Source organism: Lissotriton helveticus, chromosome 3_1 (assembly GCF_964261635.1).
Source record: "Lissotriton helveticus chromosome 3_1, aLisHel1.1, whole genome shotgun sequence".
In the NCBI taxonomy this organism is placed as follows: Eukaryota; Metazoa; Chordata; class Amphibia; order Caudata; family Salamandridae; genus Lissotriton; species Lissotriton helveticus.
The window spans coordinates 1,726,323,351-1,726,395,439 of record NC_136061.1 but is presented as its reverse complement, the minus strand read 5'-3'; the positions used below and the strand labels follow the sequence as shown (position 1 = coordinate 1,726,395,439).

General features: G+C 44.2%; 1 protein-coding gene across 1 annotated transcript; it reads right to left on the bottom strand.

The window, feature by feature from the left end:
• Positions 1–17,374: 17,374 nt before the first annotated feature.
• Positions 17,375–47,554, bottom strand: ATP5IF1 (ATP synthase inhibitory factor subunit 1). The gene is made up of 4 exons (XM_078682517.1): positions 47,406–47,554; positions 46,931–47,082; positions 42,303–42,415; positions 17,375–17,612 (listed from the first exon to the last, which is right to left on the bottom strand). Exons 2-4 carry the CDS (start codon positions 47,006–47,008, stop codon positions 17,474–17,476), a joined length of 330 nt encoding a protein of 109 aa, XP_078538643.1. The 5' UTR covers positions 47,009–47,082; positions 47,406–47,554; the 3' UTR covers positions 17,375–17,473.
• Positions 47,555–72,089: the final 24,535 nt, after the last annotated feature.

Below are 72,089 nucleotides of genomic sequence, written 5' to 3'. Positions count from 1 at the left end.
TCTGCCTTCCAAATGAAAGAGTGTAAAAAAGAAGTCGCTTTGAAAAATGTCCGATAATGCTCATGCTAGTATGTGTACTCACTATTTCGGAAATGCGCAAATACCAAACTCTATATTTTGTTCCAATTTCAGAAATACATAGGTGTCTTTCATACCGATTTTTCCATGTAAATATTTTCCCAAATTAATTGCTATACACCTGGTACATAATAAAAAACCATTGCAAGATGCTGCTCAGTTATCGGATCTGGGTTTGTCTGGTTCTTGGTGAACCTACAAGTCCTATATATCCCCACAACCAGGAAGGTCCAGCGGATGTAACGGTATATTGCTGTCAAACAGCTGTCATAATTAGAAGATACAGGTGAAAACGTTGACACAAAAGGCTGTTTTTTTCTTTCAACTAATTTTTCAATTTTTCCTTTATTCAACTGTTCGTTTCTATAAAGAAACCTTGATCGATCTACACAAATGACCCCTTGCTGAATTCAGAATTGCGTCTACCTTTCTAAAATGTATAGCTTTCCAGGATCCATTATTGCTTTCATACACATTTCTACCATTAACTGGAAGGTTGAAAGCACAAAAAAATAGGCTAGGTTCCAGTAAAATGCCAAAACTGTGTAACAAAAAATGTGGTTTTCTGACAAAAGTCCATCAGTCTCTAAAAGCTGGGAAAATGGCGATTTCAGCCTCACAAACCCTCTGTTGATACCATTTGCAAGGAAAAAAACAGACACTTTCATTTGCAGCATTTCTTCCCCCCAAATAAAAGTAAAAAAAATAAATAAAAAAAAAGGAGGTAGCTGTACTTTGACTAATGTCTGGGTCCCGTCCAGGGGAATCCACAAACCCTGGGTACCTTTAGAATCCCCATGATGTTGGAAGAAAAGGACGCAAATTTGGTGTGGATACCCTATGTGGTCAAAAAGTTACAGGGGATTAAGCGTGAACTACCCCAAATAGCCCAAAAAAGGCTAAGCACGATGATGGGGGGGGGGGGGGGGGGAGGCGGGCACGTCGTCGGAGGCCTAGCAGCATTCCCTTTTTATAAGCTTAAGCTGCTCGACCACGCTGCCACAAATGGAGCACATGACATTTTTAAAGAACGCCCCTGTATACCAATAAAGGTCATCTGGACTATGTGCATGGTGTACCCATACATTGGTGCACTGCATAAATAGCCAAAACCTCAACACCAGTCTAAAAAAAATTAAAATAGAATACAGACTTAAAGAGGGTGGTTTCATAGATATGCTACATATACTGCTTGTTGAAAAAGGATATGCCCATTAATACTACAGATGTTATGGAAAAAGGAGTATGCATGTACCTTGCTGAATATCTTCTAGTATGAAAAGCTTATAGTAAACTGACTTATCCATTGGGTAAGGTCATCAGTTATGCGATCAATTAGGTCATTGGAGAGGTCTGTGTTGTGATCACTGATGTAATTTAATGTCATGAGTGACGTAATATATGGGGGGCGTGGCTAAGGCGCCGATGTAGGTGGAAGCGGGTCTCCGGAGCTCCTCCGTGCCCGCCTCGCACCACACCACATCATGTACCCCGGCCCGGACCCCGGACCCCTAGAAACACGGGGGAGGATCCAGGGAGCAAAAGGGGGTGTTGCTGCAGACCCGTGAACCCCGTTCTCACACTGCGGGGAGCCTTCTCTGGAAATCGGGGACTCCGGCACGGAGAGGGCGCAAGATGGCGGCCGTTGTCCGGGCCTGAGCTGACTGGCGAGGAGGGGCTGCCGGCGTTTGGGGGCTCCCGCTGTGAAGGCGCCCACCTGACTCGGCGGCGGAAGACACCCGGAGAGTGAGGGAGGTGAGCGGGGCCCTCTGCGAGACCGCTACAGCGAAGACCCGGGAGCAGAACCAGGTCGGACTGCCTGACCCTAAGATGGCGCCGGGCATCTGAACGGCGCCGCGCTGAGGACTGTCGGCGGGGACCCTGTGGCCACGAAAGGGGTAGTGCGCACCCTGCAACTGAGGGCGGACCCCTGGCGCCCCTCCTGCCCTGGTCAGTGCAGTGCCCACGTTGCAGGCGGCCTGAGAGTGGGCGGACTCCGACGGAGTGTCCAGCTGAGCACACCGGAGGGTCTCCCAGGTGACTGCGGGGAGCCCTCGTGAACCGGCAGCTGCCCTGGGCTTGGCGCCGGCGGGCGCCCAGGCGATCCGTGGCGCCCTGGTGAAGGAGGGAGCACCGAGAAGCAAGAGGAGGGATCCCTTCGCCCCACTGTCCGGGCGGAGAGGGCCTGGCCCCATACAGCGTCTGCGGCACCAGGACCTCGCCTGACAGAGATCCGGAGGAGGAGGGGGGGGGAGGGGGCCGTGACGCGGAAGAGGGATCGAAGAGGAATTGGCGGGCGCCTTGACTGGCTGGGGGCCCCTGTGGTGCCGCCTGGACCGTGGGCGGTGGAACATCGTCTCTTGACCGGAAGCGCCTCAGCGCCGGAGACTGACCAGGGCTAGGCGCCCGGGGGGCGCAGAACGACCCAGCCTGCGACACCCTGGTGGCCGGACGTAGGCTGCCCTGCAGTACTTGGAGTGTGAGCCAGGGTCCCCCACTGACTGAGCGGAGGAGATCTCGATCCCTATGCTGGGTCCCGCCTGACGGAGGCGCGGAGCGGCGGTGGCACTGAGGGGCCAGAGTGGAACTGGAGAATCCACCCGGGGGTGCCCGAACTCACTGGGAACTACAGCGGCGACGCGTGCACCTTGCGACCCGGCGACATGACGCGGGGCACGAGGAAAAAAGGCTTTGGCGCACTGAAGATGGACGATCCGGGCCACCTCGTGGAGGAGGATGCGTCGACATCTGGAGAGGGAAACTCACCCTGCCCGCGAGATCCGTCACTGGGCGACATCATGCAGGCGATAATGGCGTCTCGGGAGGCCCTCGAAAAGCGGATGGACACCATCGGATCGGACCTGACCCTATTGAAGGACAACCACAGAAAGCTGAAGGAGCGGGTGGCAACCTCGGAGGTAGCCCTGAAAGATCTGCCCGGAGACGTGGAGACACAGAGAGTCGCTGGCGGAGGTAGCGCAGAAGGTCCGAGTACTGGAGCTCAGGGCCGAGGACAGTGAGGGGCGCTCCAGACGTAACAACCTCCGCCTCGTGGGGGTCCCTGAAAAAGTGGAGGGCCGAGACGCGGTCGCTTATATGGAAGATTGGCTGCGGACAGCGGTGGCCCCCGAGGGACTCTCCCCATTCTTTGCTCTGGAGCGGGCCCATAGAGTACCGGCGCGCCCCCCCCCAAGTCGGGAGGGCCGCCACGACCGATAGTGCTGCGCCTATTACACTTCCGGGACAGATCACATCCTCCGAAGAGTCAGAGACCTGCCGGGCCTGAGAATCGAGAACAGCAGGGTCATGGTCTTCCCGGACTTCACAAGGGACGTGCAAAAGCAACGAGCGTCTTTCCTGGCGGTCAAAGGAAAGTTGAGATCGCTACAGCTGCCATATGCCATGCTGTTCCCAGCTCGACTGAGGATCATCGCTGACGGCCGCTCACACTTCTTCCTCACACCGCAAAAGGCCTGGAGTTGGTTGGATACCAGGGGGGAATCGGATCCAGGCGCCCCCCGGAGACCTCGCCTAGGGGGCATTGTGCCCAGACGACGCCGACGCGGGGAACCGGTTCCCCGACGAGATGGAGGCAGGAGAGAGTCGAGGCAGTCCTGGTGGTGGCGGCCATCAGCCGGGGGGACGCCAGCCCACCTGGGAGCGCGTCGGAGCAATCGGGGGTCAGTGCTCCCAGTCCTGGCTCCAGTAGCGAACACGATCTATCAGAGGTGGACCAGCCGGTGGTGACTCCCCAAACAGCTGATGGAGTCCTTGGCTGAGGCGGACAGCGAGATTCTGGACTCCTTTGTAAGGTACTGGGGGCGGTCTGAGGCTGCTGTCGGACACTGTGCGGAAAGGCATGGGACCTCCCCAACGATTGTTCTTAGGTTGCGTGGGGGGGGGGGAGAAGGGCCGGGGGGGGGGGGGCTTCTCCTGAAGGTTCTGGGGGGGGGGCGGGTGCAGAGGGCTGCGGACCTGTGGGGGACAGCGTACTGGCCTCCCTAGCCCTATTCTATTGTAGCACACTTACTTCTTGAGTTTGGATGGGGTTTCCATGTTGGTGGTCTGTCCTGGGGTGTGGGAGTTGGGGAAGTTTTATTGTTCGGGTGGGGGGGGGGGGGGGGGGGGGGGGACAGGGGGGGAAACTCTGGCGTGCCAGAGGGGTTGCTGTGAGAATGGATGAAGCGAGATGGGGTCTGCAATGGGACCCGACCTAGACTACAAATGTCTCACGTGGAATGTAAGGGGGATGCACACGATGCAGAGGCGCCACAAGATCCACTCCTATTTAGTCAGACGGGGCATACACTTCGCCTTCCTTCAGGAAACGCACCTACTAGATAAGGAGGGTAGGGCACTGCAAAGGAGGTGGAGGGAGCAGGTCTACCACACTGGGTACTCCGCATACGCCAGGGGGGTGGCCATCTGGATACGGGCGGGGGTTCCTTTCCAATGCACGATACACCTAATTGACCCGGAAGGGAGGTATGTCATGGTGAGGGGCAAGCTGGATGGGCGGGACCTTACTCTGGGCTGTCTGTACGCTCCAAACGTAGACCAACCTGCATTTCTCTCCTTGCTGTCCAATAAGCTGGCCCCGTTTCTGGTGGAGCCCTTGCTCCTTGGGGGAGACTTCAATAGCGTCACTGACACCACTCTAGACAGGTCGCACCCACCCCTACCCAACGCACCAGCTGGCAGACTAGCACTTGCGCGTGCTGCGTGGCAGCGCCGATGGGGCCTGGTTGACTCATGGCGAGCTGGACACCCATCGGACAGGGACTATTCTTTTTTTCCGCTCTCCATGAGCTACACGTTCGCATCGATGCCTTCCTGTGCTCTCAGGGCGTGCATGCAGAGGTACGCCACAGTGAGTACCTCACGCGTACGATCTCGGATCACAACCCGTTGCTTTTGCAGTTGAGCTGGTCCCAGTACCGCCCGCGTATCCCTGCCTGGAAGCTGCGCCCGGAGGCACTGGACGACCACCTATTCCGTGCAACAATAGCCTCGAGCATCGAGGAATACTTTCGGGTCAATGAGGGCACGGCGGGCTCAGCTACGACAGAATGGGACGCCTTCAAAACGGTGGTAAGGGGCCGGTGCATTGCGGCGGCGTCGGGAGTGAGGAGGACGTTGTTAGCTGACATCACGAAGGCGGATGAGAAATTGCGGGCCCTAGAGAAAGCGAGACCGGAGCGGCCTGACACCCATGCGACGCTACTTGAGGCGCGGGAGGCAGTGGCGGCCACAGTGGAGCGACTCCGGGGCGTCGATTACAAGGCCTACCTCACGCGCACTCGGAGCGCGACAAGTCGGGAGCCCTCTTGGCCTGGCTGGCCAACCCAGCTCGTCGGAATTCGGTCATTCTCGAACTCAGAGATCACTCGGGAGCGGCACGGTTTGATCAGGAGGGGATCAATGAAATCTTCCACGACTACTATACGGAGCTCTACCGAAGCAGGATCCTGCTGTCGGAGGAGGAATTCCAGGATTTCGTAGAAGGCCTGGACTTACCAGAGTTGGACGAGGAGGGAGCGAAACTGCTCGGGGACAACATTCAGGAGAGGGAGGTGAAGGTCGCCATCAAGGGGATGGCGCGGAACAAGACGCCGGGCTCAGACGGGCTCCCAACGGAGTTTTATCTCACGTATATCGACCTTTTGGTGCCCAAACTGGCACGGGTCTACAATGAAGCAAAGAGGCTGGGCAGCCTACCGAAGACAGCCGGCGAGGCACTCATAGTCCCCCTCCTGAAACCGGGCAAGCAACCGTGGTACAGGACAGCTTATCGCCCGTTGTCGATGCTAAACCTGGACTATAAGATCTTGAGCAAGATCTTGGCGACGCGCCTGCTCCCCCACATGGCCTCGCTAATCCACGCAGACCAGTCTGGCTTTATCCCGGCCCGTAACACGGCACTCAACGTGCGACGACTCCTGCACGTGTTGGAGGCTGACACCTATGATGGAGATGAAGCAGCGGTATTTGCTGTCGATATGGAAAAGGCCTTTGACAGCCTGGAATGGCCTTACCTCTTCCATGTAATGCGCACGATGGGGCTGGGCGATGATTTCGTGGATTGGACGGCGCTACTATACCGAAATGCTACGGCCAGGGTCAGAACTGGAAGAATCATTTCCGAGATGTGTGCGGTGAGCAGGGGCACTCGCCAGGGTTGCCCTCTCTCCCCCCTGTTGTTCGCCATAGCAATCGAACCACTCGCGGCGAGAGCCCGCCTGGGGCGGTCATATCAGGGACTGGATGTCTATGGACAAGTACACCACATAGCTTTGTATGCAGACGACCTGCTGTTTCTGACTGACTCTCTGCGAGGAGCTAAGGCCCTCCTGCAATCACTAAGTAGAGTGTCGGGTCTCCGGGTAAACTGGGCGAAATCATACCGGTTCCCGGTCCGACCGCGTAGACTGGGCCCACAAACCTCAGAGGGGGTGACATGGGAGGAGAGGAGCCTGCGCTACCTAGGGACCTCGATATTTCACGACACAGGGGATATTCTTGAGGGGAACGTCGGTTCGGCAATCAGGCACGTCAAGGAGAACTTCGAGTTTTGGGGCACGCTCCCGTTGTCGCTCATGGGAAGGGTGGCACTCCTTAAAATGGTGACCCTCCCACGGTTGCTTTATTTCTTTAGGACCCTCCCGGTCTGGATCCCGGCGAGCTTCTTCAGGCGGTTAGGGTTGTTAGTGATCGACTTTCTATGGGGGACGGGCAGGCGCAGGGTGGCGCACAGCACACTCCTCCGCCCCAGGGAGGAGGGTGGGCTGGCGGTGCCAGACTACGAGCTATACTACCTGGCGGCCCAGCTGCAGTGGCTGACGCAGTGGGTCGCACGAGCCAGGAGAGAAGGCGATGGCTCCGGAGAACCGGCGGGTCCGGTTCAAGTGTTATCCCGGATCATTCTGGGGCTCCCGTTGGGTGATTTCCATCTTACACAAGAATTTGCGACGGTCCGGAAGTGCTGGAACAGATACCGCCGAAGGGGTCGTATTGGGGTGCCGTACGCCCCTGAGATACCGCTCCGACTATGCGGAGCACTGCCGCATGGGGGCTCGTGGCACGGACTGGGGGGCTGGGAACAGCAGGGCCTCCGGTCCATGGGAGACCTCTATGAAGACGGGGCGATGCTGCCCTTTGACCTACTGAGGGACCGCTTTGAGCTGTCGGGGGGAGATTTCCTCCTTCACGGGCGCTAACATCGGCAATCCGCAAACACTGGAAAACGGGTATGACAGAGCCAACGCTGTCGCTGGGTTGCCAATACGTAGTGATGATGGCGGGGACGGTCAAGGCAGTCACGTGCCTGTACAGGCGCATGATCTCCGAGACTGTGGCTCCTCTGCAAGCCCTGAGGACGAAGTGGGAGGCGGATCTGGCGACGGAGATCCCAGACGATGCGTGGTCTGGCATTGTGGCGCGGGCCCGAAACGGAAAGCGCAACGCTAGGTTCCAGCTGATGCACTTCTATGTCCTCCACAGGGCCTACCTGACACCTGACAAATTACATAAATACTTCCCAACGCACCCCGCGACCTGTCCGCGATGCCCGGCGACCTTGGCAGACTTCCAGCACATGTTCTGGTCCTGCCCAGAGTTGGGTTCCTTTTGGCAGGAGGTAGTAGACACTCTGAGGGAGGTCACGGAGAGGGACTTGCATTTATCCATGGCACACTGCATCCTACACTGGTATCCACACACAAAGAACAAGATCACTAGCAAGTTCTTGGACCTGGGTCTGCTCCTGGCGAAGCGAGCCATAACATCACAATGGAAGGCGAATAGGGGCCCAGGGGTGGAGAAATGGAAGGCTGAATTGCTCAAATGGGCCCGCTGTGAGGGAGAACTCCGTATGCGGGCTGCACTTAGAGTAGACAATGACGCGGCACTAGAGAGGGCCAGGGCATGGGAAGGACTGATCTTAGACCTCTCACTTGTGGGCCTGGAGGAGGAGGACACCCCGGCACATAGCCCTGCCCCGGCGGACCGCTTACCCGGTGAGGCGGCGACCTAGGCTCCCTACCTTATACCCCTACTTCCCGAGTGAGGACAACGAGTTGTTTGTTGGATGCTCCTGATGACCCACATTGGGGCTGCTTTGGTCGAGGAGACTATGATCTCGCCCTGGTGACGAACTGGCACGCCTGGGGGGGTGGGGGCTGGCGGAGGGGGAGGGGGGGGGGGAAGGGGGGATAGTTCTGGGGGGGAGAAGGGGTGGAGGGGGGCAAGCTGGGTGTTGAGGGTGGGGAGTTCTTGTTTAGACGTAAAGTAGAGACCTTCCTGACTGATGGACACAGTGTTAAAGTGAGAGAGCGAGAGGACTGAAAAGCAGCACTGTCTTTCCCCAGAAAGCTGATTTCGACTGTTACATGTTATTACACCCTACATCTCTGCAAGCACGCTGCTCGACCTCCGGGGTGTGAGCTGAAGAGCTGTGTGACACATTTATTGAAAATTTACAAGGGGATTATTCACCGGAAGAACTAGCAAGCACAATGTGAATGTACAAATAACTATGCTGCAATAAAAAATAGATTTACAAAAAAAAAAAATGAGTGACGTAATATATGAAGTAATTAACAGTGCATGGATTGGTGCAAGTTATAGTTAGCTCAGTAAACTATAACTGCCGAATTTCAGGATTTGTTTTTTTAAACATTCGTTTTTACATCATTACAACACTGAACCAAGACACTTTAACATTTGTGTCCCCCCCCCCCGTGAATGAGATTTTCCTACAACATTAAGTAAAGGATGGTTACTTACCACGTAAACATCAGCTCTTAACATGTAGTGCTGTAGATTCACATGCTGTGTATATGTCTGCCATCTAGTGTTGGGCTTGAATGAACACAAGCTGTTTTTCTTCAAAGAATGTTTGAGTCACAAGGATGTGGGGCAACTCCTCTTGGTGATACTGCATATGGGCATGGACTCCATTATTAGATTGTTTTGTGAAAGGCAGTGAAAATGGAGTTAGAGTAAGTATTAGTAATGTGAGGTCAATGCTAGGAATGTAAATTGAAGTGATGTAAAGCAGTAATGTGGGACCTACACAGGCATCTGGGGAAGAGGGAAGGGCCCATGCGAATCTACAACACTACATGCCAAGAACAGATACTTACAGGGAAAGTAACATCTGTTCAAGGAAGGTGTGGCTGTAGATACCCATGCTGTACAGACAGTAGAGCAGTCCCTCTCCCCAAGCGGTGGCTAACCTGTGGGGGTGGGGGTTGCAGTTTGAAAGAGTACGTAGTACTGCTTGTCCAGCATTAGCTTGTTGATGGGCTAAGATCCACACAGTTTTCAGAAAGTGTGTGGTGTGGACCATTCTGCTGCTTTGCAAATGTCAGTAATAGAAATGTTCCCTAAAGAAGCTATTGAGGCTCCCATCTTATGAGTTGAGCGAGCCATAGGGGCGACAGGTAAAAGTCTTAGCTTTAGCGTAACAAGTTTAAATGCATTTAACAATTAACCTAGAAATTCCACTCTGAAATTGAGCGGCCTCGCTGGGGACCATCCCGACTCGGACTGCATTGTTTCAGGGGACTTTAACACCAACCTCTTCCAGGGTCAACCTGCAGAATAGGACGGGATTTTTCCATTTACACTATCGGAGGTGCAAGCACAATCTAAACCCCCAAACCAAGCCCATTGTGCCCTGGGAGAACTCTGCGCGCTGCAATTTTACAGTGCCGGATACTTGGTAATGAACGGAAGATCAATGGACGACACCCCTCCAAAATGGACCTGGACAAATGGGCATAAACAATCCTATCTGGACTATACCATCTGCAACTCGGCCTTGCTCCATCATCTGGTTAGCTTTAGTATCCAACCGCGACTGGAAAGTGATCACCGCCCACAGATTATCACCCTTAACACAAAGCCAGAGTACCATACATCTGCTAAGCGCCTAAGATGGAGTGAAGACTTAAAACCTAACATCATGGAGGCAAGCCTGGCTCTTATTAAAAGCAGAACATATCAGACTGCCTCCCCGACTGTTGCATGGACGATGCTTTGCTCACAACTGGTCATACTCTCTCGCCAAACAACATCTGCACAAAGCCACTACCATCTGGCAGTTTTCACTTTCAACCCACTCAAGGGCGCTGAAGAAAACCAGAAATAATGCCTTGTGGGCGCTAACAAAATCCCCAGGAGATAATGAGCTCAGGTATCTGTATAAATCAGCGCAAAAATCATGTAGAATGGCCGTACAAAAAGACAAACAAACACATCAAAATCAATTCTGGGCCAAATTACTATGGGAAAGTAAAAAACACAATACAAGGAAATTCTGGGCCTTAATCAATCACTCTAACTTGTGGCCATCAAACTCTGGGTCGGCAAATATACAAGAATCAGACTGGGCCATCTTCCTGACCGACCACTTCAGGTCCCCGGAGAGCACAGTGCCAAGAGGAAGCTGCTCCCCCAAAAAGACAGAAGCCTCTCCAAGTAACAGCGTGCGCAGGAGCACAAATTGTGCATACCTTCATAGTGAAGACATCTTGATCACTCAAGAAATGGTTACCAAGGCTGTGTCAAAAGCAAGACCAGACGGGGCCCCGGGCCCAAATGGCTTACCCCAGAGTCTGTTTAAGTCAAACATAGCTCTTTGGTCGGAGCACATAACCAACCTCTTCAACTTTGCACTAAGAAGTTCAACTGTCCCCGACCTCCTGGCATGGTGCAATAATCCACCCAATCTATAAATCAGGCTCCCGTGCCACGCCAAGCAATTACAGACTAATTGCCCTCTTAGACATCGAGGCCAAGCATTATGCAGGAATTCTACTGAAGGCGTTGAGGTCATGGGCTGAGCTGCGTGAACTGATTCCAATGAACCAAACTGGCTTTACTGCCAACTCTGGGACTATGACTAATCTACTCACATTGTCCATAATTATCGACAAAACACTTTCATCATCCAGGACTGTGTACTGCTGTTTCGTTGACTTCAAAGCCGCATTTGATCGGGTCCCAAGGGCAGCTCTATGGGAAAAACTAAGAAAATGGGGGATTCCTGAAAAACTCCTGGAGGCGATAATCCAGCTATACTCACACACATGGGTCCAGGTGAAATTGGGGTCCGGCGCGCATCTCTCGCGGAAAATCATGACAACTAGAGGTGTCAAACAGGGATGTGTGCTGGCCCCCCTTTTCAACCTGTTTATAGCAGACTTGTCGGTCACACTCGACGAAACAAATAGTCACCCCCCTAAGATCGGAGGCTCCGCAATAAGTAACCTTTATGCCGACGATCTGGTTCTTTTCAGCCTCACACGGGTCGGGCTTAAAAGGCTTTTGGATAAGCTATACCACTAAGAACCAACTTGAGGTAAATTTAAAGAAAACCCAAGTAGTAACCTTCGGAAGGAAACGCAATGGTGGTGGTGGTCATATAATAATAAAACCTTAACAGGACGCACGTATAAACATCTAGGGGTCCACTTTGACTCTAGGGGTAATTTCTCCAAACAGCGCGACGAGATCGCAGTAAAAGCTACGACCCTACAGGTTACTTTATCTAAGCTCGCAAAAGAGCTGTCCGGTCCAACTATCATTCCTACTGGAAATCCTAAGAGCTAAAAATTGGACCTACCCTGGCGTATGGCATCGAGATATTTAGGGGTAAATTAAAACAACTTTAAACCAACTTGTGACCAAAATTGATAAAAAAGTACTCCATCTGCCTAATTCTGCTTCTGCTGCCCATATCAGGCTAGAACTGGGCTTATTAAACTATGAGGCCTCCAACATTGGCACATATCTAAATTTGTCACAAACTCAGAAAAGCATAGGCACTTTAGAGTCTTTAGTCTAGTCGGAGATCAGCCAGAAAAACCCAGGGGGCTCGTATGGCTGCCTTTTCACGGATTCTATTCGCGAAATGTCGGCGGGCGACCTATGGGCCCTAACCCTAGAACGACTGCATTTAAAACCTCCATTAAAAAAGGCGTCAGAATGAGCTCCCTTATTATTGATAAAACGCTCCTTTCTAAACGAACCCATGCATGGTCAGTCATGAACTCTTATGTGCGGTTATCCCCCGCTATCTACCTTTCCTGTACTTATTCACTGCATTTAAAACGAAACTTTCTGGCCATCAGAATGGGGGTCTGGCGATTCCTAAAAGATCTGCCCCCATGGCGGCACACTACGGAAGATTTAACATGCAGAGGGTGCGGCAAGACAGCAGAAACATTGGTGCACGTGGTCTGCTTATATCCTGCCCTTATGTCCCAACGTAGACGCAATCTCAAAGCAGAGTGGAAAAGGCTGGGCGTTCGTACCTGCAGACATGCAATTATTGCATCCTTGAGCCCTGAAAACACAGCTTTAAACATTGCCTTCACAATCTGCATATGGCACGCACTCCGCATGTTCTTGTTAAAGGCGGAAGGAACACCAACCCCTGTTCTCCCCAGTCTAGCTATCTAACTCAAATTGAATTTTATTTTCTAGTTTTAAAAAATTGTTTATAACCAGACGCATTTTATCATATTGGTCGTCACCGATTAGCGACCTACTCTCTTTGGACTACGTTTTTGCACAATTAGTATCAATCTTGTGATTCGGTTTTGTTTTTATGAGTTGTAAGTCATCGACGGATAGTACATCAAACCCTTTTGCCTTAATGCTAAAGTGTTATTGCCGCTTATCATACGTTTAATTTTGAACATGCAACAGAAATGGAGTAATATGATTCGGACGATTTTATTGATCAAAAACTCTTTTAATTATGTGCTGACTTGTGGGAATTACTGTGAAATGCTTTTAAGTATATTTTTCTTTTATCCAAATAAAGATTTTTTTCAGAACAAACAAATAGTTTTCCTAAATGTTTTGGTCTGGTGGTAAGAATACATTTAAGCTCTTTTAACAATGAGAGAACGTATGGCTCTTTCTGCAACTGAATCAGGCTGTGGAATTCTATTAATTGATTAATATGGAAAGGAGTGACCACTTTGGGAAGAAAGTTTGGGTTTGTTATGCGCACGACCTGGTCTCTATTGAGTTGAAAGACTAGTTATTCCACAGGTGCTACCTGGAGATCACTGACATGTCTGAGTGAAGTGATAGCTATTAAGAAACTAAGAAAAGTATTGGAGTTGGCATAAATCTAGTGAAGGCCCCATGAGCCGTGTTACGTACAAAGTTTAAATTCCATGCTGGTGGCAGTTTAGGGGGGAATTAATGTTTTAAGTCCAAGTGAATGCTTTAATAAATGGTATTTTGAATAAAGATAAATTTCTGTCTATTTGCAGATAGGCTGCATTGGCAGCAAGGTGTAGACTTATTGAAGTTTAGGCTAAACCGGAAGTTTGACGATGCAGCAGATACGAGTGTGCCTGGGTCTGGTGGCTCAGTGAACTAAAGCAGCCACTGCAAGGGCCTGTGTTCAACCTCATGGTCACAGTTTCAAATCCCGGCGGGTCCACTCAGCCTTTCATCCATTGGAGGTCGATAAAATAAGTACCATTGAGTTGGGTAACAATAAACATCGGTTATTCAGCACCAGGACACCTTTGGGTAATCGTGCGCTTTACAAATACACCCGTTATGTTTTGCCACTGGCAATAAAGTAAAAACCTTTTCCATTTAGCGGAGTAGCATTTTGTAGTTGTAGGTCTACGAGCTTCCTTACGAATATCCATACTTCCCCCCCAGAGTTTTATATAGCGCAAACTTGACCCGAATTGGGTATCAGAGCACTTTACATAGCACCAGTTACATTACATGAGGGCACATTCATTTTGGTTAGGCACATGGAGATTAAATGATTTGCCCAGAATCACATGATGTTCAACGTCATTGCCGAGACTTGAACCCAGTTCCCCAGATTCGAGGTCGACCGCCTTATCCATTAGGCTATCTCCTAAACATTGTTGTAGAAAGTTTAGATATCCAAATTCTAATGACTTCAGGAGCCATATGGCAAGGTTAATTTCATTGGGATTGCAAGGTCTGATTTTTGCCATGGTTGTGAGTGACGGTCGGGATTGAGGGGGTTGAAATTTCTCATGGGGAACTGGAGTTCTAATAGTGTGGAGAACCATGGCTGCAAACCCCAGGTTGGAGTTATGAGAACTAGAATGAGTGATGTCTGCCTGAGCTTTCGGACCATAAATGGAAGAAGAGGGTGAAAGGCATTGGCAAAATATAACCAACTAGTTCATCCATGGGGCATTGACTTTGGCTAGTGGGTGTGGGAACCTGGAAGCAAAGTTTGGCCATTTTGCATTTTCTGGGGTTATAAATAAGTATTTGTGGAAATACTTGAATGTTCTCTCCGCAAATGTGCTGCAGGTACTGCAAGGCATTTGGTGAAAACCCGTAGAGCGCTGGTGACACCCAGCTGCGGCCGGCAACGATCAGGAGTGGAGGAGAGGCGGGGGGTGTAATAAAATATAATTTAACTTCCTTGCTTGCTGTCCTCCTTGCCAATCCTGGTTGCGTCTCCTCCTCCTGCTCTTCTGGGAGACGTTCCATTTCATCAGAGTGTGCTCTTTCATACCATGCAAATAAGGCCTGACTGATCGCTAGTCTCTATTGATTAGCAGATTGTACAGCCACCTGTTTATCAGATGAATCGATTAATTCTAATTATTTATCTAGGGAGTAGTTCCTATTGTCTTGGAGTTTGCCCTCTTCCTTGCATTGGCCACCACTAATTAGTCAGGAATTAACTGGCCTCTGATGTAAATGGAGTCAGATGGTGCCGCCTTGTATTTTTTTGTCTAGCCTGGGTGTTATAATCCTTGTTCTTATAGGATCTTTGAAAAAGTCAGTGTGATGTAGAACTCCCTTAAGCATGGGCAAATATTTGAGCCGGTTTGTGCAGTTGTGAGGGTTTCAAAAAGGAAGTCATCCTCTATCAGGTTCTTATGTAAGGGCAGTTGGTCGTATGCTACAGCTCTAGCTATTAAATCTTGGTAAGCTGAAGCATCATGTGGTTGGGATGGGCGTGCAGGGTAGAGGTCTGGGTCGGTATCGCCCTGTGGATCTAATACACTTGCATCCCAGGGATCTGTAGGATGTTTAACTTCTTCCATGTCTTCAGTACCATTTCCGATAGGTGACTATGTGCGAGATGTAATGTTGCTCTGACTGTTTTGGTAAAGCCAGCGGAAGAGTATTGGTATGGGGAGGCGACGGTGGAAAGGAAGGAAGAGGTTTATATAAGGGGCTTCTGGTTATTCTTTTTTAGCGGCTGCCTAGGAGAATTATTAGCGTCCACGAAAACCAGGTGTCTTTTGGGGATTGAAGGCGTTGCCTTCTTGCAGAACGATTTTCATTGTGCCAGGCTGAATTTTGTGGGTCTTTTGCCTTGGATCGAGCCGTTCTTTCACGGTCTCAAGAACTGGTTCTGGTGTTTTTTTTCAGTCCAAATGTATAGCATTTTGGTGGAGATGCCCGTTTGGGTGCTAGAGTGGTCAGTGCTGAAGAACTGTGTGCCTTCGGTTTCGGTGCAGATGTGCTTGGTGCGTCGGTTCTGAGGCAGATTTCCATGTGGATGCCCCTGTTGTCAGCCGATGTGAAGTGCAGAGCCCAGGGCATCCAAATGATAGTTTGGTGTGCATCATGGCTGTTGAGCAGTGGCAGACAGCAAGCTAGATTTCTGACTTCAGCAGATTTTTTGAGCTTCAGATTGGGGGCATTTGTGCCACAGTCTGACCATCTTCTGAATACTCCATGTGAAGTGGGTCTTGTTCATCTTGACTCAGAGTTGGAGTCTTATATGAAGTAGGACTCCACACCTGATGCAAAGGCCTCTTCTTCCTCCCCTTCTGACTGGCTAAAGAGATCCAGTATGTAGTCTCTGCGCTGCATTTCTAAACGTCGTGCACGCTGGCCCTAAAGGGTCTTTTTAGATCGACAGGACCTGTAGGCCTCACAGGTATCTTTGATGATCGGGTGGGAGGCATAGGTTAAAGACAGAATGTTGGGCGGTATAGGGGTATTTGGAATGACAGTTCAGACACAAGTGAAACGGGTTGCATTCCAAAAGCAGCGTATTTTCAGTTTGAGCTGGAAAAAGGGAGGGAAAAAAAACCAAAAAAAAAAAAACACCCAGCCGGAGTGGAAAAGAACTATGTGATCGAGACAATACAGTTGTTATTCTAACTACCAGTGAACCGAAGGGAAACAGATCTCGAACCGGAGTGAGAGTACATCCAAACCAGTCGTCCGAAAAAAAAAAAAAAAGGAGAAAAAAGCTAATAATGGAGTCTATGTCCATGCACAGTATCAAGGAGTCACAAACCCTCATGACCCAAACATTTTTAGAAGATAAACAACTTGCAATCATCCGAGCCCAACACTAGATGGACTTATGCACAGCAAGTGGATCTAAAGCCACACATGTCTCGAACATAATATTACTGTATCAAATGGTCCTCCAACTCCGTCACTGACCATAGTGTGGCATGGGGTTGGTGGCAGGGACCAGCCTCCAATGACACTGACCCAACTTTAACCCCATACAGAGAATGGCCTATAGCCATGCTCAATATGAGACTCAGGGCCAGGGTGCCACCTTCACTCCAATAAATTAAAGGATGTGAGACGATATAAAATGTGAATGATCCTGCCAGCAAAGCAGTGGCTAAAAGGAACGGACCCCAAGCTCCTCCATATGCATTTTATTGTATTTTAATATCAAAAGACCGGACAGACACTTGTTCCAAATCTAAAAACATACAATATCCGGCCAATGCCCTATATACCTGGAGCACAATGACTGTCGCAAAGTGACCTTATGGCTACTGGTTTCGATCTCCGTTTTGAAGGACGATAAATGAATCCAACTCACGCACCTATTTGGAATGAAGATTTAGTACATTTAATCGCTGGCTGATTATGTAGACATTTACCTTGAGATGAGTCCACTCGAGTCCTGTGGAAGTAAGAGGCCTCTTGAACAAGCAGATTGTAAAAACCTGGCCCCCTTAACAATAATGTCAGCAACCAATCATCCATACAGATTGAGAGCATTTCATCCAATCTTGCCGGATTCTGTCACACCATGTATCGCTGTACCTTCCCTTTGGGCATGTCTAGCGAGGGCAAAAAAATGCAGCACTAATCATGGACATCGCTCCATCTTTTGAAACACAGGTTAGGTCTGGTTTGCACAGTCTAGTAGAAAGAGATGGAGTAAAGTGCTTTCTTGGTGACAAAAATACATTGAAGAGGTTCCAGTGTGTTCCTGTAAAGAAGGCAAAGGCATGCAAGCACACCAATAAAAAGGCTAACCAGACTCAAGTATGCATAATGACATGGGTATTTTTAATATAAGCCTGTTTAATGGTGTACAGTAGAACCAGTGTACTCTTGACAGGCTTCAAAACGGTTTTAACACTACTTAGTCATCATCCAGTTTCTTCAACTTGGACTTATGGCGTTCAATTTCTTTGTGCAGTCGTTCAATCTCTTTCTTGTGATGATCTATTTCTTCGTGGTGATGTTTCTTCAAAAAGGACAGCTGCTCTTTTTCTTTTTCCCTTTGAACAAAAGACAAACAGAAAAGCTTTTTAGGAGCTCCGTATCCTCGGAAATAGTCCTTTACAAACATCAGCAATTCATTTAGTTTTTGGTGCAGGGTTCACCATACTAGTTTTGTTGCATACATTTTTAACCGGCTTCCTGAAACGTACTCTGTGACTTGTGGTGCTAAGCATTGATAACTGAATTCCTCCATGCTTAACCCAAAATCACACCAAACATGGGCACGAACCAACTGCAAAGGGATGTCCCTGCCACACTCATTTCCCTCACTACTCAGCCACTCCCAACGACTCAGTCCTCCCTTGCTCTCCAGTGGGCCCATAGCTTTTGTGGGTCAAAGAGAATGGACAACAGCAGGTCCAAAGAAGAAACAGACGCAGCTTCAAACTGAACTGTATAGCTGCACACGGCCACTTGCCTTTATTGTGCATGCTCATACCTTCTACTCTACTACCTTCCTCTGTTCATATGCCCTCTTCTAGATTGGTTGCACAACCGCCACACAAAGCACACCCCTTTCCCTCACTGTCACGGCCCGCATATGGTAGGTGTCGTCTGCCACTCCTCCTGCATGGCCACCAGCACCAACAGCAGTCAGGGCAAAGACACCCTTCTTGTTCTGTACCAGTGGACCCATTCCAAACATGTTCATTTATCAATATACATACACTGCGTATTTCATAGTGTAAACGAGCATTGTCACTGCCAATAGGTTTGACTTAAAAAATATATATTGTAATGCAGAGCATTACAAGTAGATAGTATGATGGGTGGGAGAGGTGTGGCGCCGCGGCCAGGGCGACTGACGCGGGAATCTGGGGATCAGGGTATGATCCCTGGCTCCGGCGGCAGGTTAGCCCAGCACCATGTGACGCTGGGCAATAGCTTGCTTAATCTTCCCGACGGCCCCCAGCGCCTAGAGACCCTTATGGGTGATTTGTATGTGGATTATTATTATTATTATTATTATTATTATTATTATGAGAATGGATATGTATTTGTGTGGAAGCAAAGAATTGAAGAATAATATTGTAAAAGGTCAGGTGCCTGGCCTACAAATACATGTAGGTTAATGACTGCCATCCTCCCATCTGTGCTGCTACCAGAGAAAAACACCATAAATGAGAGATATCCAAGACAGTTTAATAGCATTTTACCCTCCTGTGTGCGTCCCAGACAGTTCAAGCTCAGGTGGATGGATAAATAAATTAAATCACAACTGTCTAGAGTTCAAGCACCTTTTTGTGAAAACACAACTTCTGCCCGATCAAAACATGTACTCCTGGCTCCAAATATGTGGGTGGAGCCAAAGCCACTATCCGGATGCTTCTTTCTGAATATAATTTTCTAGAGACAGCTTTGTCTGCCAGACCATAAACAAATGCACCCTTTTCTGAGGGCAGGAAATATCAAGCGTAACTAGATGTTTTTAATTTGAATATCTCCTGCTACCTCTGCTTAGGTCTTTATCCTCACAGAGAAAGGTCTGGAGAAGGGAGCAAGGGAATAGCTAAATGGAATTTAAATAACTGGTATTGTACAATAGTCTTTATTTAGCCCGTAGAGCTTTTGGAAAGGGTCTTGCATATTGATATTAAGTAAAGATGGTAGTATGATCAGACTACCCTCTCTCATTACTCAGCGGCATTGGGTTAAAATCAGTCCGCAACAAATGTCCTTTCTTCCTAATACCAAAACCCACCTTCCAAAAGGAGAGCAAGAATACGGATTCAACTGTAGAAGGGGCTATAGATTTGGCATGGAAGTCAATGTTCTTAAGTGTCCAGTTATGTGGATAATTGTGGGGGGTTAAACAGGTACCATTTTGTTGCTTACTTTTGAAGTGGCTTTCTCTCATTTGAAAATGGAGAATGACAATCCAGATGTACTGTTTTGGCGCAACACTAAACGGGCGATCTCTAATGTATACGACACGAAAAATTTAAGTGTACATACAAATATATAAAATCAAATATCCAGTTTAATAACATTGATGTTAAAGGTCATAACAACAGAGTCTGGGGACCACCTACCCAGACCTTCTTAAAGAATAATGACAAAATAGCTATGAATTCCGTAAAAGCCCTCCGATCCTTACCATTTGGCACGGTCGGCTTTCTAGGTTACGTAGATGTTAGGACTTGTTTTTTAAATAAATTTTGGTGATGCGGTTACAAATGACAATTTATAAACCAGCATCTTTTGCACTATAGATGAAAGGCCGCAGCTTTTTAACTAAATTGATCCACAGTCAGAGGTAAAAGCACCTGCATGTCTTCATAATTAGTTTTCAGCCATTACACAAATACAAGCATATTGGCATACCGCTACGTCGAAATTACCATTGCTGAGAAAAACTACTACAGTGAATAAACAAGCATGCATGCACGTAACTTACAAATCAAACTATAAAAACATAGCATTACGCAAATTTGTATCAAAGGTTTACTGTAATAGCAAACCTAACCCTAATCTTAGCCCAACCATTACACTAAGACTAACACTTCACCCAATACTCCCACTACCCCGAATGTTAACCCCAACAATATAGCTTCTAACATACCCCTATTCAAAGTCCAAACCTACTCCAACCGTAGCCAATTAGATTAAATCTACCACTACCCTTCTCCTAACCCTAATTAGCCGCCTAATACCACCTCTTACTTGAACCATTATACCTACTTCTGTGCAGACCTCGATTTAGGGGTATTCTCAGAAGTGGTAATTTCGAGGTCGTAACACAAAGAAAAACTGTTCAAGAGTATCTAGTCTTCGGTTATGCAGATTTGTAGAGTGCACAATCACCCAGGAGGGCATCATGGCACTGAGGCGTTTAAGAGTATAGGCACACCTAGGGCCTAGTGAGAGTACTCAAAAAGCTAGGTCTTTAACTTCGAGGAATTCAACAAGTGAGAAGGCTCTTATGTGTAGTGGCACATCGTTCCTTGCTTTAGGAGCATTGTCAGAAGGTTTGGCTACCAAATCGGGTTCTTCTTATGCAAGGGATTTGTGCAAGAGTGCGGTCAAGCGAAGGTGTCTGGAAGGTTTGTGAAAGCAGATGCAAGTGTTGATGTGTGCTGGGCCAGTGTGATGCAATTCCATTCTAAGTGTGGGTGAGGAGTTTAAATGGGGTTGATTTGTGAATGGGGAGTCTGTAGAGCTCCTGCAGGTGTGGTGTGATGAAAGTGCAGCGTAGGAGGTTTAGAGTGTTTCTGGCCGCAGAGTTCTGAATGTTCTGCAGCCTTCTAGTGAGTTTGTTAAATCCACAATAGAGGGTGTTCCTATAGTCCAGCTTGCTTGTGATGAGGGCATGCCTGACTGTTTTCCAGGTGCTGATTGGGAGCCCTTTGAAATTCTTCCTCAGCATCTTCAGGGCACGGAAGCAGGAGGATATGATAGCACTGACTGGCAGTCATGTTGAGTTTGCTGTAGATGATGACCTAGATGTCCTTGGCGGGGTGGTGGGAGAATGTGTCAGTCCCACAGAGATGTGCTCCTCCAATTACGGTCTGGACGGTGTTCAGCTTAGACAGTTGGTCTTCATCCAGTGAGAGATTTCAGTCATGCAGGCATTGAACATTTGTTCCAGGTACTGGGAATCTTGTCTGTGGGGAGAGGAGTTGTAGATTAGCATAGAATACATGGATATCGCCAGAGGGAAGAAGCTAACTAGAGTGATCATGTAGGTGTTGAAGATGGTCGGGCTCAGGGAGTATCCTAACAACTGCGCACATAAGGGTGCAGGTGTCTGAGGTGTATGGGCCAGGCTGACTGACTAGGTCCTTCCAGTCAGGAAGGAGTAGATCCATCAGAGTGTGTCTCCTTGGATTCTGAGTTTGTGTAAGAAATTGATTAGGATGGGGTGGGAGGCTGGAGGCTGGATAGAGGAGACACCAGCCCTTACCTTCCTGTATCTCTCTGCAGCATTAGACATAGTCAAGCGGATGTCATCCATGGCAGCAATTAGGGCGGTTTTAGTGCTTTATCTCTGTCTGAAACAGGACTACTTGGTTGTCGAGGTAGTCGGTGGTGCCCATTGAGGATTTTCTCCAAGACCTTGGCTGGGAATAGTAGCAAGGAGATTGGTCTATTGTTGGTGATTGTTCCTGGGTGCACAGATCGATTCTTCAGCAATGGGAGGAAAGTTGTGAGTTTCAAAGAGAACAGAATGTTATGATAACAGGATATGAAACTCTAGCCTGCTTTAGAATATATGAATATAATATTTATGATAGAAATTAGAGTAAAAAGATTTTTAAAAAACACCACACGACTTATAAATAAACACCTATCTCAGTTCCGTTCTCTACCTGCCAGGATTTGTAAAACTCCCCACCATAACTTGTTACGATTAACACGACAGGGCCTTGACTTTCTGGTGAGAAAGTCCTTAGTGGGGGGTGGGGGGGGGGGGTTGTGTATAATATATATATATATATATATATATATATATATATAGGCTTCCTCGTTTCACTAGCTGAGACGAGGTTTTATAACTGGATATAATGGTTGTTTCTGGGAAGAGTGTTTTGGCAACTAATATAGTGGAAAAGTTCACATTGGAGGCAGCATCCATGGGGTGCGGAATTCCTATAGCCCGACGCCCAGGACATACTGTTTGGGGTTAAGGACAACATGTTTTCATGGTTTTTGTCCTTGGGACAAGTAGGCCCAACCCAATGCAGCACAGACCCTTTGGCTGCCAGGTTACAGTATTACATTATGCATAAGGGAAGGGCATTAGCTACAGTGAAGGTAATATTTGTGTCTATATGTTAATACTGTTCGAACTTGTATTTATGGTTCACTAATAAAAAGCCTTTGTTATTAGGGTGACACTAAGGAACTGTAGGTTCAGACTGCACTACTGACAGTGGTTAAAGTATAAAAACTGTGTACACTTTTACAAAGTTTGACAAAATGAGGCAAAGGCTATGTATAATGCTTCCAGGATGCGCTCTGATTAGATGGAAATATATGCAAAACATTGAAAGCAAGATTGAGGAGTCTTTCCTTTCACAATAAAAATTCTCATTAAAAAAAGTTTTTTTTTTTTAAACTGGAAGAAAAAAAAAAATCACAACGGCAGAAACTTTAGGTACTATTTCTTTGAAGCATCATTTAGTAAAATGCGGTGATGCAGGCTAGTATTTCCCAAAAATATTCATAACGAAAAAAAATCTATAACCAGTCAACAAAATTATACAAAACATGAAAATAAATAAGCGTTGGCAAAGCTAATAGGTATGGCATGGGTGGTAAGCTTTTTGATTGAGTCAGTGTGTGGCTTGTTTTGACATGGTTTTTGTGACATTTTATTGCTGTGGGCGCGGCTGGGCCCACAGACACTGGGAAAGGAAAAAAATATTTTGTCTCAAACACCAAACATCGCCACAGTTTGCACTGAACAAAACTACTTTGTTTTGATATGCTCCTTGCGAAAGAGCAGAATGCAGTCACTCACAGAGAAGCCAACCGAGAGAGAGATGATTTTAATAAAAAAAAAAAGTCTTGGTTAACACCAGACCTAACTAGGGGCCCAATTCTAGAAGAAAGTCATAAATATGCACCCAATTTGTCACTACACTAAATGGCACCAGAGGCACAAGTGGATTTTGTCACAGGACAAGAAGATTTATGAAGCAATCTGTCCCATGGACAAGTAGATATTTGATTAAATTGCACCCTCCTTTGCCTAAAGGCAGTTAGTGAAGAACTGATGTTATTTGAGTTCTGTTTTTGTAAAGCGCTTTATCGCCCTTACTAGAGGCGCTGATGACAGCTTTTTTTTTTTAAAAGATGCATTGAACCACAAACCTAGAAGTAACTGCTAGTTAAGGGAGTATAGCCAGGTTTTCAAACGTTTTCTGAACTTGAGTAACTTTGGTTAAGAATGCAGATACAGGGGCAGCATAGTCCATCTGGCTGAAGCTGTGCACCATAGATTTAAGGCACAAATTTGGAGTGATAAGAAGGTAAAGATTCAAAGATCTTAGTAAATGGGGGAGGGCGGGGGAATCATGATAGCTCACCACTCTTCAATACTTTAAGCACTATCAGCATAGTATAATGCTTCATGGAACAGCCAGAGCTTCAAGATAATGTGCTCCTTCACTGATAGCCGGTGTAGGAAAGCAATGATAGGGGAACAATCTTTCCTACAGCTGATGCAAGTCTCCATCATAATTCTGAATCGGCTGTAATTTACTGATCAAGCAAGAGGGCACACCCAGATAAAGGATATTGCAGTAGTCTAAATGAGAGGACAAAGACATTCAAAATGTGGATGATTTCAGCCGGGCCGAAAAAGATAAAGCACGTCTCAGGATGTGGAGTTGGCAAAGACCAGATTAAATCACCTAGGATACCCACGCTAACACGGATAGTCTAGTCAATATTTGTCTCCCCCCCCCCCCCCCCCCCCACTTTCATTGAGACTGGACCAGTTATGAACTTTTTTTTTTTTAACTCCTGAGGATTAGAGGAGCATAAAATCTCAGTCTCATTTTCGTTGAGTTTAGGTGCACTTTTGCTCTTGCATCACTGAACATTCAAGAGACATTCGTGCAGTTAGAGGGTCACCTTCAACTTCGATGATTTGAATACTGCTTTGAGTACAGGAAGATGGGCGGGATGCAAGTCAAGTAAGCAGGTTCCCGTTTGAAATCACGTCCTTTTAAATGTGCACACAACGAGATATATCAAGCACCACTGTCTATACTATAAAAAGTAGTTAGTACAAGTAATTAGTAAGGCAATAAAACCTATAATACAGGTTATTGTTGACTGTACAGTCATGACCTAATACGAGTAATAAGGAGACGATATGAAAGAAATGCCTCTCTGGAGGTGAAGCCAAACAGCTCGTGTGTGAACTGGCTTAATGGATATGCTTGAACACTGTACAATGTGTTTGGTCTCAAAAAAGTTGATGGAAAAAACAAAACACCGCCACACAAACGTCTTAAAAATACCAGAAGCAAAAAAAATTGTACAAAAGGCAAACATTATAAAGTGAGAAAATATTCTAAGCGCCACTGAATGGAAACATTGCACAAACCGCAATAGTGGCAAAAACTATATCAGAGTGTCAGTCAAACGGGTGGAAATCTCAGTGATAAGATACTGTGAATGAAGAGAACAATGAAGCAGATGTTGCTGGAGAGGTGTTGATGGTGGAGGTCCAGGGCCATGCACCGTTGCCTGTGAGGCAGTTGGAGATCAAGAGGCTAATCACCGAAGTGCCAGTGGTAGCAGCAAACTACTTGGCTAAAGATGTTGAGAAAAAAATATGACTATGCTGCAGAAGAACGAATGAAGAAAAACTGTATAGCCAGTTGGTGTAACTACAACACAGAGGTGGTATCAACGCTAAAAATGGAAACCGGCACGGTTACTAATTTTGATGTACTATGCACTGAAGAAGCGGACAATGAAGGCAGTCGTACCGCAGAGGCTGTAGTTTGAGCAACTCATAAATCAATGGAAAGCGTTTTTTGTACAGTGCTCAATATGTTCTGGAGAACAAACGAAGAAGCAAACTGAACACACTGATAAAGCACGACAGAGGGTGCAGGGGCAGATCAGGAAAGGGTGCTTAAGATACATGTGAACAAAGTCAAAGAACATCCACTGATGAAGAGTGTCCCCAAGAGGCAAAACACCAAAGAAAATCGTGGCGGCAGTGGGTGCCGCCTGTGGACAGCCAATGCAGGCGGCCAATTAATATATGGGCAGCAATACAATGGTTTAAAGAACATTAAACCAGCATAGCAAAAATGCCAAGAATGCAGAACATTTGTCCTGAGGGACTAGCGGCAATAACTGAAAAAGATTTGCAGCATTCAAGTAGAAAGTCCATGACGAATGAAAGCACAAAAGTGACAGATGAACAAGGGTCACACCCCACTTCAGAGGCAGGTGCTGCCAAAAATATAAACCTTGGAATTTGAATATTCTACAATTGGGGCATGCAGAGTGAGCAAAAGCAGGCATTGGAGCACAGAAAAATGCAGACAGCTATCATTTAAAGGAAAAGAAAAGTAAGCTGTTCCAATGATAACAGGTGAGTCAATTTAGGTTGCAAAAAAAAAAAAAAGCAGGTGAAAGAGCAAGCAAGTCTGGACAAATTATGAATAATTTACAGCACTTTAGGTTTTGTACCTGGTTGGTTAGAACAAGCCTAGAATGGAATTTTGGGCATTTACAACTCAAATACAAGCAGCAATCTTGTAAAGAAAGCAGATACATAATATTCTGAAAGGAATAAATGAAAATATTACTGACACAGGAATTTGGCTCCCCCCCCCCCCACCATCATCTAGTTACTGAAAAAGGAGAAGTTGTCGGCTACAGATTTTCAAAACTTTCAAAAGGTCCCATTAAACATAAATCATTGAAAACTTTGAAGAATGCTTGAGATTGGATCTGGAGGAAGCAGTAACAGTTATTCTTTGGTGAAAAAGGTACAGAATATCAACATCTCAGTAAAGTTAGAAATGACCTTTATACAGCAAAGAATCCTCCTCAGAAAATATAGGGCACTGCTGAAGCTTTATCGACTGTGGCTGTCAGATAAAGCAAGCGATAGCATAGCCAGTGGCCTAATATTTATGACTGATTCATGCAAAAAAGTGAAGTTATATTGGAGAGGGATCTTCAACAGAATCTCGTTAGAAGTTATTTGGACTCCTAAAACCTAGATGAGCTTGGATTATAACAAGCAAATTGATTTACTAAAAGGTCCCTCAGAAACAATTTCTATGCAAATTCCTATGGAAAGCATTAATGATTGCAAACAGGATACATTTGAGATCATGGAAGAGCAGCTATATATATATATATATATATATATATATATATTCATCACACAAAGGATTGCCCTCAAAGAAAAAGCCTCACAAGAGAGTTCTGTGTTCCATAATTTATTGCAGGCTGCAGAAATGGCCTCGTCCTTCTCCAACCAAGTTTTCGGCAATACGCGTTTCAGACAATTCTCAGTCCTTGATCACTGGCTCACACGAGAACAGAAGTCTTGTGACACCTGTGAAGTAGTACACTGAGTCCCGCCCATGTGGGCGTGTGCCGCTTTGCATCTTGGAACTTGCGGTGTTCACTAAATAAATCCCAAGTGGGTGCTCCTGTAACTCGTGAAATTATCATGTCTTACCCCAGTGGGTGGTTTAAAAGCTGGAAGCTGCACATTCTGCTTCGTTTATGCCTTGCAATATCGGACTCTCCCTCCTTTCAGCAGCCCTAATGTCGGGCGCCGGAGCCGCTCTTCCGCGGCGGGGCAGATTCGCGGCTGGACTAGCCGCTCTAAAAATTCATCACACAAAGGATTGCCCTCAAAGAAAAAGCCTCACGAGAGAGTTCTGTGTTCCATAATTTATTGCAGGCTGCAGAAATGGCCTCGTCCTTCTCCAACCAAGTTTTTGGCCATACGCGTTTCAGACAATTCTCAGTCCTTGATCACTGGCTCACACGAGAACAGAAGTCTCGTGACACACCTGTGAAGTAGTACACTGAGTCCCGCCCATGTGGGCGTGTGCCGCTTTGCATCTTGGAACTTGCGGTGTTCACTAAATAAATCCCAAGTGGGTGCTCCTGTAACTCGTGAAATTATCATGTCTTACCCCAGTGGGTGGTTTAAAAGCTGGAAGCTGCACATTCTGCTTTTTGAGCGGCTAGTCCAGCCGCGAATCTGCCCCGCCGCAGAAGAGCGGCTCCGGCGCCCGACATTAGGGCTGCTGAAAGGAGGGAGAGTCCGATATTGCAAGGCATAAACGAAGCAGAATGTGCAGCTTCCAGCTTTTAAACCACCCACTGGGGTAAGACATGATAATTTCACGAGTTACAGGAGCACCCACTTGGGATTTATTTAGTGAACACCGCAAGTTCCAAGATGCAAAGCGGCACACGCCCACATGGGCGGGACTCAGTGTACTACTTCACAGGTGTGTCACAAGACTTCTGTTCTCGTGTGAGCCAGTGATCAAGGACTGAGAATTGTCTGAAACGCGTATGGCCGAAAACTTGGTTGGAGAAGGAAGAGGCCATTTCTGCAGCCTGCAATAAATTATGGAACACAGAACTCTCTCGTGAGGCTTTTTCTTTGAGGGCAATCCTGTGTGTGATATATATATATATATATATATATATATATTCACTGAAAAAACCATAGGTTATAGACCATATATAGTTAGGAATTAGCATTTACTAAACCTTATTTTACTCACACAAAACCATTGAAATTCCATATATAGTTAGTTGCACTAACTATATATCGCGCACCCGCAATCCACTGCTGATGATGTCACATATTACATCATTCATGACATGGTCAGTGACATCACTGATGACATCACTGATGACATCTCAAATGACATCACTGATGACATCACTGATGACATCTCAAATGACATCACTGATGACATCATGACACACCAATACCAGTTACTACATACGCACTCACTGATTCCTACGTCTACACACACATTCACTCATTCACCCATACAATAACTCATACATACAGTCACTTATTATTACAACACTATCATATGCACTCATACACCTATGCAGACAGTCACACACTGCCACTCATCCATGGAGTTACTCACACACCAAGTCAGTCCTGTAAAGAATCAATCACACTTCCATTTCTTCATCTATACAGTTAAACACAGAACACCATACTTCAGTGACATCACTGATGACATCACTAATGACATCTGAAATGACATCACTGATGACATCTCAAATGACATCACTGATGACATCATGACACACCAATACCAGTTACTACATACGCACTCACTGATTCGTACGTCTACACACACATTCACTCATTCACCCATACAATTACTCATACATACAGTCAGTTATTATTAGAACACTATCATATGCACTCATACACCTAGTCAGTCCTGTGAAGAATCAATCACACTTCGATTTCCTCATCTATAGTTAAACACAGAACACCATACTTTTCACACATATACTAACACATACTTACTCTCTTATACAATCACTGATACAAGTACACATTGATATGCACAGAGTCACACACCTCCCAGCCAGCCACACACACACTCAGTCTTCCATACATCCAGTCATTCTTCAATATGTAAAACGTATTTAAACTTTACAAAAACACACAGACACTAGATGATGTCATCAGTGATGTCATTTGAGATGTCATCAGTGATGTCATCAGTGATGTCACTGACCATGTCATGAATGATGTAATATGTGACATCATCAGCAGTGGATTGCGGGTGCGCGATATATAGTTAGTGCAACTAACTATATATGGAATTTCAATGGTTTTGTGTGAGTAAAATAAGGTTTAGTAAATGCTAATTCCTAACTATATATGGTCTATAACCTATGGTTTTTTCAGTGAATTTTCAAGGTTTTGTAAATGCTAATTCCTAACTATATATGGTCTATAACCTATGGTTTTTTCAGTGAATTTCATTGGTTTTTTAACAGCTAATATCTGTAGCTGTAAAATTTATTCTTCTTTAAATCCAAAAATATATTTTATATGTTTATGAATAATTATTTTTTTAAATATTTTTTTTTCTTCGTTCCCGCTTCGCGAATCGGGAACCTTACAGTAAAAAAATGTTCAGCAAAATAAAAAAAAAAGTTCTTTTCAGAACTACCTCCCCGTTATTAAAAAATTGGTACAATATTTGGAACTGTGCCAACCTCTATTTCTCTTAGTTCGCTTCCTAGTTCGCTCGCTGGTACGCGAACTGGAAGCGAACCAAAAACAGTAAGTATAAGGGAAGGAAACACACACTTATGTTAAAAGAAAGACAGCTATAGGGGAGTAAACTAGAGATACTATTACCCATAATCCACTACTGATGATGTCACATATTACATCATTCATGACATGCTCAGTGACATCATCAGCAGAGGATTGCGGGTTTTTTGGCAACATGCCTTATCGACGGTTTAATAACGCTGCCTTTTGCTTTATATAAGTTTTCAAATTGTATGAAATATATACCAATAGGTCTTTATGAACCTTTAGGTAGTGCTTTTGTTCATGAGGTCTGGTCGCTTCCATACACATACAGATGTTTCAAAGATGATCAAGAAGTTTATCTGAATGGAGAGGAATGCACTGAGACGCCAGATCATTCACTAATGTGTAGGCACATACAGTTACACGATTCATGCAACAAACAGCGACCAAATATGGCTTGCGTGATGCAAGGCACGCCAGTTCCTGCTATCATCCCCACGTTCAAGTTGTTGGAAAATGGTAGTTATTTGATGCTCAATAATGAAGATTGTTCTGAGTTAATTAAAAGTATTCCTTTTATCGTAACAGTAAGTGAACGGGTTATTTGCTGCAGAAATGTTCTATTTCCTCCCACACATGAACATAGGGAGTTTTCAATCTGGCCACAAATACCAACCTTGGGACACGTTTCAACAGCATGACAAGAATAAGAGCTCTTTTGTCTCAGAGAGAGGTGGCCTTGAGTTCGGCCCGTGAAACTTTCGTACTTCACATAGCGAACACCCGTACACAGGTTTGCCTTTCAATTTCAGCAACATGTTTCCGACTATCTTTAACGCATCCTCCACAAAATCCCTGGCACACTTTTTTAAAGTTGTTACCAGTGGTCTCGTGACTTCATTTGAGAAAATCTTTGGAGTCATCCCTACTCCCTTTCATTCCATTTTCTCCACTCTGGTTCGTGGATTGCATTTTTACTTGCATTACCAGCGGACGCTCTTGTACTTTTTTACATTTTTAAATATGGATGTCCCTCCTATGCAACCTCCGACCCTGCAGCTGCTGACACTGTTCCGCAATCGCATGCTAGAATATTATGGCACAATGCCGTTGGCGATATTAAGCACGGCATATGGATTATCTTTTCGGTTCTCCTACTTCACCTGTGTCCAGCCTGTATTTCACTGCCTGACCTGTGATTTCGATTGGGCCATTGATTTGTGTCTCTGCGGACCGGTTTCTCCTGACGTCGACTTTAATCAGCTGATGACTCCTATCATTACTCACGAGTTGATTTGTCCTGGCGAAAGGATTATGGCTGTGGCATTGATGCATGGACTACTTGGTCCCTGGAATTTACTGGCGGCAGCACAGTCTTTCTTGGAACACAGCTTTCTTGAAAACCCACCGAGCTGTCCTCTGATGGTGATAGAGGATCCGGTGCTGGGAGAGCACGTATGTTCTTTTCCGCTTTTAAATTGGATGGCTGAACTGTTTTCGGATGAAGACGGTGACTTCCTGTTGGAGGCTGTTGCAGCTTATTTTGCATACACAGTTATGTCATAGACCTTTTTCATGTTTCATATGCTGAGTACTAGCATTTCATTGACAATTCATTGACTTAATTGTCAAGTTTTTATTATTTACCTTGCCTATTGGCTTAAGACTCGATAAAGTACTTGGCTGTTTTATTTTTCTTTAGCATTGAATTTTCCTAGTTTTTAATGCTTTACCTTGCGGACCGTCCACATATAAACTTGCAATCTGCTCTCATGAGATGGCACTTCTATTATCTTATTCAGTTCGTTTCCGGATCATGAGGAGGTGTCATCTAGGTCCTGGATATCTTTACACCGTGTTAAGTTAGCATGGGCTCATTACCGGTTTAAACGCCATTTTTCCTTTTTTGCAACTTCTGCACACGACATTTAGTTGTTGCTTTAGCTTTCCACCTAGTAGTTCATCGTGGTTTACATGAGAATAATATGTTATTGCTCTACTATCTGCTTTGCTTGTTAAACTATATCTGTACAGCGAGTGCTAAAGTTTCAAGAACAACACGATACAGAATTGTTATGAGGTCTGATCTCCACGACTTCATACTCATAACATAAGTGCAACTTCTGCCAATTCTGGGCATGAGGCGGGTTTTATATTGCTTTGCCGAACACACATACACAACAGTTGATGCGGTTCACATGAAGAGAGAGCTGGTGTATGCTGATGTGATTCCTTCAAATCTAAGACACTAAAGTATGGGCACGCCCTAAACCAACACAAAGAGACCTTCTTAGCAAATAATATAATATGTGTATTAGGGAGGGTGAGATATAAGCAGCCGCGGGCCGTGGAGGGAGTTACGGTGAGGCAGGGAGGCGGGGAGGGGGAGAAGCAGGGTGGAGCCCTCTCTACCTTGCCCCTCCCCCTCCCCGCCTCCCTGCCCCACCGTAACTCCCTCCACGGCCCGCGGCTGCTTATAAGTGTTGCTAACTCTTATTCATTTACAGCATGTTAACATACTGTCACCATTCGCTTTTTATGTACTAGTAACTATGCTGGTAATTTTGCTACTGATAATATGTGTACTTGTATTCTCCACCCTGCTTCTCCCCCTCCCCGCCTCCATGCCTCACCGTAACTCCCTCCACGGCCCGCGGCTGCTTATAAGTGTTGCTAACTCTTATTCATTTACAGCATGTTAACATACTATCACCATTCACTTTTTATGTACTAGTAACTATGCTGGTAATTTTGCTACTGATAATATGTGTACTTTTATTATCTAAGGTACTACGCCTGAGAAGACGGCATTAGTAAATAAACATTTCAAATACACATGTGTTCTTCTTAACTCCATGTTCTGGTTTCTAAGAAATATATAACGACCGACTGTTCATGAGTTCCACGTATCCTGAGGTACTATAAGTTCATATTCTGGATTGTCTAAACATTGAGAGTTTGTTATATCCAATGTGACACTGTACCTAGCTTGCTAAATAGTTTTTGATTACTAACGTGAGTTTTGGGACACCCTAATTCGCCGAGGTTCCAATCCTCTGTCCACAGTTCTGTGTGAGAACAGAAACCCTGCGACAGGGGCACCCCCGACCCTTCCTGGAGCTTCATCACACTTGCGATACAACTCCAGCAATGCGCCACCTTTACGGCACAGATACATCACGCATCTGTGCTGTTTTTGCCCCGTGATGCGCCGCATTGTAAATGCAGCACACCATAGGTGACGGAACAGCGGCACAGAATGACTAACACATCCCTGGTGATGCGCCAGTCATCATAAATCTATCCCTATGCTTCTTATCTTGTTAGAGATGAACCGCCATATGTATCATCAAAGTTATTTGCATTTCCTAAATAGCGAACTTTAAGGAATAAATAGCGATTCTTTACCATTCCTAGTTTGCGATGAGCTATTTGCTAATTAGCCGAATGTAGCCCAATGAAGCCCAATGTAGCCCAATGTAGCCCAAAGATGGCCGCCAGACACACAAAAAAACAAATGTAGCCCAAATATCAGCCAGATGTAGCCCAACTATAGCCCAGTGACAGAATGACCAATCAGCTTCGCAAACCTCCGTTACGCGAAGCGGAGCGCTGTTACAGATATATATCTTTTTTTGAACGTTAATTTCTCAAAATCCACTGGAGCACATATATTGAGACCTAGCAAAGGCACATCGGGCTACCAGTCCCTAATATTTTGCCAAGTTTCGTGCAAATCCATTCAGCCGTTCAATTATTATTTTTATTATTTTTTTTTGCCCCGCGGGGCCCTTTTAAAACCTCCACATCAAACCTAGGGGGTCAGCGAGGATCTACTATGCCCCCTTATAGTTATTTCCCCCTTTGTTTTGACCTCCTCTTGTCTCTCGATCCTACCGAGAGACAAGATGGCGGCCGCTACGGACTGTTTGGAATGTTGACAGACGCCGGAGAACCAATCAGCTTCGCTTCACAAAGCTCCGTTGCGCGAAAAGTCCGCGAACCAGAGCGCTAACCGGTCCGCTGTTACAGATATATATCTTTTTTTAAACGTTAATTTCTCAAAATCCACTGGAGCACATATATTGAGACCTACAAAAGGCACATCGGGCTACCAGTCCCTACAATTTTGCCAAGTTTCGTGCAAATCCATTCAGCCGTTCGGGCTAAAAGTGAGGCCAACCGCCCTATGGAAAACTCAATGTTAAAAACACGTTTTGGGACCCCCCTTTTTTCTCGGCCCCCCCTTGACGAACCCCCCCCAAATTTTCAAGGGCTGCTCAGAAACAAAATGTGCCATTTTCCTGAAAATTTCAGCCAATTCCGTCCACAAACGCCAAAGTTATTAGACATAGAATTTTCAAAAAACCCATAGAGAAAAAATCCTAACTATATATACCTACTGGCGACCGCCAGTAGGTAATACACACATACATACAGGATAACTCCACAGCAACCTCCGGTCCTAGGAACGGCGAAGCAGGAAGACGGACCACAGGATCAGGAAGGTGAAGATTTTTATTTTAAAGTGGCAGCATAGACGCGTTTCGGGCTCGAGAGCCCTTGTTCACAAGCGGAGAACATCAACCAAACGCCATAGTAGGATATTTAAAGAGATACTATCCTCACCTCCTCTGAATGCCAATCAGATGACCAATAGGCATAGTAAACAGACTGTCCAAATTGGCTGATGCAACATATTGCTGCAGATTAATTTAAAAACCAAAATTGGGCAGCATTAGCAGAAAGCATTTTTAAAGGCACAAATGCAAATAGTAAATTATATAACTGTATAAATACAAAAGGATAAATCCTATAAACATTATTCAATGATTTTTTGTTGTATCAAGCACCTATAGTTGATGATATTTTTCAAATATGGACAGTAAAACATGCATACTCTTTCAGGGTATATAATACACAATCTCTTATTGAAAACTAGCAGCAAAAAATGGTTAATGTGCAAAGCTGTGCAAAAAGTACAAGTTGAAAAAATTAGAACATAGTGTTATAAAGTGCTAACTGTGTGATGAATATCAACTGTATCAAATAGTTCTTGACATAATGTTTACATTCTATTTAGAAAAAGTTTTGTTCTGATGTCCCAGTATCAATCACAGCTTAAAAGTGCATAAAGTGATTAGATTTAAATTGAAACGAAAGGCAAGTGGAACTTTTAGCGGAAAAAGACTTAGACAGTAATCGATTTTCTAAGCTAGAAAATGTTTTCATACATTCCACTGAACCACTGATCTTCAAAAAGGAGGGGTTGTAAGTATCTATAACAGCAGAAATAGGCACCTTAAAAAAGGCCCATCACCGGAAAATGTCAGAAACAAAACTTGCAAACCGCAAGTCGAAATGTGTCAGTGCAAAAAATTGGCCTTCATACTCTGATCATAGTGCAAACATGCCAAGTGCAAATCCGCTAAGAGTATAAAAGTAAAAAAATTACACAATATCAAAAAAGTTTCCCTGAAGCAAGGATGCCCTGCGCAGACGAGTGCTTTCACCAAAGCTTTTATTTTCAAAACCGGCATTTAACCTCCATCAGTATAAATCCCTTTACACGTTTCAGAGCTCGAGGGCTCATTCGTCAGAGGGTGGCACTGTGGAAACTGACAAACTTGCTGGGGCGCCATTAACTGCAATATATATATATATATATATATATATATATATATATATATATACACATACATACATACACACACACTTTGTATTAGTTATGTAAGAAAGCAATACACAACATATTACTGCCATGTATACATCACAATGGAGCATAAATGTTGTGCCCTATACCGCGGTACACATTTCCACCTCAAAGGGCTTTTAAAGAATATTTTGTGGCAAGTGTGGCTTGCCAATTGGGCAGGCCTGTTAAACATAACTTGCCCATTCCTGCTGCGTCCCACAGCAGGAAGACGTTGAGCATGGCAAACCAATCTCCATTGCACGTATGAGTTGGTAAGGGTCAGATCTTTCGTGTCATTGCAAGAGGCTACTTTCGGGGGCCACCAAGAAGTAGTTTTGTGGATGGTATTAGGACTCCGATAATTCATAGACTAAAATATAGGGAGGTACGCTTCAGGAGTGAAAGCAGCAGGTCAACCACCTCACGGGGTCTAGTATTTTGGATGGGTTTCGTATAGGCATGAAAAACTGCATTCCAATACTCCGCTATGGGGAATTTTCACCCCCGCCCATCATATAACCTCTTGTCTCCACTGCGCTAAATGTTCTGATAGGTATTTCCAGTTCATTGTTGTTGCACTTTTAGCCAGGAGGAGGGACACATCCATAAATCTTGTTGTGGTCTTCATTTGATTTGGTCTAGGAAACAATCCCAGTAGACTGTGTTGGACGGCTGTAATCTCCGTGCGCTTTATGGACTGTGCGACATCGCAGAGCGTTGCCCACCAGAACCACTGCAATAATGGGCAGGAACAGACTACATGCAAATAATCAACCTGCAGCGCCTGGTATTACAGGCAAGTGACCTCAGCTGTAAGATACATCAAATGCAACCTGTTTGGGGGGGGGGGGGTCAATGCTAGAGATACATCGTTCCAAGGCTTCCAACCAAGAAGGGCCTCCAATTTGGTCATATAGAATTGCATAGTAAGAGCAAAAAGCTTAATTGATTTTGCCTTGTGTACAAACCTCTAAGTTATTGCGGTCCCCAATCGTGTGTATATGAATCCCCAGAGTAGCGAAGGTGGAGGAGCCACACCAGGTGCCCCCTTGGGTTAACGGCTTCCTCGTGGGTCTTAGTAGAGCAGAAAGACCAATCCAGGCATCCAATTAAAACAGAAAGACAGTCACATGCCTTTTTCAGGGCATCCCTGGGAGTTCCCCTCCACCAAAGATCCCCTTTCAAGTTTAAGTGAAGATTTCAAGTCCCTGGACCTCCAGATCGAGGGACTGCCTAACTTAAACGACTTGTTGGGACACAATCCTCAAGTCTTAACCTTAAAAAGGACTCCCACTCTGCCAGAGGGGAGGATGCTGCTGTAACATTCTTGGTAAAGTACCTTACAATGAAGTGCAATATAATAGCCCTGAAGGGTAGGTCCTCTAATTGCTTAAGGCGCTATGTTGGGATCGGGGTGGGCACTCTGCCCCAATCGATTCAAAACTAAGTAATTTTGATCCGAGGTGTTTTACCCCAATAAGTTACCACTGAACACTAGGGAGGAGAAATAACACACCAATTGGTCTAATCATACATGAAGATCTTGAGATGGGGAGAGTATTCTTTCTGATGTGGGTATTTAAGTCTTGGTGCGTCTGAAAAATACATTGGGTGAATCCATGAGTGCAGGCCCTTGGCCCTGTGGACCAACGGAGCGCTCAGTAGTGTTGGCTCTATCAAGGGAAACAAAGGACGCAGTTAGAATTCACCCTAGTATCTATGGAAAGTGACCCACCCAGCTAACCTTGAAAAGGGGGAAGTCAAGAAAGTGAGGCAGGCCACAGACAACCGGGGCGGCCTCTCACAAACACAAAATGACTACTCTGGTCCACCAGTGTCTTGTACACAAACAGGGTGCCTGGCAGATCCAGACGACCTTACCTCTAGCATAGGATGAGAAAGTGGTAGTAATTAACTGGCCTCACCATTTGTGCCCAAGTTGGTCTCCATGCAGGACATCAAGCTTTGTCACAAAGAGATAGAATATATGAGCTCTCACCCTCTTCAAATACTCAACCTTCGTCTGGTGTTTCTTTGGAGATTCAGTTCCTCTAATATTCCAAGTAATAAGAGTGTGTGCCCCCTGTGTCCTCTGGCCTGGGGAAAAAAAGGGATCCACAAAAGGTCAGTGTGGAATCATCTGCAGAGTTGACCCTCCTGCCACATGCCAGGGGAATTTGTGTAAGTAGTGGCGTGGTAAGTAGTCAGCGAAAGGGGCTGAAATAAATACTATGCTGGGCAGAGACCGTAGGGCCCTTTGGCCACTAAAAACAAAAGGAGGCTAATGCCCCCTAATGTGTGAGGCAGGAAGAGTGTCCTTTGAGCGATCATGAATATTCCACGCCGAACCTCAGTCAGAGCCAGATTGAGGGACCTCCACTGGCTCCCGGTGAGATCTAGAATCGAATTCAAGAGTATGTGCATTGCACACCGCTCATACTGGGGGGGTGGGGGGGGAGGGGGGAGAACTGGCTCATCCATTAACTCCCCCCTGGTGAAAGCCTATCAGCGTTCCCGCCCACTCAGATCTGCAACCTCTCACCTCAGTTCCACGCATTAGGAAGGCTAGATGTAGAGGCCGCTCGCTTTCTTACAACCTAGCCAAGATTTGGAATGCTCTTCCCCTCCCAATAAGATCAGAACCCAATCTACTCACTTTCCGTAAGCTTCTTAAAACCTGGCTTTTCAGTAAAACCTCGGTTTAATTCTTCACTCACCCCACTCATTCCAGCCCTCTAGCTCAACTTTTTCGCAGCGCTGGGACGCCCCTGGGTAGCCAACGCGCTCTACAAATCCTCATTCCATTCCACTGAGCTCCTCGGCATAGCTACAGAGCTCAAAGGGAGAAAGGCCCACTTTACCACCTGGTGTTATTTGCACGGGGGAGGAATTGGTGGAAGAGAGCCAGTGCTCCAAAGGTTTGAAGTGTGAGTGTGCTGCCGTTAGGAGAATTTCACAAAGGGAAAGTATTACATTATCTGGAGCCCTGGGAGGTTAGATCTATGGGCGTAAACAATGAAGGCATGACAGGTCCAGCACAGTAAAACAGAGCCTGAAGGTGGAGCATAAGAGTCACTATCATGGAGATTCTGGGTCCTGTATGACTAGAAGCACTATTTAAGATAACAGCGTATCACAATAACTAAGCACACGCAGGTCTCTCAGGGGCAAAGTGTCAGCACTGGAGGGGATTTTTTTTGGGTGGGAGGGGTCCCCAACACAGCTGTTGATCTAAGGGCAGTTCTGTGGCGCTCCATAACTGGTCTCAATCTTAATGCATATACAGCACACTGCTGTCCTACCCCTCGGCACCGCACAGACAAGAGTCTGGTTCAGAAAAAAGCCAGAGTGGATGTTGAATTGTCGGGAGCCTTCATCCCTCGGTGTGTTACTGGTCATGCCCATGCTTCAACAGCATTCTCGAAGAAAATCGTTTGACTGTCCGCCACCACTAACAAACGGGTCCAAAAGAGCAAAGCTTATCGGAGTCCAATAGCTCGCAGCGCCCTCTTGACGCTCAGGAAAAAAGGCATTCCGTCTTTGGACTGTAATGTAGTCAGATAACATTAGCACTTGGGAGGAATCAGTTTGGGTACCTTCGACCTGGCACCCTGCAGAATAAAAGTTACGGTTTCGGAAATGTAGGTGCTTAGCAAACAGGGGCCCCCAGAGGGGTGATGGGAGGTGGTTTTGGGGGGGGGGGGGGGGGGGGGGGAGTTTGGCCACGAGCCAGATCCCTGTGGGCCTGTTCTTCTACAAACATTGCAGATAGACCCTTGGAGGCTTCTTCTGTTCATACCCAGGAGTCAATGAAGCTAGTTACGACCGTCCCCTCTTTACCTTCTGGGAGACTGAGCATGAGCAAATGATTCAGCTGAGCACGACCATCTGCACCCTCGCCACACAGTGAGCAGCCGTCGGGTCAAGGCCCTGCAACTCTACCTCATTGTCCTACACTATCCTGCAGCTTGCGCTGATTTTCAAGGAGGTCTCCCAGTTCCAGGGCCAAAGTGCATTTTCAGTTCCAGTGAGGTTCTGGTGTTAATAACTTTTAGTAGGAGGTTTAGCTTATTCGTAGACTCACCCCAGGAGAGCTCAACTGCTGGGAAGAGGGGACAAAAACCCCATCGACCCCTCTAATGTGGAGCCTCAATGGGGCCTCTTCTATGCTGGATCGCAGCACTTGCCGTCCGATGCTTCCCTATGGCAGCCGGGTAGGGTAAATGCGCAGCCAGGGAACGTGCTGTGCGCAACCACTGCCCAAATGATTGTGGCCACTGAGTTGCAGGGTAGCCGATGTGTTCGGGCTAATTTCCCACAGTGCACTCCTCAGCTGGAGCTACACCAGAGGAGCAGGGTTGGCACTAGCAACCAGTAGTCTGATATATGGTTCTTAAGCGACCTCCCCCCCCCCCCCCCCCCCACCCTTCTGGTTTATGCTATAAACTACAAATGTCCTTATTTCAGTTGCATACTTGTGCTAGTTATGTGATTAAATACAACAATGAACATCTGTTTTGATTTAAGATTCATCTTTATCATTATCTGTACATTTATAATGAACTTGTGATTAATTTTGTGGGGAATATATGAATAAAATATTTAATATAAAGAAAGGTTTTACACCCAGAAGCCTAGTCCTGCGTAATCATGGATCTGAATTTCCATGGTTGGCCAGCCTTTAGACTAATAGTGGCATGCGCTCATCCAGCTGCTCGGTTTAATCCACCCACTGGTGCCTGCTAACTGATATCACTTATCAAGGATCACACATAGCTTTTCACTCAGGGTGCGGGAAAGAGTGTAACCTCTGATGTCAAAGTATCCTTTGGTTTTCAGACATTTGAGCATGAATGCAGATCCATGGCTCCTGTTCTTTATCTTCTGCGCTTCTATGGATTTTCTTCAATGTCGCCAATTACTGCTCATTCATAAGTTTAATGTGACTGCTGCATCAAATCTCATATACAAGAGATTATATGTCCGAGTTACGGCCTGAAAAAGGTCTCCAGTAGAAACAACTCTGTCCTCAAGTATCTCTCCCTCTCACCACCTCATTCCCTTCTCATCTTTTCTGTTGGCTATCCTTTATTAAATCAAATTTTTTGATTTCCTAGGCCTCCAGCAGTCAGGAAACAAGTTTAATTTTTTTAAAGAAGTTAAGCGTGTTGGTGAAAAAGAGTATACGCACATGCTGCAGATATCAGCAAGTGGTGTTGGGTCAGTTCGGCCGCTTATTCTTCAGGCATCGATGAGCAGGGCTTGTATATCATGGTCAGAAAGTACAAAAGAAGGCACTGTACTATTCTGGCGGTTGTTTGTTCAAAAATATATCAAAGAAGACTGAAATCTGCATTGTTCTTAGCTGTAGCGAAATATTGACTACTTCAATGCAATGTGGGTTGTGTGTAGGTTACAAGGCAGATGTTGGTCTAATGAGCAAGTGGAGGATAGCCAAGTGCTCAGGGTACGCAATGAAGAGTGTCCTGGGCATATAGTGGAGGGGCTCTAGGCTGCCCGAGGGGCTTGTGGTGTCCAGGACAAGCTGGGAAAAGTAGGGATATCCATGTTCTGCATGGGCAGTTGGAGGGATAGAGGAGTTTATGCAATTGTATCCTCACTTGCTGAGAGTGATATAGTGGGGTGGGATATAGACTTTGTGAATTGGACTATATATGCTCTGATGGGCATACACACGGTAGTGGAGTGCCCTTTAGATTGAGTGATCTGAATACACGGGTAGCCATACGTTGGGCTATGAATGCTTAGGATTGTGGAGGGCTCCAGAAGTATTGTTTGATGAGCTATACTTGCAGGGTGTGTGGGTTTCAGGGTACATGCGTAAAATTGTGAGTAGGTTCTAGATAAAGGTGATAAGGAGTTTAGCATAGACTTGTACTTCATTCCATGCATTTAACATCTGCCTACTTTTAAGTGAGATATTGCTTGCACATACATATACATATATATATATGTATATATATATAAACATTTGAATGTTGTTCATTTGACAGAGGAAAGCCTTTTTGTTAGAGCATGCTGCATGAATAAACCCCATGCCTTATTCTGTAATCAGTCTTCTGGTGCGTCTCCTTTTATAAAAGTGAGATCCCTTTCCTGGTGGTAGTTTTATTGCTTCACCGTGTTTCTGCCTCTGTGTGGGAGGGCGATATTTTCTATTATTTGGGAGGGCGAAGCAATACAGAAGATCAACTTATGACTGAAAGGTTGCTTCCTTGCGTTCTTCAGCAGGCAAATTCACCTATAGATTTATCACTGCAGCTGCCAAGCATTTAAAAAGATATGGTCAATGTGATTCTCCATCGTTGCTACAGTGTATGGGAACACGTGTATATCTCAGCACTGTTAACTGAATCAGCCAGAGGCCTCGCAGGCTAGTACAAGTGTAAGCCAGTGGCACATTGACCCCTCCCCCCAAGTTCTGAAATGTGTACCGTAGGGCATACAGACATGTATGCAAGTGTAGTGCTTAGGTTTGGTATAGAGATAATGTGGACTGTGGGTAAGCAACTTTCAACCATTGACTTTCATAGATTTGATAGCCTGTCCATCAAGGCTACATTTTGAGGGTGTCACATTTGATTTTGGTGATGGGGCATCACCAGATGCAACGTGTGACCTCTACCTTGCAAGTGAAACCCACTGTGTTCTTTGATGCATTTACTTTGCTGACATTTTAATAGAGTATTTACGGATTTATGTCTCTCTGTTTTGCTGCCTAATCCAGTCATAAAATAGCATAGTTCTATTTACAAATCATCTAAACCAACACAGAATAAATACAATACTCGTCTAATCTACCATACTTGCCAAAGCTACCTACGGTACTTGACCTACCATACCAATCTACGAAAGCTACTGATCATACTGAAACTACCCATCATACATACCCACCTTATCTACAGGCCATAAATACCACACCTTCCTAACATAACTACAATACCTTACCTAGAAAACCAAATACTTTCCTATCACACCTAAGTTACAATACATATTAAAATTTCTACAACAATGACTGTGTGCGACTCAAGGAGCTTCTAGTGACGACCTAGTGTATTAGAGGGTTGCATCGGGAAGTGCATGATGCAGCTTTTGAATGGTATGCAAATGTGAATTCAATTGCATGAAAAAAGTAAACGTAAAATAAGGACTGGACAGTTTGCGTTGCAAATGCTTGCTTTTTAATTACTTAAAAGTAAAATTGATTACCTGAAATATCTTTCTTCTTCTGCAGCTTGTTTTTTGCCTAAAGCACCACCAGCCTCTCGAATGGATCCACCACCACCTCCTCCCTTACCAGCACCTTTGCCAAGCTCTCCCAACTGAAAAGAATAAAAAAACACAGGCACTGTAATATCTTGCAAATCGGTTATCGTATGTTCTTCAATGTAATCTGTTTTCAGAGGACTGCCAAGCCTGTTCAGAACAGAAATCCCACTTCAATGAAAAACACTAAATTTAAATCTGCTAATTGATTTTCAGACAACCATCTAAAGAGACTCAAGCCCCACCACATTAAGCAATTAAAGCTTGGTACTTTAGCCAGTGGATTGGGTGTATGAATGTGGGTCTGTGGCCACTGTTCACAAGGTTAGGGGGATATGGAGACTACTTCTTGCCTGCCAGAGACTCTGGGGTCAAATTATGCATGCGGGCTCCCCGCTTTGTTGGAAGTCAAAGACAACCACAATTATGGGTCAAATTATGCATGCGGGCTCCCCGCTTTGTTGGAAGTCAAAGACAACCACAATTATATATTTTAAATGTCTTTAACAAACACCAAAAGATGTAATATTATACTAAAAAGGAGCAGAACATTAGCAGAGGTTAGTATTAGAAACGTAAACAGACAGTAATACCTAACAATTTATTATGAGCCAACAGTCCGCATTGGATTTTCTGCAGCTCTGCAAGAAACATTAACCAACAAATCCCTTAATACTACTCCTTACTTTAGAAAAAGGCGAGTGCACCCTTTGTGTCTATGCTCAGAGTTCATGGGAATAGCAATCCGGCTGACCGGTATGGTGTACCGTGGATTCGAAAGGTCCTCTCCTAGAAACATGAGAAGTTTAAGGCCTCATTCTGGATAACAGGCCCGAGTCATGTAATATTTGACAGAGGTAATTAAAAATAAATAAAAAAGGTGGAAGGGATGTTCTGTGACAAGCACAATACTAGCTTTAACATAATTCTGATGAATATGATCAAGGGCAAATCTAATTGAGGACAATTTATATTCATAAATTGTGTATTCAAGCTTGAGAGAGAAAAAAAAATGTATCACCTTGAACCAATAAAATGTTTCACGGTATGAATTAATCAAAAAACATTCCTGGTTCTCCTACCCAAGTAGGGAGTTCAAAAGTTATAAATAACATTTCATACCACATTGAGAAACATATCACAGCATCTCAGTTTTCTTCATTCCCATTTCAACAAGAAATTGCAAGGGAATATGCACTTAATTCTTACACTTCAGGTGCCTCCGTTCACAAATAACAAATTCCCATAGATGGTACCAAGTGGGGAGAAGTGAAAGAAACAGACAAAACAATAAATTGTTGGGGGTTCACCTCTAAGATGATTTCAACAATGGTAGATGACGATTGATCCCTCTAGTCCCTGCACCAACTTTTTTATTTCCATTTCAACGGATTGGAAAGGGACCAGTGAGAGAACAGCCAAAACAGAGGTGTACCAGCCTTCACAGATTATCAGTTCAACCTACGCATGAAGTCTAGTGATCCTTCTAATCACACCAGTTTAATCAAGGTTTCAATCTCATATATCCAGCTCCCGAATATTTGCGATGTGTGCAAGCAGCTGTCTCTTTCTGTATTTTCAATACTCTGCGTGACAAACCATTTAGTTCTGTTTATTAGTTTTAACTAGTCCCACAAAACTTTCTGGGTTAACTGCCAAGACCATGTCTGGGGACGCCCAGGTAAAAGGGAGGATATCACAAGAGACGCCTTATTGGTCCCTATTGAAACTATGTCTAACACCACTAGATGTGGCATACCACCAACTTTCCAGTCTTAACCCGAATGGTAAGATACTTGCCAAAATCCTAGTAATTTGGATAATGGCCGTGATCAGTGAATTGAGACCAATTCAGCCTTCTACCAAAACAGCACAAAAGTGTAGAAGGTTTTTTTTAATGTGATGGGAGGTTGCCTCACGAAATAGGGAATTCGAGATTTAGCAGCAATCTACACGAAGAAGTCTTGATTCCTTGGATTAGGGTCATTTATTGGACATACTGACAAAAATAAAAAGTAAAAAACACAATTGCGACAGTTACTTGTATTTCTTTTTTTTATGCACTGAAAAATCACTGCACAGACCTTTGTTTTTGTCAAAGCGTATCACAACCTTACCCCATATTACCTTTATTTTCAATTCACTTTAAACCACTGTAACTCACCAAAAGGTGACTAGACCTTCGAGAGAGACTCACAGGGAAATTGTCATGGGAATCCAGTTGCTGAAACAGAATTTTAGATACAACTAGAGTTGTTTACTGAAAAATATTTAACATTTCAGGATTGTTTTCCTTAAGTGTACCATACATTAGTTAAGTATGTTAACATAAGGCAGGATTGACAATGCCCACTGCTGGAAGAGTTTGATGGAGTATCACATGCAGGAACATTGAGATAGTTACTTCTCTGGGGTATGTCCTCAGAACAGCACCAGCATAAAACCTGACTTTGAAAGATTAGTAATCTCCTTTGTTGGACTGGTACAACTATGCAAACTGCCGTCAAAACCAGGAAATCTGGTGAAATGGAAGGGAATGAAATAGTGGGAGGACCCTCTAGGTAGAGTTATCCACCATAGTCCTAACAATTTGCCCTAATGCTACCAACCATAGTTGGATGGGTTTGTAAGAGAAGGCACACCTAGTGATGCCTAGTAGGGATGCCTTAGAGGTACCTTATTTTGGACGGAAGCACTGACTTAAATTATTATTATACCATGCCAAATTAACCAAGGCTTGCAGTGCTAGGATTAACTCCAAAAAGTTGGAAAAATATACATGAATATGAATGGAAGCTTTTCCACTACTGTTGAAATCAGTAGTTATAATACCAAGGAACTGGGGGGTGATAGGCGGTGTGCTTTATGTGGGTAGCAAACACTAAAATCCGCAATGCCCACTGTAATAGTGCTATCATAAGATAAAGGATACAATGGCTATAGAACAGTAGTCAAACTACCTAATTAAAAGACAGGGATGATTTCATAGTGGCTTGGCTACAAGTTCCCGGCCAAGTCTCCACCCTACGGTACAAGTCCAACCCTCCCACCTCTCGTTTGTACACTGTTTCATAGGCAAACTAAATTAGGACCCCATAGAATTTTGGTCCAGACCATTTTACCTTTGCTAATGTAGTTCCCATACGACAACATATATCGCTCCCGTATATTTCTTAGCTTCGGACCCTCCTAAGTTGAGCATTGCCTCACCTCCTCAATCGGAGCGTCAATATTTACAAGGGTAATTTACACTGCGCACTTATGGTGACTTATGATTTTCTGTTGAGAATGACGATTGGCCTGTGTTGCCCTTTTTATGTTCCATCGTTTGCATTTTGGAAAACGCAGTAGAAATTGTTTATTCATGGCTACCAGTTATAAGTTACAAAGGAAAATACTGGTGAGATGTCCACCCAGGCTGAGGGCAATACATGGTCATGCTAATCACAAAACGTATGTTAAAATACTCAAGTGAACATTTTGAAACTTTATCCCAAATAGCTGGTTGGCGTAGGAGAGTAAAAGGTTGAATCGGCGAGTGGAGCAATCACGAATGCCACTGGTTATTATCAGTAGGCAAAGAGTTAAAATTCCCCTCAATATGACGCTTCCTTTCATCCTTCAAAAAAAATGCAACTCTTGGACATGTTCATCCGATTAATAAAGAAGGTGTTACGCCATTCCCTGAAGATCACTGCTATGCTGCATGCACAAATAGTTATACAGCAAGAAGCACCTTCAGGGTTTCCCAGAGAAGCAAATGTGTACACACACCTTTTGCTCGGTTCTCTTGTTGGTGCTTTACTAGTAGAAATGTCCAAGGCGACGCTGCAGTCAAAAAAGGCAATTTTGACAGGCAAGTACATAAAAAATACTTTAAGTGCTCCACTTACAACATTCAAGTCTCATGGAAATATAACCATCTTGACTGGAGCCGTAGACCATCTCAAACAGTTCGAACAAAAGGTTCTGTGTATGTACATACACATATGTTTAGACTGCAAGATTGATCTTCAAATGGAGTGGTTTTCTCCAGTACGTGCATTCACACATCATACTATACTGCTGTTTCATCACATTTAGGGCAACAATTCCCATCTAGACGAAAGGTACATGATTTTAAAGTTAGTAATTGCTTTATTTCAGTTTTCTACTGGTCAAACGTATTTCAAATTTAGGTGAACTAAAACATGTAATTCTCCCGATATCCTTATAAACTTTGCTTTTCTGCTCCCAAATGTTGACGTGTACGCTTTCAGCAGTTCTGATTCGCCCTCTTACATACAGCTCAACTGCAAAATGCATAATATATATAGCGCTTCCTACCACTCACAGCGGTCAAAGCGCTTTACACTGAGCAGCACGCTACTCTAGAACCCAAGGTTAGTGATAAATCCGGAGGCAATTGTAAATAGTCTAATTAGTTTTGTACTCTCAAAAAGAACACAATTATAATATTGACCCTTTGCCCTCGCATCACTCCTCTCACACTTATACCCATGTCGTGCTACGGAACTGACACCCTCTTGGGTCCCCTTCCCTGACCTCCGCCGGTGCCCTAAAGATCCTACCTGGTCCGAGTAGGCCCGGCTCTGCGAGGCCATGACTGTGCGCAACGCTGTCCTCGTCAGCCTCCCTGCGGCCGCCATGCTGCTGACGCTGCTCCGGTGAATGTCGATGACCTTCAGCGAGGGGGCGGGTTTCCGGGGTTACGGTGGGGCTCCTGGAAGTGAAAGAAGAGGCGGGACCAAGCTGGTGAAGGCGGGCGCTGCACGGGCTTTTAGGGAGTGGTTGCTTTTATGGGAGTGGCTAAAAGGGTGCGGAGGGAATGGGGTTGGGCTATTTGAACTCATCCATAAAGGAGAATGGTGGGAACAGGTGTTGCGTAATATCTGGTTATCCCCTTGGGATCGTATCTATCCCCTGCCCTTCGGGGAATAAACTCAGCACAGGCAGCATCAGACAGAAGCAGTCGATCTCTGCTCGGATTGAGCGCGGGGCTACACGATTTCACGGAATACCAATCTGAGTCAGGCTATAAATTACCTGACGTTTCTTTGATTGAATCCACTGCTGCACAAGCTGTTGTGAAGTAGATTCGCCGTAGAATGAATATATTATTTGAATAAAGGATGTCCACAAGAATATAATTATTTGTAAGTTTATTTATAAAGAAAGGAGCTTGTGCGGCAGTGGCTACGCAGAGTCACGGAAAGCTCATGGCACCGGGTGACGTCAGCTTTATACATGCTCTGCATAACTGTTAGCGCGTGCCTAACAACCAATGAGAGGGAATTCTTGATCACAACAACTAGACCATAACAGCTGTGTTCCTGCACTTTTATTTTTTCATTTCAACCACTGGTCGGAGTGAAAGAATACTGAAGTAAGTACACTAGATGGTGGATGGAAGATTAATTTATTTGAATAACTCATCCGAGTGGAAATATGTGGCTCTCCCTCTGGCTGGTCAGTTGTCAACTGTCAGAGTATAGAACAGTCAGCTACTAGGGAATGTGGAACGCACTAGACACAGTGCTCCACGATCTTTAGCTGACTCATTAGATTACAACATATCCTCTCTCTTTAATAAAACAAAAGTCAATATAATAAATTAATGCTCAAGCAAGGTAAAAGATACAATTCAATAACATTTCATTGAACATGAGATTGACTACAGATAAGCACATTCACTTATTTGCATATAAAATCTTTCAAGTAACCAGGAGGATAACGATTCCTATACAATCTTACCTCACGAGTGGGTTGACTCGCAACATTGGGATCTACAGAAGTAGAAGCATCACCTCCTCCCTGTAACATTCTTTGAGGAGAATGAGGCTCAGAATTGTAAACAAAGTCACTGTCAGACATGGACAAAAACGTATTGTCACTACTATTGTTACCACTCCTGTTCTTCACTAGTACTTTAGAATCTCTAAAACTCTCTGAATGTACATCACACTTCTGGTATAGAGCCACTCGCCTGTAGTTCCATTTTTCACCACTTTCTAAAACTACACAATAAGGTAAAGTGAGTTTTACTTTAAATGGACCTAAACATTTTTTTAAACGAAACACCTGGTCTTCCAGAGCGTATCTTAACCCAATCTCCAGGACAAATTACTCTGGTTGAGTTCCCTCTGCAATTCACTTTGTCACGTGTGGCAACTTGGGTCAAATTAGCAGGAAACTTATCTTTACCTACCATTTCTTTTAACCATGTGGGAACTAATTTTGTGTTGGGAAGCCTCCCACGCATCATCTCAAAGGGTGTTTTATTGGTTACACTGTGTATACTAGAGCGATAAGCCCAAACCATGTCTGACACCATAGAATTTACATTCTTACTACTAGAAATGGCCATTTGGATGATACCTTTAATAAGACAATTAGCTCTCTCAACAATTCCGTTCCCTTGTGGATTGTATAGAGAAGTACAGCTGTGCCTAATACCACACGAGGATAGGAATGCTTTCATTTCTAAAGATGTTAATTGTGTTCCATTGTCCGTTAAAAGTACAGAAGGTAATCCTTCATCTCTCCAAATCTCTTTTAAAACATTAATGGTGGTTGAAGTTGTTATATCCTTAGAAAACTCTACTACTAACCATTTCGTGTGAACAGCTACTATCACAATACCAAAACGTAAGTTCTCTTTCAGGCTATTCATCGGACCAATGAAATCCATACACACAGTGTGCCAGGGTAATCCTGGATCAGAGATATGACCAGAAGATGTTTGTAGACCTACTTTTAAGCGTTTGTCACTCTCCTTGCAAATTTGACAATTTGTGATATAAAGATTCACATCAGAATCCATGCCAGGCCACCGCCAATTTAACCTCAGCCTCTGTTTTGTACGAGTCTGTCCCAAGTGTCCTTCATGAGCTAATGTGATTAAATTCTGTCTGACAGAAACTGGAGGAATGAATGTGTCTCCTCTCATGATCACCATATCTTCACAAATTGACAATTCATCTAGATTTTTCACAAAAGGTCTATTTGTGATGGAAACAGTACTCTCCCTTTTACACCCTTTCTTTATCAAATTCTTAAGTTCCAACATGGCATTGTCAGCAAGCATTGCATTGATCCACCCATCTTTATCTAAAGCTTGAGGTTCACACAAGTTCAAAGCATCTTGGATAAATGCGACTGCTCCTTCGTTCTCTTTTTTTAGAACAGCAACTTTATCAACTAATTCCCAATCCAGTGACAATCTCGAGAGGCAATCAGCCTGTATATTTCTCCAACCTTGGATATGCTCAATGTCGTAGCAAAATTCCTGGAGACGGGAGGCTAGCCTAGCTAATCTAGCTGAATACTTTGTGTCTCCCCCTGGTAGTAGTACTCTTATAAGGGGTTTATGGTCAGTTTTGAGTGTAAATTTTGTTCCCCATAGATAAGTCCTAAAATATTCACAAGCCCAGGCAGCAGCTAGAGTTTCACGTTCTATGACAGAATAGTTGCTCTCTGAAGGAGTTAATGTTCTCGATGCAAATGCTACAGTTCTTTCTTTACCATTGTGAATTTGGGCTGACACTGCTCCAAGACAGGTAGCACTTGCATCTACAGTGAGAATAGATCTTAGTTTCGTATTAAATGGCGTAAGAACCTCTGCACAACAAATATCTTTTTTTATGTTCTCAAAGCAGGCTTGTTGAGTCTTCTCCCAAGAAAAACCAACTCCTTTCTTCAACAGAGATCTTAGGTCAGCTGTTTTAGTGGAAAAATCTTTAATGAACTTGGAGTAATATTCGATTAACCCCAAAAAGGACCGCAATTTATCTTTGTCTGAAGGAACGGGGGCCAATCGAATAGCATCCAAAAGATTCTGTTTAGGCTTGACTCCTTGCTCTGAGATTTCATATCCTAAATAGTCCACTTTGTCTACTAGAAATTTACACTTTTCTCGTCTAAGTGTGAGACCTGATTCCCTGATCTTAAACAACGCTTCACGAAGAGTATGGTTACGCTGATCTACTGTATCTCCAAATATCAAAATATCATCCTGAAAGAAAATGATATTCTTGATTCCTTTGAACAAAACATTCATCATTCTTTGGAATATACTAGCAGCAGAGCATAACCCGAAAGGCATTCTAACACATTGGTAGATGCCCTCTGTGGTAATAAACGCTGTTAACGGCTTGGAGTCGTCATGCAATTTTATCTGGTGGTAAGCGTTTTTAAGATCTATTTTTGAAAAGAACTTTCCACCACTTAATGCTAAAACTAATTAGTTGATATTGGGAAGAGGATATGTATCTACTATAACGTTCTGATTGAGAGATCTGAGGTCAATGCAGAACCTAAATTTGCCATCGGATTTCTCAGTGATGACTACTGGCGAAACCCATGAAGAACTCTCAACTGGCTCAATTACACCAGAATCAAGCATGTCCTGGAGCATTTTTTTTACTGCTTCTCTAGCTATCAAAGGTGTTCTACGTGCTTTATGCTGCACTGGAATAGCATTGGGTTTTAACATTATTTTATGCACATACCCTTTGAAACAACCTAACTCTTCCCCGAATACATCTTTGGCTTCTTTCAAAATATCTTCTAATGAAGGATCTTCTACCACTAATACTTGAGTAGGGGCTCTAGGATCTATAATGGTATATAAATCAAATTGATGCATCCATCCTAAAATGGGTGGTCCATCTTTTGCCACATATACTTTACCATCGATCGTTCTACCTTTAAACTCAATAGTAGACTTCATAAAGCCAATAAGATCAATGGTTTCTCCCTGGTACCCTCCAGGATTGATGTCTTTAGGATGTAAATCTTGGTTAGGCCAAAGTTTATCAAATATACATTTTGGAATAATAGTGTACATTGAACCACAGTCAACCATCAAGTCTACATTAACACCATTGACTTTAAATTCTGCTTTAGGTCGATTTTTCCTACCAACTTGGTCTTTGGGATCATCAACACACAAGATTTTATCTGCTGGTACAAACGCATCTTCAATATCAACATGAGTAGTATCACTATTGCTACCAATAGTCGCAACCCTTTGTTTGAAAGATTTCCTGCACATGTTGGAAAAATGACCTTTACGTCCACATTTCAAACAATTTTTATCGATGGCTGGACATTTATAGTAGTCAGGATTATGAGAACCTCCACATCTGTAACATGACCTAAACTGTTGACTTCCTCTTTGAAAATTTGTTTTTTGAAAGTATTTTCCAGGTTTCGATACGGCTGCAACTTCTGATTCTCCACTCTGTATTGAAGAAGCATTGCTATGAAGAACTTCTTCTCTCTTGTTCATCTCACGCATACAAAATTGTGAGTGTTCCAGAACTTTTGCTATTTCAATGGCATCCTTCAAAGTTGGGTTTTTTGCTGCCCAAAGTCTTTCTTGTGTTTTCCTGCACTTGCACTGTACGATTAGTTGATCACGCACCATTTCATCTGTCATGGCACCGAACTTACATTTTAAGGATAATTCTCTCAGTTTAGACACAAACTCGTCTATTGATTGATTCTCACCTTGCTTATGGGTGTAGAACTGATGACGATTCATCACTATATTAATCTCTCTTGCAAATCTTATTTCTAAACGTTTTTTCGTTTCATCAAACACATTCTCAATAGCATTACCATTGGGTAAAGTTGCAACTGGTAGATATTTAAAAATACGTTGTCCTTCTTTTCCAAGGTTGTTCAATAATAAGGCTTTTTTTCTATCAGCACTAAATTTCGATCCATCTATTGCATCAATGTAGTTCTCAAACATAGGTAATCAATCTTCCCACTCTATTGCAAGTGGTCCAGGAGAAGCTAAGAATATAGGTGGAGTAACTATTGTGCTTTGACTTGCCATGTGTTTATAGGAATAGTTAAATGGTTGCTATGGAAGCGAATCAACAAAGACAGGATAACTTGAAAATTTTCAATATTCCACAAGTTGTTAGTATATTATAATCGAGAAATGTATAAAAAAACAAATAATACCTCTCAAAATCTTCCTAACGAGAAGTCTTTCAATCTAAAGTGTGTCTTTTTTATTCTGATCGATAAATTTTTCTGACCGGAGTCGACTTTCAGAAAACAAAATGGCCGTCACGTAGTTTGTACGTGTTATCTGACGGAAATCGGCCTTGTTGCTGTTGCGTGATGAGCGTGGTTCGCGCTTTGTTTTGACGGGAGATCGGGCGTGGATGGCCCTCCAGTGCGCAAGCGCAAAATCACTTCCAGGTCATTAGGGTTTGCTCGCGCTCCTCACGGTAACTCGCTCGCGCTTTGCAACAAGTTTTAACTGACCAATTTCTAATTCTTAGTAAAACACTGATTTCCACGAAAACAGCAGTACTCACAGTGCGTAACTATGGTCTACAGAGTTTCTTGTCAGTTCCAAACGATTCTTCGTATTAGCACTGGAATTCAAATTGAGAGTTGCGATGAAAGAATCCTCACGCTGGGTCTTAGCCACTTCCACTGCGGAGACAACAGCCAGAGCGTCGCCAAAATGAAGTAAGTACACTAGAAGCTTGATGGTGGATGGAAGATTAATTTATTTGAATAACTCATCCGAGTGGAAATATGTAGTTCTCCCTCTGGCTGGTCAGTTGTCAACTGCCAGAGTATAGAACAGTCAGCTACTAGGGAATGTGGAACGCACTAGACACAGTGCTCCACAATCTATAGCTGACTCATTAGATTACAACCAATACATTTTGGAGTAGAACGGTGACGCTGTTTGGGTGCGCAGTTAATTGCTAAATGATTTATAAACTCTTAATACATGAATGTTACGTTCTAATAAGTATTTTGCTAATAATGCTTGTCTTTCACTTGGATGGTTGGCAATGTGGGCCAGTGTGCATTGACCAATACACCACTGATGTGAAGCGTGCCGAGTTTAAAGTTATTTTGCAGTTCTATAAGATTAGGGTTTATAAAGGGGAAGCTGTTTTTGAGCTTTGAGAGAGTGATTATAATGGGTGGCGGAGCTGACATGATTAGGCTGGGGAAGTGATCTACAGATGTGATTTTGCTATGGATTGTGACACGAGCGTCAGGCTTGCAGAGGCATTGGGAAAGGCAGTAAATTGACAGCTGGCACAATTTAGTACCTCTGCATCGTTGTTGGCAAAGTGCATCCCCTCCCTTGTGTAGAAAGGGGTGAGGGTTGGTGGAATTTATGTGTCATAGTCATGTGAATTATGTCATGCAGAGTCTGGAATCAGTAACTGGAGCAAAAACCCGTCAACCGTGTTGGGATTGGGGTAGAGCATATGATAAGAACATATAATATCCCAACTGGTATTATTCAAAGGCAATTAGTGAGGATATGAGTACAACATTATCCAAAAGGAAGCAAGGAGACTATTTGATTATAGCATGTGCTCATGGCATCATTTATATAGGCAATTCCGGGAAGAAAAGGCAAAAAAGGGGCAATTAGCAGTTGTGACAGCACTGCGATATACAAATGAAAACAACCCAAATTGCACTTGGTGCTCGAGGTGTGTGAGTGAAAACCACAGTAGCGACGCAGGTGACAAAGTGATCAGCGTGAACGGCGCATGGTGACTGGTGCATAAATATATACAGTGAATATTTGGCACAAATTTCGATCCACATTAATCGGGATCTTCATCAGGATATTCTTAAACTCGATCCAGAAGTGGAGCTGTGTGAGGCTCGTGCCGGGCTGGCGTCACCTAGGAAACATCGTTTTAGGACGAGTTGCACACCTTATTTACAACAGGTTACTCCAAATTTTTAAACTTCGACATTTTACCGTTGCGTGCTCAGTGGTGTCGTGCCCAGCCCAAACTGCACGTGTGAAACTAAACAAACATATTTGGGACACCTTTCTGCCCCTAACCATTGGCACAGCCTAAATTGCGTTTGCAATGTATTTCTTCAACTCATGTTCCTCTTTTCCATTCTTCAAAACGTTATTTCATTCCATTGATAATCCGCTTTTACACTTGAAATAATTTTTAGTCTTCATGCAAGGAAAAGCCATTTCCCAAGTTTCTAATGTTCCTGCCGGGCCATCCGAACCTCACTTCAAAAACACGATTAAAGCCAATTTCATCCATAGCAGTTTATTAAAATCCAATGCATTTCGGGCCTCTGGGGCCCTTCGTCAGGGAAAACTGAAAATAACAATGGCACATACTTTAATATTACTTTAGCCCCTCCTCGCAAGCAGCCCTGCCCCTCATCTCCACGTGATTAGCACCTGTACCACTTGAAAACTCTCGGGCGTCCTGAAAACACTACAGTTCCCATAATTCATTGCACATTGACACATACTCAGTTATAAAACATGTTAATGCAACTCTCAACATTTAAAAATGCTGGCAATGTTTAAAGCTTATATTTTGTCAAATGTTTAATTGCTGTAAAGTCCATGTTCTTCTGACTCCAAAAATAAACCGACTGCGTGTACTTCGATGTTCCGCCTTGCATGAGAACATTAACCTCATTCCAAACTGTTCCTTTGTTATACTTTTCATTGTGGGTGCTAACTCGGAAGGGCATTCTTACATAAACATCGTTTTAGGACGAGTTGCACACCTTATTTACAACAAGTTACTCCAAATTTTTAAACTTCGACATTTTACCGTTGCTTGCTCAGTGGTGTTGTGCCCAGCCCAAACTGCACGTGTGAAACTAAACAACAAACATATTTGGGACACCTTTCTGCCCCTAACCATTGGCACAGCCTAAATTGCGTTTAAAAAGCGGGGTTTGAGTATGATGGAGACACTAGGCAGAATTAAAAGAATGCATTTCAGTTAAATTAATCATGGAGATTAAGACGAGAGGGCAACTTTAAGCATGACATGCTGTTGTATTTGTGCACTTATATAGGCTGATGTAATATTAAAGTATGTGCAATTGTTATTTTCAGTTTTCCTGATGAAGGGCCCCAGAGGCCCGAAATGCATTGGATTTTAATAAACCGCTACGGATGAAATTGGCTTTAATCGTGTTCTTGAAGTGAGGTTCGTATGGCCCGGCAGGAACATTAGAAACTTGGGAAATGGCTTTTCCTTGCATGAAGACTAAAAATTATTTCAAGTGCAAAAGCGGATTATCAATGGAATGAAATAACGTTTTGAAGAATGGAAAAGAGGAACATGAGTTGAAGAAATACATTGCAAACGCAATTTAGGCTGTGCCAATGGTTAGGGGCAGAAAGGTGTCCCAAATATGTTTGTTGTCACCTAGGAAACGCCAGCTCGGCACGAGCCTCACACAGCTCCGCGTCTGACAAGAGATTAACTTCTTCACACCAATCACTTCTGGATCGAGTTTAAGAATATTCCATCTCTGGGGACCTGCCGGAGGTGTACTTGACTCGCAGCCCCTGACGAACTCCTCTTCCATGATTACATGGATGTGGCACCTCGACATTCGCTGATTTCATCGCTGTGCCTGATCTCTCGATGATTACTATGACAAATTGAACCCGGAACCCCCAACTCATTAATTCCTTATCAGCACTGCCTTCGACCTAACACACTCTTGATGAAGATCCCGATTAATGTGGATCGAAACGCCGTCGACCATTCAGCGCGATCATAGGCGCTACATACAAAGTGGTTCACGAACAATACATCAAACCAAAGTAGAAACAAACTCTTCAAGCTACCTGGAACCATTTTGTGCCAAATATTCACTGTAAATATTTATGCACCAGTCATCATGCGCCGTCCACGCTGATCACTTTGTCACCTGCGTCGCTACTGTGGTTTTCACTCACACACCTCGAGCACCAAGTGCAATTTGGGTTGTTTTCATTTGTTTTATTTGTATATCGCAGTGCTGTCACAACTGCTAATTGCCCCTTTTTTGCCTTTTCTTCCCGGAATTTCCTATATTAATGATGCCATGTACACATGCTATAATCAAATAGAGTCTCCTTGCTTCCTTTTGGATAATGTTGTACTCATATCCTCACTAATTGCCTTTGAATAATACCAGTTGGGATATTATATGTTCTTATCATATGCAGAGTCTGGAGGCGGCTTTATTGACTGAATATTCCCTATTTGAGTCTTGTATCAGTTTGCAGGAGCCATTAATACTTTGTAGTTATCGGTTGTGTATATAGGCAAAGTGCCTGCAATGGGTGGAGGTAAGTATATTTGCCCTCTGCTTTCCTAGCTGATACCTAAGCAGGCGCATTTGGTTGTATGCTCACCCGGTTAATAAGAACAGCATGCATCTGCATGTACTGCTTGAAAATGTTCTGCAGCAGGCCTACATATGGCAGTACAAGTTTTTTAGTTCGAGCCTGGGCAGCGCATGCGCTGCTCTGTGAGGCATGCTGTATTAAAGTATGGACTTGAAGCTCCGCCCATTCTCCGCCCATATTTTTCATTGGCTTGTGTCATTGTCCTTTGGAAACTGTGACTTTTCAATAGGCGTAGTAGTCCCTCCTTAGTACCACCTTGTCTCATTTTGTAACATCTCAACAGGACACCCCCTGCTACATGTGTTGTTACTTGGTAGGCTTTAATTACAGCCTCCGAGCACTATTTGCATAAATGTTTCTCCTGAATGCAATTGCAGGTAGGACACGCTCTTCCCCAACGCATGTTTTTAAAAAATATATATATATATATATATATATATATATATATATTACCTACTGGCGGTCGCCAGTAGGTAGTTATAGTTAGGATTGATTTCCATAGGGAAATCGTAACATTCTATTTGGAATAACTTTGGCGCCGGTGGAGGAATCTGCCTGAAATTTTGTGCAACTTTGCTTCGCGGCGCTCCGGTCCTTCCCTGAAAGTCCCCATGTTAATTTCCATAGGGCGGTCGGTCGCACTTTTAGCTCGAACGGCTGAATGGATTTTCACCAAACTTGGCAAAATTGTAGAGACGGTTAGCCCGATGTGCCTTTGCTATGTCTCAAGATATGTGCTCTAGAGGATTTTGAGTAATTTAGGTTCAAAAAAATTTATATATCTATAGCCGCGCCCCGGTACGCGCACCGGGGAGCGCTCCGGTCGCGCCACGCGACTTGCGCACGGAAAGCTGATTGGCTCTCGGGTGTCTGTAAACATTCGAAACAGTCCGGAGCAGCCGCCATCTTGTGTCTCGGTAGGATCGAGACACAAGAGGTGGTAAAAACAAAGGGGGAAATAACCAAAAGGGGGCAGGGTAGACCCCCCTGACCCCCTAGGTTTGATGTGGGGGCCATAAAAGGGTCCCTCGGGTAAAAAAAAAAAAATTACTTTTTTTTCGGTTTTTGCGGAAGGAGCGCCCGGTACGCGCACCGGGGAGCGTACCGGGGAGCGTAGCATGGGGAAAACCCCGTTCATTCACTGCGTCACCTCTACGACCCTTTCTTGCGTCAATATACCCATTTTGCATACATTACACCTGACGTAGGTATAATGTGGCGCAGGTGTTTACAAAGTGACGCATCTACCTAGATGCGTCACTTTGTAAATATGACTCAATAAGGTGCATTTTTAACAGCACTGGTGCGTCACAAAAAGTGACGCACCGGTGGCGTAAAAGTGACGCATGGCCTCATAAATGAGGCCTTCAGTCTTCTACTCATGCGTCATATTAAATATATGATGTGTTATGTCGCAAATACTTTTAGATACGTCAGTATTTCAGACGTATCTGTAAGCGCAAAAGTGATGCATTGCTGCAGTCTGTCACAAAAATGATGCAACTCCAGGAATGCATCCTTTCACATGGGGCCAGGCCCCATGTGAAAGGGCCTGCATCAGTCTTATGCCTGCTGTGAAGCAGGCGCAAGATTTGGACGCAACAGCGTCATAAAAGTGACGTAGTGATATCTCATAGATTTTACTGCTTCACCTCTACGACCCTTTCTTGCGTCAATACGTCCCTTTTGCATACATTACACCTGACGTAGGTATAATGTGGCGCAGGGGTTTACAAAGTGATGCATCTACCTAGATGTGTCACTTTGTAAATATGACTGAATAAGGTGCATTTTTAACAGCACTGGTGCGTCACAAAAAGTGACGCACCAGTGGCGTAAAAGTGACGCATGGCCTCATAAATGAGGCCTTCAGTTTTCTACTCATGCGTCATATTAAATATATGACGTATTATGTCGCAAGTACTTTTAGATACGTCAGTATTTCAGACGTATCTGTAAGCGCAAAAGTGATGCATTGCTGGAGAGTGTCACAAAAATGATGCAACTCCAGCAATGCATCTTTTCTTACCCTTCCACACCCCCGTTCCTTTTCTACATTTTGTTTGAATAACCACATTCCCCATGTTCACTCTCCTTCTCCTTACTTTCGTTCCCAACACTCACCTTCTTTCAGTCCCCCTACTTCACTTCCTTTCTCCTCTAATACTTTTCTGTTCTTTCTTACTCATTTTCCTTTCATTCATCAATGCACTCCACTTCACTTACTCTTTTTCATTTTTTTAAGAATATAGCTCTTTGATGAGAATTGGAGGTAGTTCTGAAAATAACTTTTTTTTTCTTCTTTTTTCTTTTTTTAGAACTACAACAAAAACAGGGAATGGAAACTGCTCAACAGGAGCAAAAAAAAAAAAAAAAAAATTAGGGCTGGTAACGGCAGTGATGGTTCTCCAATGATCAAACCATGAGCAGAACACTTTGCTCCCCACAGGAAAGTAGCTGATCACAGTATCTGCATTTAAGGGCGCCTTTGTTAAATGCAGGCTGAATGTTCGGAACCTGCTCTTGTGATCTCCCCCTCACCGATGTTGTTCTTCCTCTGGTTGATGTAGAGGCCCCATCACTGGGAAGCTTTTGTGCCAGAGCCCTGACACTTTCCCGGGCAAAATTCTGGGTGTGCCTTCTCTCCACATGGCGAATCATTGTGGAGTTCCCAAAAGAATATTTTTTATTGGGGTTACCCCGTGACAGGACTGTGTGACAGATCCTGCACTCCACTTTTGGAGCATTTACCTTCTTCTGGTGAGCAGGTATGGAAAAAAAATTCCAGATAAAATGTTCTTTGTATTTTGGCTGAGGAGGCTCTTCATCGATGAATTCATTGGAGTCATCTTCACTGCTGGATGGTCTGGCAGCCATGATAATCCAAGACATCCAACAAAGAACCGACAGCAAAACAGGCAGGTCTTTCAGTCACAAAAGTGAAAGAAGAAGTGAAGGAAATGGGTGGGGATTTCATTCTTTAAAAAAAATGTTAGCAACCAATGAAAAGTGTTATTTTCAGGTCACATGACCCGACGCGCTTACGCTACGCGCCCGTAGTCGCGCTCCAGGGCGCGCCCCTGGGCGCGCGGCGTAAGCGCGTCAGGACGTTGCGCGATCGTATGCGCTCGCGTGCTTCCGGGTGCACTTACGCAGTGCGTCATATGACGCATTACGCGGTTACGCGAAACGTCACGATGTTGTTTTCGTTCGCGAGAATAGTGCTAACGGGACTCTCCCCGGTACGCGCCCCGGGAGCGCTCCGGGCAAAAAATATTTAAAAAAATAAAAATTTGACATAATTATACAATATAAAATTCGTTTTAAAAATTTTTTTTTTTTTATACCTATAAAGATTTGCTATTAAAAAACCATTGAAATTCACTGAAAATACCATAGGTTTCACACTAGTTATAGTTAGGAATTAGCAATAAAAAAACTATTAAATTCACTGAAAAAACCATAGGTTTTACACCAGTTATAGTTAGCTGGAAGTTTTACTCGCATAAAACCATTGAAATTCCCACGTTATAGTTAGTTGGACTCACTATAACTTGCGCGTGCAATGCACTGCTGATGACGTCACATATTACATCACTCATGACATGGTCAGTGACATCACTCATGACATCACTGATGACACCATCCTTGTGACAGAGTGACAGACCTCCTTTCAGTGTAATGTAACCCTTGAAACACATATTCAAAAATAGAAACTAAAATTTTCAAAAAAATGGAGAGACCCATACCAGTTACAACAACCAATTCAGTAATTCCACCATCTATATACACATCCACTCATTCACCAACAGTTCTATGTAGTCACTCATACATATACTCACTCATCATATGTAGTGATACACCTATACATCCTGTTACACACCGACAGTCATCCAAAAGATACTCTCACACATACTCACACATGCAAAAAAACTATTGAACATCCATTTATTTGCATATACAGCTATACACACACTAGCACCTTACGGCTAAGGAACCTTACACATACTTACTCTCTTAAACAATCACTTATAGAAACACATAATTATTTAAACAGGAACTCTTACAATCCCTTACTCTCACATATAGTCACTTATATACATGAAAATTCACATATACTACATTAAAACATATGTAGTTACTGGTAAAGACACTAGTGAGACAGTCATTCACTCACTAACATACACATATACACACTCATCCACCCATACAGTCCTGCACACGTGCTGTATTCAAAACACATACAAACAGAGAGTCAGTCATTCATGCATCTATGTGCTAAGTAATACCCCCACCACACCATACAAACACTTATACTGATACTAAGAAAAACATCTAATAACCCATATACCTACACATGTAGCTACTCACCAACCCATGCAGCCACTTATACACAAAGTGAAACATTAATACATATATTTAAATATTTAAACATTACTCACTAATATTTATTTTTCAGAAAGACACACATTCACTGGATGGTGTCATCAGTGATGTCATGAGTGATGTCACTGACCATGTCATGAGTGATGTAATATGTGACGTCATCAGCAGTGCATTGCACGCGCAAGTTATAGTGAGTCCAACTAACTATAACGTGGGAATTTCAATGGTTTTATGCGAGTAAAACTTCCAGCTAACTATAACTGGTGTGAAACCTATGGTTTTTTCAGTGAATATATATATATATAGCACGCCATGCTGAGGCAGTGGTGGCCTTGTCTTTAGTTTGTTCTTTGCGGCCCGAACGCGGCCACATGTTTTTTTTTTCTTCTATTTCACTTTTTTTTGTTTAAAAGCGCCCTATACAGCACTTTCAATTTGTCGGCCATGCCCCTTTTTAGACGTGTCACATCTAAAGGTGCACAGCCGCTATTAAAGCATTTGTCAACTTGACAAATAGATGCTTTTTTTGTACAAGCGCCCCATACGTGCTTTCACTTTAATGTTGGCCACACCCCTTTCTTTTGACGCAGCTTGTCTGAAGAAAGGGGCGCGGCTGACACTAACGTGAAAGCGTTGGCGTGGGGCGTTTTTACAAAAATTGCATTTGCAATGCATTAGGTCTCGCATTTGCGGGAGTTTAAGCTATTGGCATTGTCATTTGCAATGCCAATAGTAACTCTTGTAAATGTGAGACCTACGGCCTTGAAAATGCTTGTTTTTCATGAATCAAGTAGAGCTCTGTCTTTGTTTTAAAAAGGCAAGGAATACCCGGCTACTCAGCTGTGCTCTTGTGAAGTGCTCCTCTAAAGTACTAAACTGAATAAGTAGTGTTTTGTGCTGCAAGATTTAGGCCCATTTTCAATATAGGAACTACCTGAATCAGTGTTCGAGTTCTTCTCTTGGCTGCTGTTTGGATGAAATGAACAGCACACCCTTTTAATTCCCCTCCATGAATCTTTTCTATCAGTACAATTGGATTATGAGAATGCTATCTATGAAACTGTCATTTTGACATTGCCAACCAGCGAGATTCTTGGTACATAGTGATAGAGGCCTAGTGGATGAGAGGCTGTGTATAGCCAAGACCTGCATGCCGGATGAACTAAAGTACAACAGCAGGTTACTCATGGTACTTTCAAATAGTTCAGCTTCTTACTAGTAAAAAGATAAATATCATCCTGTTGCAGGAGGTTGTGCCTTTTTGTGTGTTCATAAGGACTGGAATGCATCTCAAGAAAATGTTATTCTGCAGTGCAAATTGGTCTCACATTTGTGAGAGTTAGAGGTATAAGCACTTTATATGACAATGTCTTTTACCCATGAGTTTTGGATTGGAGTGGATATGTGTGGTGTGCAGTGGAATTATGTGGTGTGCAGTGGAATTATGTGGGTTGGATTGGAATTGCTAGTTGTGGAATTGTGTGTGGTAGAATTGTTTGGAGTGGATTTGTGTAGTGGAAATATGTGGAATGGTGTGCAGTTGAAATATGTGGATCGTGATAAGTAGTATTGAGTGTACTAGAATTATGTAGAGTACAATTGTGTGCCACAGTGTGTAATTATGTGGAATGGCGTGTTGTGGAGTGGAATGTTGAGGATTTTAATTATGTCGTGTGCTGTTGAGTTTTGTGGCATGATGCGTAATTTGGTGGTGGTGTTTGGATGTGTGTGGTGTGTTGTGTAATCGTGTTGTTGAGTTGAAATATATGGTATGTCATCAAATTATGTGGTGTTGAATGACACTGTGTAGCGTTGAATTGGGCAGCGCCGAAGTGTGTGGCTTTGAGTGAAATTATGCTGATTGGAATTATGTTGTATGGTATGGAGTGTAGTTGTGTGGATTGTGTTACCAAGTTTTAAAATGATAAAACATAATTACAAAGAAAGGCGGCCTTTTTAATTGGGCACAAGTTTACAAACACTTATTATATGCAAAGACATCTTCAAATATCTCAATGAAAACATGCAAAGTGATTCCCCAGTAACATTTTTGTTGATTAATTTTACGAGGGGCTTGAACAATGTGGGGTGCTGTTTGGATTGCTAATGGTGCTAGGGCTCTGCACATCTGTGGGAGGGGGCACAAACCATGTTCATCTGAACTCAGCCTGGCACATGTGAGGGGAGTTCTGATTCAGGGAGTCCAAACAATGCACCTGTAAATGTGTATGTTGTTCACATGATTTTTAATTAATTCACTACTCAACAGCCAACAAGCGGGTTGCTTGTGAAACTGTAAACGTATTAAACGCCTCAGCATTATGTAGCTATTGAGTAAGGTAAAAAAACAAAGCCTGAACATTTATGTCAGATAAAAGAGGGACGACACCTGCATCATTGCCTCTGGCCGTGTAGGGTAGGGTTACTGTAATTCCTGACCTTCTCAAGCTGTTATTGCCTTGTTTACCTTATGGGACGTGAGAAGGGTGTTGGATATCACTGGGGGCAGTCTTGTTTCTTTTATAATGATGCTGACCCATGCATGACTTGCCTCGACGCCAATGTGATTGCTTCGTGTGTTTACAGCTGGTGTGTTTGGGATGGTCATTTGCCACTAGTGAATTAGATCAAGTTCCCAAAACAATAAATCATGCTTTCTTCCCAAGGGCTCGGAAGATTGATGATTTTATTATTATTGTACTTCCTGAGAAATGGTCTTATTCAAGCAGGATTCTAGTCTTCCTAACAGTGACCCTAGTTAGCGAGTCTGCTCAGTTGGTTACGTGTTCCCTGTTGATATTACTGTGTGACCTCAAAGGTTGAATTCCAACAAGGCCAGCTCAGCCTTCCATACACCCAACATAGATAAAATGAGTTGCAGTCAATTGGGTAACACGTATTACAGCATCTACAACTGTAAACCTCTAGCATTACACACTATATAAAACTATTTATCATCATCATCATCATCATTATTATTATTATTATTATTTTTAATATTATAAACCTCCTAGTCACAGGTTTGATAGTCACAGGGTCAACTGACCATTTCATAGTTCTAAAATCAGCTAAGTGAGTTGGGTAATGATGACCACATATTATTTACAGGGCTATAAACCGTAAACACTTGCAAGCCATGTAAAAAATAACCAGGTTCTTATTTGATGGTTTAACCAACAAGTAGAACTGGCAGGTAATCTGCTTTAGATATCATCTATGCTCTTCTGTTTGCAAAATCAAATAGTAAAGAAATGTGTGGATTTTGTTTTGCTCACATGGCTATTGGGCAATGTTGCAGAACACAGAGGGCGAGTCAGAAGGGTCAAGCGCATTCGGGAAGAGGGGGACACCTGCCTGACAACAGACTGAGCCAAGAGCCACATCACCACTTCTGTGGACAGATTCCAGTCATTGTAGAGGGTGCGCTAAGGAGTGGGAGGCTCAGCGTGAAAAAGGTTTTGTCTTCCAGAATCAGTTGCAAGAGCAGGCCACTGCCTTAAGTCTAGAGGAGCAGAAGACCATCTGCATTATTGTAAAAGTAGCAAAGAGTACAGGGGAAGAATAGGCGCAAAATGTCACTTTGCCAAGGGTGGCAAAAATCCACGCACCGGCCGGTTAGCTTTCTTTGGTACCCAGTGTTTCCCTTGGAGAATTTTGGAGGGGAGAGAGGACTGCAAAGCACTTTAAGGTGAACTACACAATGCATCTTACATGGTGGGGTTTGGTTTCATAACAGAGCACACATTTTCCAACAACTCCACAGTATAGCGTGGAGAACCAAGGGATCAAGTGTGTTATAGTTACTGCCCTGAAACAACGTACATGATCAATTCTCCTGAAGCAGTCTTTACTCCCAAGCAAGCGAGGCACAGAGTGCCCTCATCTAAATCTCTCGAGCAACATTTCTATTCGGCTTTTGTGCTTCCAATGACAGTTCTCTCTGGTGTAAACATAATACCACAGTGGTAGATCCCCCTTACGGGACTCACAATCGCCGTCTGTGAAAAAGAAAGGAAACCTAAACTGCAGTAATGCTCACTTGAGCAGAAACATGCCTACACAGAGAGAAACACATAGAAGTCAAGATATCTGTCTGTTTGAAGCATGCAGTTTAAAGTGCAAATGCCTCCATGCTTAAAGTTGAAGCTCAAAGTGTCACGCAGAAGAATGCATAAAGCGATGCGTGCCACTCTGATCAAAGCGGAAAGAGCAGAGGAAGCGCGTGTTGCGATGGCCAACCAGGAGGAACCATGAACGTATGATGGCCAATCCAAAGGAACAATGAGTTTAATCACCTGGGCGTGAACCAAGCACCCAAAGGATTGAAAATTACAAGCAATGCACCAATAAAAATGCAGCATTTCTGAAAGACACAAAAAGAACAAATGGCAATCATTGGGCTTGGTTAAAGCCCATATCGTAGATACATCATGCCTCGCAGAGCAGCGCATGTGCACTGACTCTAGGCTTGACCTAAAAAAGAGATATTCTATGGTCTTAACTCATTTATTGCTGGCGGGGTAGGAAGAAAGGCAAGGGACACAAGGAAGGAGGGAAGAGATGGTAATAGGGGGCAACATGGACAACGGAGGGGGTGGGAATAAAATCACTTTTTTGTTTTTTCAGGCTGGAGGCACTGCTCTGCCAAGTAACATAAATCAGTGGTTAGACCAATGCAGTTTAGTGTGGTAGTCCTTATCACTGCACTAAAATGCTTAGCAGTGCATTTTTAGCATCTCCTAACACAGCGGCACTGCAAGTCACAAAAAACTGTGAATAGGAGCAGGCCATTGGAAAAGTGTGAGCAGCGGGCTGCCTGCTTGCAGTACTGTGCATACGATGCAGCCAGTGAGCCTCCATTATACGGTGCAGCCCTCAAGGTTGAGGTTCTTCACTCACAATAATGAACACACATTTTCATCACACAACGCAGCACCAGCCTCAGGCTCTGGCTGCAGTGCAAAGTAAAGCATGGCCTCAGGTACTCAGCCACGTGACATGCCATGGCTCAGGCTGTCAAACAGTGTGACAATTATATCCTCTCTGAAGAGTGATAATCACCCTGAGATCACACAGCAATGCACCACTCCCTGTCCAGGCTGAGACAGAGTGATGATCCATCCATCCTTCTCCTGTGCTGAACTGCTGCTCTCGTCCACCCTACCTCCTTCTTTATATCCATGTTCTCTTCACCTGTGCTGATCTGCTGCTCTCTTCCACCCGCCTCCTTCTTTAACTCAGTTTTTTTCTCCTGTGCTGATCTGCTGTTCCCTTCCACCACCTCCTTCTCTAACTCCCTGCTCTTCTCCCATGCTGATCTGCTGTTCTCTTCCTCCCGCCTCATTCTCTAACTCCCTGTTCTCTTCTCCTGTGATGATCTTTCTGCTATCTTCCATCCGCCTCCTTCTCTAACTCCCTGTTCTCTTCTCCTGTGCTGATCTTCTGTTCTCTTTCACCCTGCCTCCTTCTCCAACTCCCTGTTCTCTTCTCCTGTGCTAATATGCTGCTCTCTTCCAGCCCGCCTCCTTCTTTAACTCTGTTCTTTACTCCTGTGCTGATCTGCTGTTCTCTTCCACCCGCCTCCTTCTTTAACTCCCTGTTCTCTTCTCCTGTGCTGAGCTGCTGGTCTCTTCCACCCGCCTCCTTCTTTAACTCCCTGTTCTGTTCTCCTGTGCTGATCTGCTGCTCTCTTCCACCGCCCCTTTCTCTAACTCCCTGTTCTCTTCTCCTGTGCTGATCTGCTCTCCTCTTCCACCCGCCTCATTCTCTAACTCCTTGTTGCCTTCTCCTGTGATGATCTTTTTGCTCTCTTCCACCCGCCTCCTTCTTTAACTCCCTTTTCTGTTCTCCGGTGCTGATCTGCTGTTCTCTTTCACCCCACCTCCTTCTCTATAACCCTGTTCTCTTCTCCTGTACTGATCTGCTGTTCTTTTCCACCGCCTCCTTCTGTAACTCCCGGTTCTCTTCTCCTGTGCCGATCTGCTGTTCTCTTCCACCCGCCTCCTTCTTTAACTCCCTGTTCTCTTCTCTTCTCCTGTGCTGATCTGCTGCTCTCTTCCACCCCACCTCATATTTTAACTCTATGTTCTCTTCTCCTGTGCTGATCTGCTGCTCTCTTCCACCCACCTCCTTCTCTAATTCCCTGTTCTCTTCTCTTCTCCTGTGCTGATCTGCTGCTCTTTTTCACCCCGCCCCCTTCTCCAACTCCCTGTTCTCTTCTCCTGTGCTGATCTGCTGCTCTCTTCCACCCGCCTCCTTCTTTAACTCCCTGTTCTCTTCTGCTGTGCTGATCTGCTGCTCTCTTACACATACATCCTTCTGTAACCGCACACACACATACATACAACCACGCACACACATACAACCACACACATACAACCACCCACACACAACCACACACACAACCCACACAACCACACACAGACAACCACACATACAATCTCACACACACAAGCATACACACACACACAGCCACACCCAACCACACACAAATACAACCACACACACACACAACCACACACATCTATCGCCCTCACTCTATCATCGCCCTCACTCTATCTATCCATTGCCATCACTCTATCGCCCTCACTCTATCTATCGCCCGCACTCTATCTATCGCTCTAACTCTATCTATCGCCCTCACTCTAACTCTATCTATCGCCCTCACTCTGTCTATCGCCCTCACTCTATCGCCCTTACTCTATCTATCGCCCTCACTCTATCTATCGCCCTCACTCTATCTATCGCCCTCACTCTATCTATCTATCGCAATCACTTTATCTTTCGCCCTCCCTCTAGCTATCTATCGCCCTCACTCTATGTATGGCACCACCACAGCATCACTTAGGGGCACCACAGCATCACTCAGGGGCACCACATCATCACTCAGGGGCACCACAACATCACTATGCGCTACCACTGCATCACTGAACAACACAGCATTACTCGTCGCCACCACAACATCACTCAGCGCCACCACAGCATCAATCTGTGCAACCATTCAACAACAACTGGTTCAAATATTTTCTCTCAATGTTTCAAGCTTTATTACAAATGTCACAAAAAGATGTTAATATTTCACTTCTGTTCTTGGATTTGTCACAATAAAATACACTGAACATAATCTTCACAAAAGTTATTTACAAAAGTTTAAGCTATTGCCATTATAAATTACAATAACTTTTATTTAAATATTAATTATTTAAAAAAATTAAATGCCATTGTTATTTATAATATCAATACATCTAAGTCACGTAAATACAAAACATGTTGCATTACAAATGCTATAGGTGTCACATTTGCAAAAGATAAAAGTATTGGCATTGTAAATGACAAAGCTAATAATTTCGCTATTTTCAAACCCAACACATAAATAAAAAATGTGTCATTTACAAGACCAATAGCTCAACCTTTCCTAATGCGAGACCTATTGCATTGCAAATGCTTGTTTTTTTAGGTACTAGGAGATTAAGTGATTTGCCCCGAATCAGATTCGAGGTCGACCGCCCTAGCCGTTAGGCCAACTCCTCTCCCCACTTGAAGCCAATTTTATGTCATGTGTTCAACGTTAATTACAGTTATCACGATGTGTTGCAAACACAATTTAGCCGTGGTGTTGGGTGACCCTTTGGTGCTTGAAAGGCTCACCGTGTACACTTCAATCGCATTTAACCCGACTCCATACTCTGCTTTGAAAACTGCAATCCATCTGTTGATTATTAGCTGGCAAGAAGGTGATTATCATTTTGGCTCATGAAAACATGCTGTATGTTAGATCTTTAAAGGGTAGCTGGACAGTAAACCATCCAATGGGCCATGATCTTAATGTTTGAGCAAGCCACGCCCACAAATGATGCAGAAGGGTCAGCTCCCACTCTTGGTCCTTGGGGGGGCACATGCTCACCTGCTCCAAGGCTCTGCACTTGTGCTCCTGTGGCTGCTGCACGTCATTTATGCCTTAGTTTGAACCAACCGCAATGCTTTCAATTGGAAGGTACTGTCCGGTACGGAGTATCTGGACTTCTCAGCACTGCTGCAATACATTTAAATGGTATCGCCACTTCTCGGGAGCAAACCGGTACCCTAAATAGAGAGGATCTGAATGTCTATATTTTCATTTAAAGCACTGGGCAAGGGTCATCATAGACATTGTTTATGTTGCATATACTGAAAGTACGGAGGGCAATTTTGCCTTAAGCACTGGGCTTCTCTCCTCAGTTGATCTCATTTTGTAAACATTCCACTGAAAGTTGCTCCCTTTACGGTTTAGAGTCGGGGTGGGGGGCTAGGTGCTGGAGGATTGGGAGCAGTGCTTTCTGCCGGGCTCCTCCATCTCACTGACTCATCATACCACTGGGCCAGACTTACTAATCTAACAGTACTTTTCAGGGAAGAGGTTGCTCAGCCCTGGTTAAGGCTGGGCCATAGTGAGTGAGGCTTTGGAGCACCTCTCTCTACTCTGGTTAAACAGCCACAGCTAGCCTGCCCCACAGCACTAAAGAACTCACCAGGTGCCACCCCCAGTTTCCTCGAGAGGTATTAATTGGGGCCCAGCTGAATAGAAAGTTTGCCACTGAGCTGGATACCCCGTTCTTTGCAATGGGTTCCAGATCACCATGCGATTGTGCCTCTTCACTGTGTGACCATGTGATAAAGCATAAAACGTGTGCACATGGTGGCTCCATGTGAGTTGACAGGCATGTCGCCAGAGCTGCAAGATCCCATCCAGTGGCCCTCTCAATTCAGTGGTTTCGCTGAAGAACAACAATAAAACGAAGAAAGGGCAGGTGAATTGTGTCTTATTTGGATTTAAAACTTTTTTTGATGTGAGCTTGGGCCTGAACTTTAGGGAAGCTTGACCTGCAGGGAGCCTTTTTTCCTAGCTCTCCCGTAGGAATGCTCGGATGATGATGTCTCTACCTTTGCTGGCGAGATTGTCAATGGGCTTGGTCATCAGTAGATCTCTCTGTCCTTTGGCATCAATGTGTAAATGCATGTTTGTATCACAGAATTTCTATCATACTGTAAACTATGTTTATCAATTGTCATATGTCAGTTGAATGCACCCGAGATCAATGTGCTCTAGGTAAAGTGATTAATAGCTTCCTGATAGTCATCAAGTAGAAGTGTTATAACTCAATAATGGTGCTGTGTTCATAACAGTGCTGTCAAATACCTGTTTGCACCACCCAATTTATTCAAAGTTTAGGTAAGAAAGACATGTCAGCACCCAGTAGGCTAACAAAGCCAAAAGGAAGCCATGTTAGCTAGCTGCCATGGATCTACCAAGCACCTGCTATCTCTTACGGAGAGAAAATCAGGAGATGTGTGCAGTCAGACTTTACTTCTACGGATTGGTCACAAATTAGTTGCATGTTAATCTCGGGCTCCAATTTGCCTGGAGGTTGACTACATAAAGAAAGTTAATCCTCTTCTTGATCTAGCTGATATTATACTTATTTCTTTGACAAATATGTACCAATATGATAGAATTTGGAAATTTAGATTATAACACAAGGAATAACATTCTTCAAACCCAAACCAGAATGGAGCTTGAAACAGCATGTGTCTAATTTTGGTTGGCTACTCTCAGCTACAATAACTAAGTACAAATCTGCACTAAAATCATTGAGGAAGGAGATGGGTCTTCTTGTAGTTGGTCCTGGGAGGCATCATTCTTTGAAAACACCTCAAATGGAATATTCTGAAGAAATAGATTTCTGGCTGCATGCAAGACTTACTAACAACATCTGCATGAAGATATGTGACATTAATGCACATATCTGTAGAACAAGCATTTGCAATACAATATATCTTGTATTAGTGACAGTTTGAGCTATTGGCATAGCAAATAAAACATTTTGTTAGATTTATTTTTTCGTTAACAAATATCCCAGTAGTAGCATAAGGAATAAAAGAAATTCTACAAAGCAAGTAAAGGGTACAGTACCACAGACTGTTACTAGGTGTCCCTGTGCAGTTGAAAAGGGATCTCTATCAGCCCCATAAGGTACTGTAGTGTGTTTATCTAGGTACCTATATTGATACTCCTATTTCTGACCCTTGTCCGGTTATTAATTCACTAATGTCCATACAACGGCACAGAAACCCGTCTTCAGATTAGGTCATAGCGCATGCTGTCACATTAAGCAAGCACTATCCCTTCAGCCCCCTAGAGAAGCACACCGAGTTCTCAAAACAAATCAAACCTCCAACAGACCTGGGAAATCCCCGCGACCATTGTTTTGATTTCGCTCGAGAACTCCTGCAAAGAATGTAAGAACGACCAGTCCTTATGACATTCTTGCTGACGTCTTACGTCCATCCTTACCTCAAACACGGCACCTTTCAGGTATAAATATACCGACGTTGCCCTAAGCTAAGACACGGTGGTGACGAGCTTGGAGCAGCGCTACTTGCCAGAGAGCCCAGCTGATGCAGAAAAGCCCACGGACGCTGCCCCTCCCTTTTGACGCGCTGAGAGAGACGCTGCCTTTTCTCCTGCCGAGAAATCCAGCCTCCGGCGTTTCCAGCCGCCCTCACGGGTAACTGGGATATCGAGTCCTGAGACAGAGATACCAACCCTCCAGCCTTCTAAATCCCAGGTACTGAACTGACTAACCCCTTACAGAGAATTCTTGAGTCAGATTCTTGGCAAAGCAAACTTAACTTAAACTGCTACTTACTTACTCCCTCCCAAGTATTAGGCTTAGGTCAGGTACACCGGGGTAGGCGTAGTTAGAAGCACCAGTTGAGTACGAAGAGTCAATGTATATATGTATGTATATCTTTTATCCATTTTAAGTATCATATGGCTAAGAAACCATATAAATGCTTTTACAGTATTATTTTATAATTCTGTTTTTACTGTATGCACTTTACTTAACTATAAGTATTGCAATAATAGCGATTCATTTCTCTTGTATGAGAAAAGAGACTGATCAATAAATAACATCTTTTTATTGAAGCACGCCCATCTCTTATTTCTCTACAAACTGGTGAAACTAAGAATGCACGTACTGACTGAGTAAAATAAGTTGTCGTTTGTTATCACACGACTCTGGAGATATACTCTTGATTAGGGGAGAGCAAAGTTGTCATGTTCTATGGTTGTCAGAAACTAAATCCCTTCTTGTCTATCCAGGGAGGTTAAACTCCTC

What these genes read in the sequence shown, in the direction of transcription:
- ATP5IF1 (XM_078682517.1), bottom strand. Translation starts at nt 47,008, where the DNA reads ATGGCGGCCGCAGGGAGGCTGACGAGGACAGCGTTGCGCACAGTCATG. An exon ending in GCCGGGCCTACTCGGACCAG is followed by an intron (nt 42,416 to 46,930) that starts GTAGGATCTTTA and finishes TATTCTTTTCAG; the next exon opens with TTGGGAGAGCTTGGCAAAGG. An exon ending in GAAGAAGAAAGATATTTCAG is followed by an intron (nt 17,613 to 42,302) that starts GTAATCAATTTT and finishes TTTTGTTCAAAG; the next exon opens with GGAAAAAGAAAAAGAGCAGC.